The 72,089-nt window shown below is 42.3% G+C and overlaps 4 protein-coding genes across 4 annotated transcripts in view; all 4 read left to right on the forward strand.

Moving 5' to 3' along the window:
* Positions 1-922, forward strand: part of LOC132888383 (extracellular calcium-sensing receptor-like) — a 6,403-nt gene extending 5,481 nt beyond the window's left edge. Inside the window, exon 6 of the mRNA XM_060924436.1 lies at positions 21-922. Within this exon, the coding sequence (XP_060780419.1) occupies positions 21-922 (902 nt within the window). The remainder of the gene's footprint in view (positions 1-20) is intronic.
* Positions 923-20,324: 19,402 nt separating this feature from the next.
* Positions 20,325-23,678, forward strand: LOC132888384 (extracellular calcium-sensing receptor-like). Its single transcript, XM_060924438.1, has 6 exons — positions 20,325-20,539; positions 20,660-20,951; positions 21,144-21,935; positions 22,090-22,317; positions 22,434-22,557; positions 22,777-23,678. The coding sequence occupies exons 1-6, from the start codon at positions 20,325-20,327 to the stop codon at positions 23,676-23,678; spliced, it is 2,553 nt and encodes an 850-aa protein (XP_060780421.1).
* Positions 23,679-30,142: 6,464 nt separating this feature from the next.
* Positions 30,143-33,495, forward strand: LOC132887553 (extracellular calcium-sensing receptor-like). Its single transcript, XM_060923020.1, has 6 exons — positions 30,143-30,357; positions 30,469-30,760; positions 30,840-31,631; positions 31,844-32,071; positions 32,239-32,362; positions 32,585-33,495. The coding sequence occupies exons 1-6, from the start codon at positions 30,143-30,145 to the stop codon at positions 33,493-33,495; spliced, it is 2,562 nt and encodes an 853-aa protein (XP_060779003.1).
* A 26,775-nt stretch (positions 33,496-60,270) lies between these two features.
* LOC132887554 (extracellular calcium-sensing receptor-like) lies at positions 60,271-64,800 on the forward strand. The gene is made up of 7 exons (XM_060923022.1): positions 60,271-60,485; positions 60,597-60,888; positions 60,968-61,759; positions 61,899-62,126; positions 62,296-62,419; positions 62,617-63,060; positions 64,334-64,800. Exons 1-7 carry the CDS (start codon positions 60,271-60,273, stop codon positions 64,798-64,800), a joined length of 2,562 nt encoding a protein of 853 aa, XP_060779005.1.
* The last annotated feature ends 7,289 nt before the right edge of the window (positions 64,801-72,089 follow it).

Here is a 72,089-nt window from a genome sequence, read left to right on the forward strand (position 1 = left end):
TATTTCTGCTTTTGTGACAGATTCCATTGAATGTCACCAATGCTATCAAGACTACTGGTCAAATCCTCAGCGAAATGAATGTGTGAAGAAGGAAATTGAATATTTGTCCTACAAAGAAACTATGGGAATTTTGCTAACAGCTGTTTCTATTATTGGCGCATTTATGACAATGGTAATCGCTATCATATTCTTAAGACATAAAAATACCCCAATTGTCAAGGCCAACAACTCTGAGCTGAGCTTCCTACTGCTCTTCTCTCTGACTCTGTGTTTCCTTTGTTCACTTACTTTCATTGGTCAGCCCTCTGAGTGGTCCTGTATGCTGCGGCACACAGCGTTTGGGATCACCTTCGTCATCTGCATCTCCTGTGTACTGGGAAAAACATTAGTGGTGTTGATGGCTTTCAGGGCTACACTTCCAGGCAGTAATGTCATGAAATGGTTTGGGCCTCCACAACAGAGATTCAGTGTTCTTTTTTTCAGTCTCATACAGGTCCTTATTTGTGTGCTTTGGTTGACAATATCCCCTCCATTCCCCTTTAAAAACCTCAAGAGCTATAAGGAAAAAATCATTCTCGAATGTCATTTGGGTTCAAACCTAGGTTTCTGGGCTGTGCTGGGTTATATAGGTTTTTTGGCTCTTTTATGTTTTCTTTTGGCTTTTCTGGCTCGGAAGTTGCCTGATAATTTTAATGAAGCCAAATTTATCACATTTAGTATGCTGATCTTCTGTGCAGTTTGGCTCACTTTTATTCCGGCTTATGTCAGCTCTCCTGGAAAATTCTCTGTAGCTGTAGAGATATTTGCCATTTTAGCATCAAGCTATGGTTTATTATTCTGTATATTTCTTCCAAAGTGTTATGTAATAATACTAAAGCCAGAGAAAAATACTAAAAAGGAAATGATGGCCAAAGTTATTTGAAGCATTTGCTGTTTTGGTTTTAGTACACCCTTTTATCCTTTGTACAGCATGTGACCCATTCAAAATTAACTTAAGCTGTATAATATTTTAGACCAAGCTTAGCATATTTTTGTGATGCAAGTTCTGTAAACTGATTTTGAATTATGTGTAATGTTTAAATTTTTAGTATAAATACAAAATGTCGATACAAATATGCTAAAGCAACAATATGTTACCTGAGAGTCAGCTGAAGAATGTTTGCTTAATTTTACAAATCTAATGACAAGGAATCGTGTGATAGCATAGAATGTCCCATCTTTGCTAAGAGAGTACCCCCTGGGGAAAAAAAAATTATAACTGGCCACTAGATGTCCTGACTCAATAACCAAAATGAATCAGTCCATTTAATTCCGGAGAGCTGATCACAACTTGATAACACCCAATGTGTTAGTTACCTCGAAAAAAAATTTTCATGGCCGAAAATCGTTGGCTGTTCTATAATGCAGTTTCACATCACATCACACAGTGTACATGTTTAAATGTGAGGCAATTAAGCACTGAAAGTCAGTTAAAAGTTCACAACTCAATGAAATGTCATCATTTTAATGTGCTTTTCTTAAGCACAAAACATGGATATTGGCTTCACATAGACTAAGCTTGTTTTGTCAAGTTAATCAACTTTATTTCATGGTATGCAGTGGTAACACATGCTTATAATTATGTGCTATGCCAGTGCAAACAATTTGCACAATATACTGTATTTACTTTCTCATAGAAAGGACACACCTAAATGAAGCTCTGGGCTCCAGTAAATGACACCAGATATATGATTTTCTCACGAATATTTATTTTTGCAGTGTGGGAATGAAAAAGACCTGGAATGGTCATGTCTAAGGCCAACCCCAATGTTTTTGCAAATTACTCTATTTATTTATTCCAATTGTATTGAACTAGATATGATCAAAAGATGAGACTATACTGTTTAAAAATCATTTTCTAAAACATTTTTCATGAAATTCACTGGAGTTACATTATGCTATGCAATTATACAAATGAAATGATTCACATTGAGAATGGTTGCTCATGCTCACCTTCCTATCCACTCATATGTATTTAAATGAATCCCAATTATTATATGAAAATAATTGTTAAATTTATGCCAGACAAGCATAAGGCCTACAGATCTTCTTTTACATTTACATATCTTTGTTGCATGAATGGTGTACTGATGGGGCTTGGATTGTTTCTGTGCAATACACATGCTTAAAGGTAACTTCTTTTGTGTAAGTGTATTTTTGGCTACTTTTGATATTCATACTTCCATGACAGGAACAGAGAGTGAAAGCATGGCTTGAGGGTAGTATCAGATTGAGGACCACCCATCTGAAGGCCAATCAGTTGTTCTTGATTGTGCTGTACATTGACTCCTCCACCTCTGACAAAATGGCCCCCAGCCCTGTCTGTGACATGTCAGGCTGTAAGACTAAAGGGAAGCAAAGTCAAGTGAATGCAACAACAAGCCCCCACACAAAACCACTTTAATCTGGGCAAAAGTCCATTCACCTGGCTCCCTCCTCTGGACCAAATCTAGTGCCCCCTTTTCAGTGAGGTAAGTCAGAAGGGTGGTTACAACCAAAAAATTAGGTACAAACCTTCTGTAGTAGCCAGCCAGTCCCAGGAACTGCCTCACCCCCTTTTTGGTATTGGGTCTCAGGCAGGCTGCAATTGCTGCAATCTTAACAATTTGGGGAAGTACCTGCTCATGACCCAAGTGGAAACCCAAATACCATTTTTCACCCACCCAGTTGCAGACTTCCTTGGGTTTACCATGAGTCCTGCTCATCTCAGCGATCTCAGGACAGCCCTCAAATGTTGTAAATGTCACTGCCAATCATTATTGAAAATGATGATGCCATTTAAATAGGCAGTGGTATATGCACTGTGTGGGCAGAGGATTCTGTAAATGAGTCATAGAAATGTTGCTGGAACTACAAACAACTCAAATGAAAGGGTGACAAACTATTGTCACACAAGTGCTGTGGAAAAGGACATTTTCTGCCAGGACACTGGAGTTAATGGAATCTGCAAATATCCCTTGAGTAAGTTCAGTGTCAAATAAAAGCAAGCCTTGCCTAATATATTGAAGAGTTCTTCAATGTGAGGCACTGAACATGTGTCAATTTTTGACACTGTATTGACTTCTCTAATGTCCACACAGAACTGGACTCACCTGATGGTTTTGGGAACCAAAAACCACTGAGCTGCCCCAGTCACTGTGCAACTCCTTGATTATGCCAATGTCAAATGTAGCATTGAGTTTATCCTGAACCACATTGTTTTGTGTTTGGGGAGCCTATATGGGCAGCTGCATACCAACATCCCTGAAGGTGTCTCAATGTGGTGCTCTGTCAGGTTAGTGTGACCAGGCAGACGTGAAAACACATCAGATAATTTCTCCTGCAAAATGGCAACCTGTCCTCTCTGAGATGGTGAGAGGTGGTCTCCACAGGGGTCCAGGGTGATTTGGGCTGCACTTTAGAGACTTACATCCCATTTCCTCCCTCTCAGGAACCACCATGGCCAGAGCCACAGGAACTGCCTCTTGCCACAGTTTCAGGAAAATTCTCCTGGTTTAGGTGACTCAGTGTGTGGAGTATTGCTTTCAGGTCAAGAAAGTAATGAATTTCATTTTTACTAGTTGAAGGCCCTTCCTCCCAATTTTTCCTAATGATTACATTACAGGCATTTAGCAGATGCGCTCATGGAGAGCAATGCACAACAAGTGCAAGATACCTATGAAGACACAGGGAAAACATGCAAACTCCACATGGAAAGGCCCCTGTCAGCCATGATGTTCGAACCCAGAACCTTCTTGCTGTGAGGGGAACATTCTAACCACTGCACCAACAAAATGCCACAAGGCTTCTGGACAGACAATAATTCAAATGAGAAGAACCCTTTTGAGGCTTGCGGGACCACTTGTACTGCAAATAAGTGGGGTTCCAACCTCATCTCATCTCATTATCTCTAGCCACTTTATCCTGTTCTACAGGGTCGCAGACAAACTGGAGCCTATCCCAACTGACTATGGGCGAAAGGCAGGTACACCCTGGACAAGTCTCCAGGTCATCACAGGGCTGACACATAGACACAGACAACCATTCACATTCACACCTACGGTCAATTTAGAGTCACCAGTTAGCCTAACCTGCATGTCTTTGGACTGTGGGGGAAACCGGAGCACCCAGAGGAAACCCACGCAGACACGGGGAGAACATGCAAACTCCACATAGAAAGGCCCTCGCCGGCCACGGGGCTCGAACCCGGACCTTCTTGCTGTGAGGCGACAGCACTAACCACTACGCCGCCCGGGGTTCCAACCATTTAGCCCAATTTCTAGCCTCACTGTGAACATGAATTGGATTATTCATTGTTTTATCCTGGCCTAAATGCCCTGCCATGGGATTATGATGAGCTGCATGAAATAAAAATTCCCTATAACTGTGTTTCTTTGTCCTTGCTCCTGCATCATTTGATAGGTTATATCTTTATTAACTGAAAAAATATATATATATGAGTAGGAGAAAGCAACATTAGGCTGGAGGTTTTGACTATTGATTACTCTCACATGGTCAAATGTGTGCCTCAGTGTTTTGTCTCATGACTGCTTCAAAAGAAAATCCCAAAGGGAAATCCCTGTGGAAAGTGGAGGGATGGAACCCTGCTCACCCTCCATGTCCACCTGATGTGGAGCAAAAACAAATGGTCCTGGGATCACCTCCCCAGATAATGCTGAACTGGAATCCCCCCAAGTTTTGCTGCAGTAGCACCCATCAACAAATAAATGCTTTCTTAAAACTTTAAACCCTGGCCAATTTGTAGGCAAAGCAATTTTTACTGAATTCTGGAAATTTTTTTTCAGCTGTAAATATGCAGTGCAAAATGATTCAGGGGACATACCAACTTGCACGGGTAATGAGTTGTCTGAGGTGGAACACACATTTACTGATATGACCCTGGTGTAAATATTCAATAATGTGTATTGCTGGGTTTCACGTGATGTCACACATTCCTCATTAGTTATTCCAAACTTTAGCTGGTGGTCTACCAAAGCTCAGTTGACATTGTGTTTGTATGGAGAAGGTGCATTGCTCACATGAAAAAATGTCTTACGCTTGCGTTGCTTTTGGTTGTTTGAATTGATCAAACCATGAAACTGCTAAAAGTTTCTTCAGGGTTCCACATGAACTAATAAAAAGGGTGAACGAATGCAGGATTTCACAAAAGATATCGAGAAAGGTGGCTTTTGAACCTCTCACTGAAATCAAAGGGAACTGAGCACAATAAAAAATGGCTGTGAAATCTACAGTTATTTACTGTATTAAACACAGTAACATTACTGTGTATGATTTTTACAGTAGAATGCTGTAAATTTTACAATAAAACCTTGTCCACATGACAAAATCACAGTAGTCTAATGGCCCTTTTCCACTACCCTTTTTCAGCTCACTTCAGCTCTCTTCAGCTCACTTCAGCCCGACACGGCTCGCATTTCAACTACCAAAAACCAGCACGACTCAGCTCGCTTCAGCCCTGCTTAGCCCCTAAAACTCGCACCATTTTGGAGTGGGGCTGAAGCGAGCCAAACCGAGCCGAGTGAGGCTGGGGGCGTGAGCAGACACTCCCCTGTGCACTGATTGGTGAGGAGGAGTGTCCTCACATGCCCACACACGCCCCGCGAGCGCGCTGGGATCTGTAAACATCGTAAACCCAGAAGGAGAAGAATTACGAATTACGAGAATTTCTGAAGCCTTATGCGCCTCGCCTCATCTATACGCTCTTGCCAGTATCTGTTAGCGTTGTCGGTGACAACAAGCCACAGCACCAAGACCAGCAACACTAATGACTCCATGTCCTCCATGTTTATTGTTTACTATCCGGGTCGTGAGACTACCGCTTAAAAGATTACTGATGTCACTGTTTGCGCTGCCTAACGACATCACGTGACGTCCACCCACTTTCGCTAACTCCACCCAATGTGTCCACCCACTTCCAGCCAGCATGGTTCAGCGCGGTTGTAGTCGAAATGCAACTCCAACAGCCCCGCTCAGCTCGACTCAGCCCAACTCAGCACGGCACGGCTCAGCCCGACTCAGCCGCGTTTGTAGTGGAAAAGCGGCATAAGTATTACAGTGAAAATCATAGTAGTCAAAGCGTTACTGTAAAGAAAATCACAATAGCCGGTATAGTACTGTAAATAGAAAAGTAAACTACTGTATTTTATATATGTGTGTGTGTGTGTGTGTGTGTGTGTGTGTGTATTAGCTTTAAAAAAACGTATCTGGCCACATACTTTTTATATCATATTTATGACTTCTTATTGCATTATTAACTCAGAGGTGGAAAGAGTACTGAAAAATTGTAATTGAGTAAAAGTATCTTTACTTTGCTTAAATCCTACTCAAGTAAAAGTAAAAGTACCCATCTGAAAATGTATTCGAGTAAAAGTAAAAAATTACTTCATTTGAGATGTAATTTGAGTAAAAGTTACTTAGTTACTTTCAATTATTTGATGTAAAAAAGGATGTCATAAATCATATCCAGCACAAGTTGTTTTAATCAACCTTTAGCCGTACAAAGTGCATATCCAAACTCACAGCTCATAACTGAGCTCAGTAACATGGTGCTCTTACTTCTGTGTTCCACAACATACACAAGGGCAGTCACAATCTGTTGAGGTATACTGTAATGTGCACTCTTTGTTTGGTCATACGGTCCAACTCACAACGCTACAATAAAAGTAAAGAAAATAAAAACAAAATCAAAGTACCCGTATCGCAAAACACTGGAAATGTTGCATATATTGCAATCTGATAAGAAATAAAACAAAGTGCCATGCCCCACAGACTATTCGGCCCACTGGATACTACAGCATTAGACCTGCAAAGCTCTTGTTCAGTTTGAGCAGGAGTTGATTTTCAAAGTTTGTAGCACTAATCCGTGCTCTCTTCGCTGTGAACAACAAACCAGCAGTGCTGAAAAGACGCTCACAGGCGGCTGAAGCTGGAAGGCCTGTGTTGAGTTTCAGAGACAGTTGTTTTATATTTGGAAAAGAGTTCAGAAGATCCATATTTTCCGAGGCACAGGCAAGGTAGCCCTCTAACTCCCCTGAATCCTCTGACCTTCTGGCCTTCATGGTGGTGAAGAAATCCTCTTCATCAGATGAATGTTGTTTTTGTCTGTCATGCTCCTCTTCTGTCTCCATTTGGTCGAGGTGATGTCTGACATAGAGTAGACCTGTTTAATGAAAAACAGCATTGGGCAATTAAGCTATTTGTTATGTGCTCTAAAGGAGTACTACAAACAGCTACAACTTCAGATAACAGACATATTCTACAGGGTGTCCCAATAAAATGTATGTACACTTCAAATCATCGTAAAGTAGGTGTTTATCAAAATCCATGTAATTTTAAAAGTGTAATAGAATATACAGACCTTAATTTAGCATTTTGTCACCACCTGTTCTCAAACTGACATTCATTCTGGTCCAGGCACTGCTGACAATGTGAATCACACACAGTTCTCTTGGAATTTTTGTGCATTTACTTTCAATGGCTGCATTCACTTTCAGTGACTGTTGTAGGTCTCATAGCATAGACGTCAGACATCAGTTTGAGAATAGGTGTTGACTAAACAATAAAGTGATGTCTGTAAATTCTATTGCACTTTGAAAATTGCATGAAATTTAATCAACACCTACTTTACAATGATTTAAAGTGTGTATACATTTTATTGGGACACCCTGTATATTTAAATGTTATTACTATGCATTTGTTGATAGAATGAGCAAATGAACAAAACTAAAATATATTACTGACATTAAATAATGAAATCACACCTGCTTCAATGATTTCAGCATTGTCAGTCCAGCCAGTCTTAAATTTTGGAAGGAGGATTGCTGCAGAGATAAGTTCCCGGTCCTCCATCATCCCTCCAAAACGCTTCTGGACACCTTGCTGAAGTGCCTTGATGAGTGGCAGACACACCTTAGTGGACGCTTCCTGCCTTCTCAGTTTGGACTGCAATTCATAGATGACTGGGAGCAGCCACCCAAGGTGTGTGTTGCTCTCTGACTGGAGGATGTTCAAGGCCTTTACCACTGGCCTCATCACAGAGCAGAACTTGTCCAGAAAAGCAATTTCTGCCTGACTCAACCTATGCAAGATAAAATAAAACATATAAAACTTAACAAGTTTCTTACAAAGAAGGCTTTGGATTTTGCAGCCATATACAAAAAGAAAAATATATATTCTTGAATCAGCACTGTGTTTATTCATCATGAATTATGACAATTAAATATTTTCAAAGTCAAAAAACACTCACATTTTCAGTTTCAGTTCTTCGCACACACTCCTGATGGCACCCTCCCCTTGTTCTTTTATGATGCGTATGATTCTCTCCACAGCCATGTATGTTGAATTCCATCGTGTCTTATTAGGTCAGATGAGCTGAAGACTACATTTATCTTCCACAACTTCTGCTGCAGTCTGCTAGCAACCTGACTTATTCCACAGACGTTGGCATTTGCCAAAGGCAGCACGTGACAGCCTCTTGTAGGTGTCATTCTTGGTCTCGGCAATGTCAGCATCTGTTGTGGCAACCAAGTTAAGCAGGTGGCATGCACATCTTTGATGTTTTGGCAGCTGGTACTCCAGGCCATTGTCTTCCTCTAGGATGCTGAATGTGTCATGGAATAGAACATCATCATCCAATTCCGAACAGTCCTGGTCTGACTCTGCATCCTCATCCTCCATCTGGCTCTGCTCACCAAAAACACAGAAGGCCTTCACAAAATTTGAGCCACTATCTGTGGTGGTTCTAACCACTTTCCCCTGTATTCTATAATTGCAGTGGATGTCATCCAGCACACTGGCAAGCAGATCAAAGGTGTGTGACCCTCTTAGCCTCTTGCATGCCAACACAGCCGATCTCCTTTCGAAGGTCTCCTCATCAATCCAGTGTCATGTCACACCTATGTAGCTTTTCTGGTTGGCAGACCAACAATCTGTTGTAGTGGTGACATAATTCACATTGCTGAGGTGTGATATAATTTTGGTCTTCATTTCACAGGCAACTTCGACAATTTTGTTTTTAACTGTGGGTCTAGAGAGCACTTTGTATTGAGGATTCAGTGCTGCAGTGAAGTTTTTAAATGCTGGCTGTTCAACCAAAGAGAAGGGGTGGTGACCTTCTCAAATAAACCTGATAAGGAGCCTGTCAACTGTCCGTTGAGATACATGGACTGCACCACCCACCGCAAGTTTGGCCTGGTTGCCTGGTAGCTTGCTCTTACTTTTGCCTCCTTGCTCCTGTGGCGATTTCCATGCACATGCACTAAAATCAGCCAGATTTGATGGATGCTTTCTCTGTGAATACAAAGGTACACAATACAAGAAGGTAAAGAATAGTTAGGTGATAGTAGGCACACTCATATTTAAAAATAATATTTAAGATTTAAGAGCTACAATTGTATGTAGGCCTATTCTAGAACAATCATACCCTTATGAAAAAAAAAAACTATTATAAAAACTGCAGTTTTACTGTAGTAGTTCTGCAGTTTTCAGCAGTGGTCAGCATACTGGACACAAAAATATTGCTAACATACTGCATTATGCAGAATTTCAGACACGAAAATATTGCAATCCTGAAAAAAAAAACCTAGCCTACAGTAAAAATGCAGGGGTTTTTTTTCCATCATGTTGCTGCACATAAATGCAGTCTTACAGGAAATAGACATAAACTGCAGTAAACGGAATGTGACAGCACTACCATTTAATTCCTCTAGAAGGAGCTGAAGTTACGCGATAATGAATCTAGGAGCTGTTGAATGTTCGCAGTTGTGCAAAAACCCAACACAAGCCAATGTTATTCTGTGGTGATCGCTCGGCTGCCAGGATATCACAGAAAAAAAAAAAACTAGTAAAGTCTCTAAAAATTAACTGTCTTGATGGTGTAGTCTACTTATTTGACATCACTCTTCAAAACCATCCATTTCGTTTAACGTCACATTTAGCGAACATGCAAAGCTTGCATTCTCAACCAATCCATAGCCTACTTTTGATTATCAGACTACCACTATGCACTCGAAACTAGTGCAGTAAATAAAACTATCCTGTAGCCAAAATAAATAAAGATAATTTATTAAGAGACCAATCGCAAAGTCCTGCATTCTTATTATTTCTGACTGTCCTCTAAAGGTGAGGTGATTAATTTCCCTTACCCTTGCTACTTCAAGTTTGAAACGTTAGTGATCTGGATGGAAAATAATTTGTATCAAGCCAGATTGTGCTTAACAGCATAATGTGTTAACCAAACAACAATAAATATACTGTTTAGGTATAATAGGCAAAGCATATAGGCCTATAGCCTACTTACCACCACATGCTTTCGTAGATTCAATGTCGAGGTCTTGTATGCTGAAAGCTTGGTTTGGCAGGGCAGACACATTTTACATTGCATGATTATGTTGTTGCCTTTTTTGCATTTAAACGCGAATAGTTCATCAAGGTTTGGCCAAGGGTTTCTATGGCTTTTCTCTCCAGAATTTAATGCATCTTCTTCTGGTGCTTCATCCTCCATCATCTCCATATCTGGCTCCGCACCAGCCATCTTGTTCCAATGCCTTCATCCAAATTGTGTGAAACAATGGAATTAACACGCGCAAACCAGCGCATTGCAATTTCCTTTCAGTTCCAGCAGATCCCCCCACCCCCTGCATTATATTTTCCCCCATCAATATTTACTCAGTAACATGGGTGGCTTCCAATGTAGCAAAGTAAAAGTACTTGGCTTAAAATGTACTCTAGTAAAAGTAAAATTACCTATTTCAAAAACTACTTAGAAAATTACAAATTACTCATAAAAACTACTCAATTACAGTAACGTGAGTAAATGTAATTTGTTACTTTCCACCCCGTCTGGGCCAAGGCTCATTTAAAATGAACTGTGGCAAAGTGGAAAACTGTTCTGTGGTCAGACGAATCAAAATTTAAAGTTCTTTATGGAAATCAGGGATGCTGTGTCATTCGGACTAAAGAGGAGAAGGACGACCCAAGTTGTTATCAGTGCTCAGTTCAGAAGCCTGCATCTCTGATGGTATGGGGTTGAATTAGTGCATGTGGCATGGGCAGCTTACACATCTGGAAAGACACCATCAATGCTGAAAGGTATGTCCAGGTTCTAGAGCAACATATGCTCCCATCCAGATGATGTCTCTTTCAGGGAAGACCTTGCATTTTCCAACATGACAATGCCAAACCACATACTGCATCAATTACAGCATCATGGCTGCGTAGAAGAAGGGTCCGGGTACTGAACTGGACAGCCTGCAGTCCAGATCTTTCACCCACAGAAAACATTTGGTGCATCATAAAATGGAAGATACAACAAAAAAGACTTAAGACAATTGAGCAACTAGAATCTTACATTAGACAAGAATGGGTTAACATTCCTATCCCTAAACTTGAGCAACTTGTCTCCTCAGTCACCAGATGTTTACAGACTGTTGTAAAGAGAAAAGGGGAGGTCTCACAGTGGCAAACATGGCCTTGTCCCAACTTTTTTGAGATGTGTTGTTGTCATGAAATTTAAAATCACCTAATTTTTCTCTTTAAATGATACATTTTCTCAGTTTAAACATTTGATATGTCATCTATGTTCTATTCTGAATAAAATATGGAATTTTGAAACTTCCACATCATTGCATTCCATTTTTATTTACAATTTATACTTTGTCCCAACTTTTTTGGAATCGGGCTTGTACTTGTACTAGGACCACATGCAGCTAGAAGTAAGTTTTCTGATTACACAGTAACTCTGGATGGCCTTTCTGTTTCTTCACATGCAGCAGTAAAAGACCTTGGAGTGATTATTGACCCCAGTCTTTCATTCGAAACTCACATTGATAACATTACCCAGATAGCTTTATTTCATCTCAGAAATATTGCTAAGATAAGAAATTTAATGTCACTACATGATGCAGAAAAACTAGTTCATGCTTTCGTTACCTCCAGGTTGCATTATTGTAAAGCCTAACTGTCTGGATGTTCCAATAAGTGCATAAACAAGCTCCAGTTAGTTCAAAATGCAGCAGTAAGAGGCCTTACTAGAACTAGAAAATATGACCACATCACCCCTGTCTCATCCACACTGCATTGGCTCCCAATCAAATTTCGTATTGATTATAAAATACTACTATTGACCTTTAAAGCACTGAATGGTCTCGCATCACAGTACCTGAGTGAATTTCTGGTCATCTATGACCCGCTATGCCTACTTAGCTCAAAAGGTGCAGGCTATCTGCTGGTAGCTTATATAGTGAAGGCTACATCAGGGGGCAGAGCCTTTTCTTACAAAGCCCCACAGTTATGGAACAGCCTTCCAAGTACTGTTCAGGACTCAGACACAGTCTCAGCATTTAAGTCTAGGCTGAAAACATATCTGTTTATTCAAGCCTTTTGTTCATGGTGTTTCTGAGGTAAAGGTGTAGATCTGTATGGTCCTCAGACATAGACTGTTTTGGTAAACTGGGATGTATGGATGCTGTCAGTCCCCCACTCGCTTGCTCACTTGAGTTAGTTGATGGTGTAGTGGCTTGCTGCTTTATGTCCCAGGGCTCCCTCATGCCTGTGTTAACTTCTGGCTCTCACCTTTTAGTTATGCTGCCATAGTTAGTTGCCAGAGTCCCTGCTTGTACTCAGTGCAATACAGTATGTATACTGTTCCTACTTATTCAGGTGACATTGGGCATACCTAACCACCTGTGTTCTCTCTCTCTCTCTCTCTCTCTCTCTCTCTTCCCCCCCAAATCTGTCCCTCTGAGTTACATGTCAGTCCTGGGATCAAGATGCTGACCTCTTCTGCTCCTCAGACCTGCCTGATCCATCCTGGTGCCCTGTGTCTGGTTGGAGTCTCATTGCATCACTCCTGTGGAGGATGGCCCCATGTGGACAGTTGAAAGTCACACCTGGAGGATGCTCTGGACACTTACAGTAATGCTTTTGTGGCTGAGGACTACAGTTGTCTTGCTAACTTTAGGACTGCAGTTGTCATGAACAGTTTTGCACTCAAGTTTCCATCAATGAAGAGTTATAACATCAACGAAACTGACTTCATGTTAAAACTGTTAATGTTATAGTCATGTTGTCTGTTGTTGCCCAAATGAGGATTGGTTCCCTTTTGAGTCTGGTTCCTCTCAAGGTTTCTTCCTCATGTCGTCTGAGGGAGTTTTTCCTTGCCACCGTCGCCACAGGCTTCCTCATTGGGGATAGATTAGGGATAAAATTAGCTCATGTTTTAAGCCATTCGAATTCTGTAAAGCTGCTTTGCGACAATGTTTATTGTTAAAAGCGCTATACAAATAAACTTGATTTGACTTGACTTGATTTAGCAGATGCTCTCATGAAGAGTGATGTTCAACAAGTGCAAGTTACCTATGAAGACATGGGGAGAACATGCAAACTCCACACAGAAAGGCCCCCATCAGCCATAATGTTCAAACCCAGAACCTTCTTGCTGTGAGGCGAGTGTGCTAACCACTGCACTGCCAAAATGCCACAAGACTTCTGGCCAGACCATAATTCAAATGGGATGAACCCTGTGGAGGCTTCTGGGACCACTTATACTGCAAATGAGAGGGGTTCCAACCATCTACCCCAATTTCTAGCCTCATTGTGAACATGAATTAGATTATTCATTGTTTTGTTCCTGGCGAAATACCTTGCCATGGGATTATGATGAGCAGCATGAAATAAAAGTTCCCTACAGCTCCTCAAGACCAGTAACTTTGTTTCTTCCTACTTCCTCCCACCTCACTTAATATAACCTATCTGTAAAAACTGAAAAATATGGGTAGGAGAATGTAACATTAAGCTAGAGGTTTTGACCATTGATTGCTCTCACTTGGTAAAATGTGTGCCTCAGGATTTTGTATCGTGACTGCTCCGACAGGAAATCCCAAAGGGGAATTCCTGTGGAAAGTGGAGGGGCAGAGCCCTCATCATCATCCATGTCCACCTGATGTGGCCAAAATGCAAACCGTCCTTGGACCACCTCCCCAGATAATGCTGAACTGGAATCCCCCCAAGTTTTGCTGCAGTCTGACCCATCAACAAATAAATGCTTTCCTAAATCTTTAAACCCTTGCCAATTTGTCCCCAGACTCAGTGGATAGGTGAGGTGAGGACTAATTGTCACCACTGCATGATGTTTATTGGCCCTAAATTAGATCATGATAGGCAGCAGTGGATATTCATGAACATTCCTATGTACACACCTCAAATTCTCCAACTGTGCATTTCCCCACACTGAATCAGGCTTTGCTGAACTGAGAATCAGAAGAATCAGAATCATATCTGTGAAAGAAACTCAGTCGTCCAGGTACATAGTAATCTGTGGTTGATTGAAGAGAGCAACTGGACAGAACTGAGGATGCCTTTCGGAGGAGAAGGGAAACGTTTTCAAGAATCGTCAAGCAAGTCCAGTTGCTCTCTTCAACCAACCACAGATTAGTATGTACCTGGACGACTGAGTTTCTTTCACAGATATGTTTCTATGCACTTTGGGATGAGATCCCTTCGACTGGTGCGGGAGTATGAGAGGACTTCCAGAAAACTGGCAGACATCTTCGCCAGAGAGGATCGTTCATTTTTGTCAACCTGGAACGACCATCATTGAACAGAGGTGGATGTCTATGACATCTTATCAGCCGCCTACAATGCAGCCATCAGCATTCTGATTCGGATTCTATGATGATCCATGAGAGGATAAATACTGGATACTCCCTAGTAGTCAGACAGAACTGAGGATGCCTTTCAGAGGAGAGGCGAAACATTTTCAAGAATCGTCAAGCAAGTCCAGTTGCTCTCTTCAACCAACCACAGATCAGAATCAGAATCACTTTTTATTGCCAGGTATGTGGGGACATACGAGGAATTTGACTCCGGTTTCACTTAGCTCTCATAGTACAAAACAGATAAAAAGCATATACACAAAACAAACAAACAGAAAAAAATGGTGCAATAGGTGCATAGTGCAAAGTAATCCAAGTCAGTCAAGTATGGAATAGATAAACATAAAATATACAGTGTGCACAGAATTACGGTATGAGTGTGCAGATATTTTACAAGTGATATTACTGATATATGAATCTGGATTTTAGCTGTTCATCACAGAAAGGATTTTCCCTTTTGGTGCAATATGGTGCATAGTGCAAAGATCTCATCTCATCTCATTATCTCTAGCCGCTTTATCCTGTTCTACAGGGTCGCAGGCAAGCTGGAGCCTATCCCAGCTGACTATGGGCGAAAGGCAGGGTACACCCTGGACAAGTCGCCAGGTCATCACAGGGCTGACACATAGACACAGACAACCATTCACACTCACATTCACACCTACGGTCAATTTAGAGTCACCAGTTAACCTAACCTGCATGTCTTTGGACTGTGGGGGAAACTGGAGCACCCAGAGGAAACCCACGCGGACACAGGGAGAACATGCAAACTCCACACAGAAAGGCCCTCGCCGGCCACGGGGCTCAAACCCAGACCTTCTTGCTGTGAGGCAACAGCGCTAACCACTACACCACCGTGCCACCCCTAGTGCAAAGATGAAATAGTAAGTATAAATGTCAATATGAGTAACAGTGAGCACAGAATGACAGTATGCGTGTGCAGATATATTGCAAGTGATATTACTGAAATATGAATCTGGATTTTAGCTGCTCATCACAGAGACAGCCTGAGGGAAAAAAAACTATTCTTGTGTCTTGTTTTTGCATACAGTGATCTATATCACCTCCCTGAGGGGAGAAGATTAAACAGATGGTGACCAGGGTGTGATGGGTCTGCAGAGATGTTACCTGTCCATTTCCTGACTCTGGACAGGTATAGGTCTTGGATGGAGGGCAGGTTGACACCAGTAATTTTCTCTGCAGACCTTATTGTCCATTGCAGTCTGTTCTTCTCCTGTTTGGTGACCGATCCAAACCAAACAGTGATGGAAGAGCAAAGAACAGACTGAATGAATGGCAGAGTAGAATTGTGTCAGCAGCTCCTTAGGCAGGTTGAGCTTCCTGAGCTGGTGCAGAAAGTGCAACCTCTGCTGAGCCTTTTTGATGATAGTGACTGTGTTGGTCTCCCACTTCAAGTCCCGGGAGATTGTGGAACCCAGAAACCTGAAGCTTTCAACAGCAGTCACAGTGTTGTTGGTGATGGTGATGGGCAGCAGAGTGGTGGGGGGCCACCACCTAAAGTCCACTGTCATCTCCACAGTTTTGAGCATGTTCAGTTCCAGATTGTTCTGACCGCACCACCAGACCAGCCGTTCAACCTCCCGTCTGTATGCAGACTCGTCACCATCTCGGATGAGGCCGATAACTGTTGTATCGTCTGCAAATTTCAGGAGTTGAACAGACGGGTCTCTTGAGGTGCAGTCATTGGTATAAAGGGAGAAGAGCAGTGTGGAGAGCACACACTCTTGGGGGGCACCAGTGCTGATAGACTGAGTGCTGGATAAGATGCTCCCCATCCTCACCTGCTGCTTCCTGTCAGTCAGAAAGTTTGTAATCCACTGACAGGTGGAGGAGGGCACAGTGAGCTGGGTGAGCTTGGTGTGGAGGATGTCTGGAACAATGGTGGTCTGATTACAACTCCAACTGATTACAATTCCAACTGTGGTCTGATTACAACCTGAGTCCACCAAGGCCTAATTTGTCATCCCCTGAATACTCACTGACACTCTGTACATTCCTACTCGATCAGGGCAGACCCAAAGAATATCATGAATCCCCACTTTCTTAAGGGATGCTGACCCCAGAATTGCCCAGTTTTCCCACCATACCTGCAGACCTGACAGCATGGACAGTTCCACCTGTGAAGAGTGAGAGGGAATTAATGGCAACATTGGCATAGAAGCACAAGGGGTGAGGGAAAATGGAGACGGACACAGGTTTGGGGGGCAGGCTTTGGGGGAATTGGCCCCTGCTTCTGTGGTGCAGGTATAGTGGAAAAAAAAACACAGTGGGAGAGGGAGTGAGAAACAGAGAGACAGAGCAGGGGTGCCTGCTACCAGAAACACTGCCAGATGGTCTTCTGCTAGCCAGAATGCCTCCTCCAGTCATGCTGCGTGGTGTCACTGGATACAAAATGTTGATCATTCCAGCAGTCAAACCATGACCTGCTCCAGGACCACTTGGTTGATCATGATGTGGAAGCCATGGCCTAATGGTTAGAGAAGCAGCTTTGGGCCCAAAAGTCACTGGTTAGATTCCCTGGACCAGCAGGAATGGCTTAAGTGCCCTTGAGTGAGGCACATAACCCCCAACTACTCCCCAGGCTGCTCTGGGTATGTTGTATGATGTTGTTCTTGGGTGTGGCTAACCTGCTGCTGAACGGCCTGCTTCGGTTCCTGATACTCCAGCAGGTTGGTGGCTGGAAATGGTGTGCCAAAATCACAAGATGTTGGCTGGAGTGTCATTTGAGTGAACACCTTCAAACTTTTATTGGCATATAACTTTGAAATGGATATTTGAGACTTCCAGAGATATACACAAAATCATAAATACTCAGGTCATGTCCTGTTACTTACACTTTTGTAAGTTCTCTTCTCGTTCAGGAACCTATACACCAAGCTTGGTGCGTGTATGATTTATAGTATTTGTTGCCCATATATTTTTCCAAAAGAAAAATGGAAACATGAATAATAATCCTTACCAGTCCGATCAGGTTCCAGCAGCTTTGATACTTGGAGACCCCAAATAATCCTTACATAAGCAATAGGGGTCCAGCTATATCCCTGCTTGGATCAGCATCAACAACAACAATAATAATAATAATAATAATAATAATAATAATAATAATAATCAGCAGCAGCATTGAAAATATAAATCAGAACATACACAATAGGGTTCCAGCATTCCATGCTTGGACCCCTAATTAGGATAATTAGAGAAAAAAAATCTATAGGGTTTTCACAGCTTTCCTGCTTGGATGCCTAATGAAATTATTTCAAAAGCAACTTCCCTGATTGGACCTTGAATAATAATTATAATAACCACATGAAGCAGCAACATGACATAGTCCATCATAATATAAATTATAAAAAAGGCTGCCACTGCATCCAGTTCGTAAACACCAGCTAAACAAAAGATTAAGGCCTACATATTTCAGATTAACCCTTATATTGTGTTCGGGTCAAAATTGACCCGTTTTCAAGTTCAAGTTTGTAAAAAGTACCATTTGGATTTTTGTACTGGAATGAGGCTTCATCTAATCCTCAGACACATCTGATTAAATGCAGCAAAATTGATTTTCACCATTTTAGTAAATTCTAAAGGTTTCAAAATAAAAAAAGTTACATTTGTGGTGTTACGGGTCAAAAATGACCCGGCAGAGAAGACTGGCTGTTCTATGCATCACCTTAAAGCTATGGGTTGCTCTGGGGATCAATTATGGCCCAATATGCCCAGTTATGGCCCACATCACACACACACACACACACACACACACACACACACACACACACACACACACACACACACACACACAAAGACAGAAACACACACATGCATGCAGATGTGCACACGTACGCACGCACACGCGCACACACACACACACATAGACAGACAGACACACACACACACACACACACACACACACACACACACACACACACACACACACAGACAGACCCCCTTCACACACACATGCACAGACAGAGAGACACAGGAACACACATGCATGCAGGCGCACACACACACACCGGCCCCCTACATCACCACCCCCCACGTGAACTCAAACTTTCTCGCAGCATATTGATACCCTCTGTAGGATGGGATATTATCAGTTGAATTCTGTAGGAGCATCAGTCAACATGAGCAAGAGGTATACTGTTCATGAGGCGCTGGATCACATCTTTGGTCATGACAGTGATCCTGAAGACAGAGGGGAAAGTGAAGCTGAAGGGGATGTGTCTGAGGATGAGGATGAGGTTCAGCTTGACCCTGAACAAGACCAAACATCTGAGGAAGAGGACCCAGATGTCACAGATGCTGAAAGAGAGGTGTTCAAGTCAAGAAGAGGTGACATTTCATGGTCATCAAGCCCTCTTCAAACCCAATGCAGGGCACCAAGGGAGAACATCCTCAGAATGACTCCAGGTCCTACCAGATACGCTGTGTCACACACCCAAGACATCAAGTCAACGTTTGAACTGTTCTTTCCACGACCTCTTCAGATTATCCTACTCAAGATGACCAACATGGAAGGGAGAAGAGTGTTTGGTGATAGCTGGATGGAGTTGGACAAAACACAGCTAGATGCCTACATGGGACTGTTGCTTCTTGCAGGGGTGTACAGATCCTGTAATGAAGCTACTGCCAGCTTATGGGATAGTGAGTCAGGCCGCCCTATTTTTCATGCCACAATGTCACTTCAAGCCTTTCATGTATTATCAAGAGTGCTCCGCTTTGACAACAGGGAGACAAGAGTTGCTCGTCGTGTGAATGACAAGCTTGCTCCCATCAGGGATGTTTGGGCATGGTAATATTGGTTTGGACAAAAATGTTTCCAGTGTTTAGTTTATGGCTCATTCAGAACTACACACCTGCCCAGTTCAGTTTCATGCAGGCACACACACACACACACACACACACACACAGTGTTGTTAATCATTGTTCATTTTATAGTTTAATTGGTTGGTTAATTGGTATGGTTAAATAAAAGTTGGTTTTATGGAAAGAAATTGACATGTTGTCTTTATCCTACCATTTATCTATACAGGTCAGTTTTGACCCGTAACACCACAAATGTCACCATTGTTAATCATTTTAAATAAAAAAAAAAAAAACAGTTTTTTTTGGTAGGTGTACTCTAATATCAGTTTATAAGACATTTACAGTTTATAATTACTCATTCTATGAGTAAAAGAAATATAATAAGTGAATTTAAACAGTTTTTGTAATTAAAAAAACGAGTGGTATATTTTAAGATACAAGGTCTGTGGAGCCAACTAAAAAAAATTCCAAACAATGGTTCCATGGATATGAATACATACTAAGTTAGCAATGAGGTGAAAAACAATATTGGAAGAAAACTAGTGATTTTAAGCATTTTCAGGCTGATTTAAATCACGGGTCAAATTTGACCCGCTAACACTACAGATGTGAACAGCTTTCTAACACATTACAAGGGTTAATTTTGCTTACATTTGCAAGTCACACCTCCTTTTTTTCCACCAGTGTAATATTACCATAGAGAATTTGCCATTCTATCTGTATAAATACTATGAAATAATTTCTAATCATCCAGATGAGACACCAAGCCTGGCAGATATCAACCATTACCACGTTCTGTTACTGGATCGATAGATGGAGCCCATTTTTACTGTTTTACATATCGTAATTGCCATGATCAATTTTTCTAAAGGTAATGGGACTACTTGTATATTGCAAGGAGAGATTACATATCCACAGATATGGAAAGATGGTGATATCATTGTTGGAGGAATTTTTCCTTTCCATAGTAATTGGGAAATCATAGACTTGTCTTATTTGGTCAGGCCACAAATAATGAAATGTATTAGGTAAGATATTGAGCACCTCTGACATTTATTAAGGCTATTTAACAGTGTTGCATCATTCACCATTAGACAGTAATGATAAATTTTGTAATGTGACTATTCTTCTCTGATTGCTATAATTAGTCTTGATTTCAGAGCCTTTCAATATTCACAGTCCTTGATCTTTGCAATAGAAGAGATTAACAACAGTACCACTTTACTGCCTGGAATCTCACTGGGATACAAGATATTTGATACCTGCAGTTCATCAGCAATAGGAGCGCGAGTTGCAATGACACTTGTTAATGGAAATGAGAATTCAGTCTTGAATGAGTTCTGTACAAAGCCAGCCAATGTGCAGGCCATAATCGGTGAGACATACTCTTCTGTGTCCATGGCGATTGCACAGAGTATTGGACCAGTCAGCATTCCCTTAGTAAGAATTTACCCAATTTTTTTGCAGTTTTTAAAAGGTATCCAGTGTTGAAAAGGAAAATGTGGAGCTGGAATTTTATCTTGTAACTTTTATCTTCTTGTTCTTAATATAATTGGCAGTTATGAGCATGCACAAAAAAAAATCATGATTAATCACAATGCCTGAGATTTACATTTGTCAATCTGATTTTAGATCAGTCATTATTCCACCTGTGAGTGTCTCAGTGACAAGAGGAAATATCCATCATTTCTGCGCACTATTCCTAGTGATTACTACCAGAGCAGAGCACTTGCAGAGATGGTCAAACACTTTGGCTGGACCTGGGTGGGAGCAGTGAGAACAGATGATGACTATGGTAACAGTGGGATGGCTGCATTTACTGAAGCTGCAGAAGAGCTAGGCATTTGCTTAGAATATTCACTTCCATTTTTTAGAACCTATTCACAAGAAAGAGTGCAAAGAATTGTTGAGCAAATCAAAAGCTCTACTTCTCGAGTAATTATTGGATTCCTTGACAACTGGGATTTGGAAAGTTTACTGCCAGTATTTTTAGAACACAATATCACTGGATTTCAGTGGGTTGGAACTGAAGCTTGGATCTTTGCTTCAGAATTAGCCATAATGGATAAACACCATATACTGCAGGGAGCTATAGGGTTAGCTATCCCCAAATCAAAGGTGACGGGGCTGCAGGACTTCATTTTAAATATACATCCACTGAAATATGTAGGCAGAGCCATTTTTACTGAATTCTGGGAGGCTTTGTTTAGCTGTAAATATGCAGTGCAAAATGATTCAGGGGGCATACCAGCTTGTACTGGTAATGAGAATCTCTCTGAGGTGGAAAACACATTTACTGATATGACTCTGATGCCAATATTCAATAATGTGTATAAAGGAGTATATGCAATTGCTCATACCTTACATGAACTTCTTGGCTGCAAGCAAACATGTCCTACAAATAAACAGCCTGATCCTTTCACAGTGAGTTAATAGTACTGCTAAGACACTATTTTAACACTTAGGATAATCTAAATAAACAACTAAAATGTTTTAATAGAGAATATTGTATACCTTACTGTATACTTGCTTATCACATTTTAATGTGCCTAATTTCCATTTTGTTTTATTTCTTCAGTTTCTACAACAACTGAAGAGAGTGCATTTCAAAACCAAAGAGGGTGAAGATGTTTTTTTTGACAAAAATGGTGACCCTGCAGCAAAGTATGAGATAATAAACTGGCATTTGAATGAAGAGAATCAGCATGAGTTTGTCACTGTTGGGCATTATGACTCATCTCTAACTTATCGTGACCATTTATTTGTCAACATGACCGCAATTATGTGGGCACAAAATACAAATCAGGTGAGTATTAGAGAGAAGTTAGAAACAATCTCAATAAAATCATTCCTAATATTTAAAAGAAAAAGTTCACAGTTAAATAATTAGTTTCAGGTGATCAATATGTTTCATCATTATAGGTACCAATATCTATGTGCAGTGAGAGTTGTCCTCCAGGAACAAGGAAGGCTGTACAGAAAGGAAAGCCCATCTGCTGTTTTGACTGCATACCATGTGCTGAAGGAGAGATCAGTAATGTGACAGGTACTCAAACTTATTCCTTCTAAAACTTCATATTCTATAAGCTGTATGATTAATTCACTTTCCAGGGAGGTTTCTTTTTTCAGTAAGGTATATGTGGTTCTTGTAACACCAACAATTTTCTTCTTCAATCTCATTTGTACTATGTGTTGATTATTTTGCCTATGTGATGTATCTAACATCTCTTTTCTGCTGTTTATTTCTGCTTTTATTTTGTGACAGATTCCAATGAATGTTACCAATGCTTTCAAGACTACTGGTCAAATCCTCAGCGAAATGAATGTGTGAAGAAGGAAATTGAATATTTGTCCTACAAAGAAACTATGGGAATTTTGCTCACAGCTGTTTCTATTATTGGCGCATTTATGACAATGGTAATCGCAATCATATTCTTTAGACATAAAAATACCCCAATTGTCAAGGCCAACAACTCGGAGTTGAGCTTCCTATTGCTCTTCTCTCTGACTCTGTGTTTCCTTTGTTCACTTACTTTCATTGGTCAGCCCTCTGAGTGGTCCTGTATGCTGCGGCACACAGCGTTTGGGATCACCTTTGTCATCTGCATCTCCTGTGTACTGGGAAAAACATTAGTGGTGTTGATGGCTTTCAGGGCTACACTTCCAGGAAGTAATGTCATGAAATGGTTTGGGCCTCCTCAACAGAGGTTCAGTGTTCTTTTTTTCAGTCTCATACAGGTCCTTATTTGTGTGCTTTGGTTGTCAATATCCCCTCCATTCCCCTTTAAAAACCTCAAGAGCTATAAGGAAAAAATAATTCTTGAATGTCATTTGGGTTCAAACCTAGGTTTCTGGGCTGTGCTTGGCTATATTGGTTTTTTGGCTCTTTTATGTTTTCTTTTGGCTTTTCTGGCTCGGAAGTTGCCTGATAATTTTAATGAAGCCAAATTTATCACATTTAGTATGCTGATCTTCTGTGCAGTTTGGCTCACTTTTATTCCGGCTTATGTCAGTTCGCCAGGAAAATTCACTGTCGCTGTGGAGATATTTGCCATTTTAGCATCAAGCTTTGGTTTATTATTCTGTATATTTCTTCCAAAGTGTTACATCATAATACTAAAACCTGAGAAAAATACTAAAAAGCAAATGATGGGCAAAGTTATTTGAAGGAGTAGCCTTTTTTATATGCTCTTTTTTCATTTTTTAAAGCATGTGACCCATTCAAAATTATCTTCAACTGTATAACATTTGACACCAAGCTCAGCTTTTTTTTCTTTCTTTTTTTTGTGAGACAAGTTATATCAACTGATATTGATTTATGTGTAATTTTTCAGTTCTACATTTAAATACAAAATGTCGATACAAATATGCTAAGTCCATAATATTATAACTGAGAACCAGTGAATTGAGAAACATTTATAAATCTTTGCTCAGAGATGGACCCCCCCCCCAAAAAAAAAAAAAAAAAAAGAGAAATTGGCTTCACTCCCACTGGCTGTCCTGATTCAATCGCCAAAATCTATCAGTTAATTAATTCTATGGAGCTGATCACAATTTAACAATGCCTACTATGTTCATGACCTGGAACATTTTTATGGCAGAAAATCTTTGGCTATTCTCTAATGCTGTCTCACATCACCTCTCACTCTGTAGATGTTTAAATGAGGGAATTAAGCATTGAAAATCAGTTAAAAGTTAACAGCTCATTGAAATGTTTTGCTCAGCATCACTTTAATATGCTTTTTTTCAATCCAATACATGGAAATTGGATTCACTTAAATGAAGCTCTGACCTCCAATGAATGACATTATATATCTGTTTTTCTCATAGCAATGTCTTTTTACTGTGTGGGAATGAATAAGCCCTGCAATGATCATGTCTAAGGCAAACCCAAGCTTGTTTTTTTTTTTGCAAATTACTCTATTTATTACAATTTTATTGAACCAGAAATTATCAAAACACAAGACATTACTGTTTAAAATCACTTTTAAAAATATTTTTCATAAAATTCACTGGATTTCCTTCCACTGTGCTGTGCAACTATGCGATAGTTGATGTTATTTGATTTTGTTCTGCCATGTGAAACCAATGTTGGAATTGAAATAAAAAAGGAATATTGCCTGAAATGATTCACAGTGACAATGGTTGCTCATGATATATATATATTCTGTAGAATTAATCTGCAGATATTCTTTTGTCACTAAGTCTCTTCCAGTGTTTTTGATGGCTTGCCTTTACTTGCCTTTACTTGTCAACATTAAATAACAACTGTTTGGTGTGGTGGAAAAAAAATAATGAGGCCTGAGTCGAAGGAGAAATCAGAATAAATGGAGATTTTATTGTGATTGTTCTATATGCATACAAAAGACTCATGCACTCTGCTTGAAGGCATCCAGTGGAGTGCACTAAGGCATTTATGGAGAGAGACCTTCCTCTTCTCACTACTCCCTTATATGGTCATATGTGCGCATCTGTAACATGCAGAGACATCTGTCTCCCCTGGCATGCCGTTTTTTGTTTGTTTGTTTTTCTTGTCATATACATCCCATGTTTTAAAGTGTACTTGTGTTATTGTGCGCTTGTGGGGAGGTTTTTAAATGCTCCCACACTGTACTCCTGATAGGAGCATAGTGGGGGGGGTGTTCTTTTTTCCTCATCTTTCCTCATGTTACTACTGTGTTTCTTTTTCTTTTATCCCTGTCTTCCTGTCCTGCTCCCCCTCTGTAAGGACAGGTTGATGGTCAATTTCACTGGTAACAGTGATAATAAAGGGTTCATTCATTCATTCATTCATTCATTCATTCATCCATTTTCTGCCACTTATCTGGTTCCAGGTCATGGGGGTAGCAGCCTAAGCAGAGCAGCCCAGACTTCCCTCCCACATCCACCAGCTCTTCTGGGGAAATAGCCAGAAGAATTCCCAGGACAGGCGAGAGATGTAATCTCTCCAGTGTGTCCTGGGTCTGTCCTGGGGTCTGCTCCTGGTGGGGCATACCCAGAGAACATCCCCTGGAAGGCATCCAGGGGGCATCCTAACAAGGTGGCCAAACCACCTCAACCGACTCATTTCGATGTGGAGGAGCAGCAGTTCTTCTCTGAGTCTCTCCCGAATGACCAAGCTTCTCACTCTGTCTCTAAGGGAGAGCCCAGCCACCCTGTGGAGAAAACTCATTTGGACCACTTGGATCTGCAATCTCATTCTTTTGGTCAGTATCCACATCAAGCTCTCATGCACCATCCAGTACCCTTGCAAGGGTAAAGAGCTGGTTCAGTGTTCCATGACCAGGAGGAAAACTGCATTGTTCCTCCTGAATCTGAGGTTCAACTATTGACTGGACTCTCCTCTCCAGCACCCCAGCATAGGCTTTCCCAGGGAGGCTGAGAAGTGTGATTCCCCTATAGTTGGAACACACTCTCCTGTCCCCCCTTTTTAAAAAGGGGGACCACCACCCCAGTCTGTCAATCCAGAGACACTGTCCCCAACCTCCACTCAATGTTGAAGAGGTGTGTCAACCAAGACAGCTCAACAACATCCAGCACCTTCAGGAAATCAGGACAAATCTCTTCCACCCCCGGAGCCCAGCCACGGAGGAGCTTTTTAACCACTTTGGCAACCTCAGCCCCTGTGATGGGTGAGTCCTCCCAAGCACCCTCAGACCCTGCATCCTCTTCAGACAACATGAAAGTGGGATTGAAGATATCCTCTAAGTATTCCTTCCTCCGCCGGACAATGTCCCCAGTTGAGGTCAACAGCACTCCATCTCCACTGTAAAAAGTCAGGACAGAGCACTGCTTCCCCTTCCTGAGCTGCCAGACAGTTTGCCAGAATCTCTTCGAGGCTCTCCAAAAGTTGCTTTCCATGGCCTTACCGAACTCCTCCCACACCCAAGTTTTTGCTTCAGCGACCACCAGAGTCATGTTCCGCTTGGCCCGTCAATATCTGTCAGCTGCCTCTGGTAACCCACAGGCTAACCAAGCCTAATAGGACTCCTTCTTCAGCTTGACGGCTCCCCTCACTGCAGGTGTCCACCATGGGGTTCATGGATTACCACCACTACAGGCACCAACAACCTTGCAGCCACAACTCTGCACAGCCACCTCAGCAATGGAGGTATGGAACATGGTCCACTCAGATTCAATGTCCCCATCCTCCCCTGGTATGCAGTTGAAGTTCTGCCAGAGGTGGCAGTTGAAGATCAGATGGGAAAGGAGCTTCTGCCAACAAGAATGTTCTGGGTTTGAACCTCATGCCCAACTGGGGCATTTCTGTGCAGAGTTTGCATGTTTTCCCCGCGCCTATATGGGTTTCCTCTGGGTGCTCCAGTTTCCTCCCACAGTCCAAAGACATGCAGATGATGTCAACAAGCTACTCTAAATTACCCATAGGTCTGAATGTTAGCAGATTAGCCACCTGCCCCCATCTCTTGCCCAAAGTCAGCTGGGATTGGCTCCAGCTTCCCTCATAACTCTGACAGATAATGGATGGGTGATGAATGGATGATAGATGCATGGATGGAATCACAACACTATATCACATGAACTATTGCTCTTTCTCCAGCAGAGGGTAGCAGGTAGCTATTGGTATTCAGGAGACAGCACAAAAATACTTTGACTTCTGAAAGCAAACCAATACCTTACTTAAGTGCTGCAAGGAATTAAAAAAAAAAGTCACAAAGATTTTTGTTGCTGTACTTCAGGATTTTGTTGACCACAAGAATAATTTTGACCTGACATTCACTTCCTTTCAGTGTAAATGCATATCAAAGGTATAAAAGATTCACTTATTAACTTCTGAACTATCTAGTCCACCTCATGTAATTCACCATATGTCCAACATAAGAGGAGCTATTTGGCTTTCTGTGTATTTTGCCTTTATATTGCCCCCCCCCCCCCCCATTTAATAGTTGAAATTAGGAGAAACAATAAATAATGTGGTGGCACGGTGGTGTAGTGGTTAGCACTGTCGCCTCGCAGCAAGAAGGTCCGGATTCGAGCCCCGTGGCCGGCGAGGGCCTTTCTGTGCGGAGTTTGCATGTTCTCCCTGTGTCCGCGTGGGTTTCCTCTGGGTGCTCTGGTTTCCCCCACAGTCCAAAGACATGCAGGTTAGGTTAACTGGTGGCTCTAAATTGACCATAGGTGTGAATGTGAATGGTTGTCTGTGTCTATGTGTCAGCCCTGTGATGACCTGGCGACTTGTCCAGGGTGTACCCTGCCTTTTGCCCGTAGTCAGCTGGGATAGGCTCCAGCTTGCCTGCGACCCTGTAGAACAGGATAAAGCGGCTACAGATAATGAGATGAGAATAAATAATGCTGAATGTGGGGTTTTTTTTGTGTGTGTTGTGTATTTTATATATATATATATATATATATATATATATATATATATATATATATATATATACACACACACACAGTGGTGCTTGAAAGTTTGTGAACCCTTTAGAATTTTCTATATTTCTGCATAAATATGACCTAAAACATCATCAGATTTTCACACAAGTCCTAAAAGTACATAAAGAGAACCCAGTTAAACAAATGAGACAAAAATATTATACTCGGTTATTTATTTATTGAGGAAAATGATCCAATATTACATATCTGTGAGTGGCAAAAGTATGTGAACCTTTGCTTTCAGTATCTGGTGTGACCCCCTTGTGCAGCAATAATTGCAACTAAACATTTCCGGTAACTGTTGATCAGTCCTGCACACCGGCTTGGAGGAATTTTAGCCCATTCCCCTGTACAGAACAGCTTCAACTCTGGGATGTTGTTGGGTTTCCTCACATGAACTGCTCGCTTCAGGTCCTTCCACAACATTTCCATTGGATTAAGGTCAGGACTTTGACTTGGACATTCCAAAACATTAACTTTATTCTTCTTTAACCATTCTTTGGTAGAACAGCTTGTGTGCTTAGGGTCGTTGTCTTGCTGCATGACCCACCTTCTCTTGAGATTCAGTTCATGGACAGATGTCCTGACATTTTCCTTTAGAATTTGCTGGTATAATTCAGAATTCATTGCTCCATCAATGATGGCAAGCCGTCCTGGCCCAGATGCAGCAAAACAGGCCCAAACCATGATACTACCACCACCATGTTTCACAGATGGGATAAGGTTCTTATGCTGGAATGCAGTGTTTTCCTTTCTTCAGACATGACATTTCTCATTTAAACCAAAAAGTTCTATTTTGGTCTCATCTGTCCACAAAACATTTTTCCAATAGCCTTCTGGCTTGTCCATGTGATCTTTAGCAAACTGCAGACGAGCAGCAATGTTCTTTTTGGAGAGCAGTGGCTTTCTCCTTGCAACCCTGCCATGCACACCATTGTTGTTCAGTGTTCTCCTGATAGTGGACTCATGAACATTAACATTAGCCAATGTGAGAGAGGCCTTCGGTTGCTTAGAAGTTACCCTGGGGTCCTTTGTGACCTTGCCGACTATTACACACCTTGCTCTTGGAGTGATCTTTGTTGGTCAACCACTCCTGGGGAGGGTAACAGTGGTCTTGAATTTCCTCCATTTGTACACGATCTGTCTGACTGTGGATTGGTGGAGTCCAAACTGTTTAGAGATGGTTTTGTAACCTTTTCCAGCCTGATAAGCATCAACAACGCTTTTTCTGAGGTCCTCAGAAATCTCCTTTGTTCGTGCCATGATACACTTCCACAAACGTGTGTTGTGAAGATCAGACTTTGATAGATCCCTGTTTTTTACATAAAACAGGGTGCCCACTCACACCTGATTGTCATCCCATTGATTGAAAACACCTGACTCTAATTTCACCTTCAAATTAACTGCTAATCCTAGAGGTTCACATACTTTTGCCACTCACAGATATGTAATATTGGATCATTTTCCTCAATAAAGAAATGACCAAGTATAATATTTTTGTCTTGTTTGTTTAACTGGGTTCTCTTGATCTACTTTTAGCACTTGTGTGAAAATCTGATGATGTTTTAGGTCATATTTATGCAGAAATGTAGAAAATTCTAAAGGGTTCACAAACTTTCAAGCACCACTGTGTGTGTGTGTGTGTGTGTGTATATATATATATATATATATATATATATATATATATATATATATATATATATATATTTTTTTTTTTTTTTTAACTTAAAAAAACTGGAAGTTGAAATCAATTCAATAGTTAATCATTAATCTTACAAAATGATTATGTATTTTGACATCACCTGATGATTTTACAGCATTAAGTAATTGATGACCACTGGTCAGTGTAAAGCTCAGTAGAAAGAACCTAAATAAAAAAAAAAAACAGCAAAAATCCAGTTTTGAATGCTGTAGCCCAGTATCATTACTTGATCCTGCCTACAATTATTGTTAGAAAAAATATCCCTGAAGAGATGGCCTTTTGTCTAAGAAATGTTTCATTAAATATACATTACAGGGCAAATAAATAAAAGTGGTCACTTTCTGCTTGTGTAAACCAAAACCCTGAGGTAAAACAAGAGTTTCCACTGTCACACCTCCATTCACTGTCTCCCAAAAGTGTAACATTACATTAGAGGATTTGTATTTCCAACTGTATAAATACCAGAAATCTTTTCTCGTCAGCTGGCTGAATTTTTGTTCTGAGCACATGCAATCTCTAAATGAACACTTTTAGATGCATGGAGCCCATCTTTACATTCCTACATGTGGTACTAGCCATGATAAATTTTTCTACAGCTAATGAGGGTGCATGTAGCCTGCAAGGAGAGCCAGTATACCCACAATTATGGAAAAATGGTGATATTATTGTTGGAGGGATTTTCCCATTTCATAGCAGTTGGGAAATCAAAGACTTATCCTATGCGTCAATGCCACCTCCACTAAAATGCATGAGGTAAGCAGCATCAGTGCACTACATTTGTGTCATTATTGATACAAAGAGCAGCAATGTCTAAAGATTTGTATTACACTGTCTCTGTCTTTCTCTGTGTTTTCATTTGTTTAGTCTTGATTTCAGAGCTTTCCAGTATTCACAGGCTTTGATATTTGCAGCAGAAGAGATCAACAACAGTTCTTCATTGCTGCCTGGAGTTTCACTGGGTTACAAGATCTATGACACATGTAGTTCCATGGCGAGGGGGGTAAAAGTGGCAATGGGACTTATTAATGGAGATGAGAAATCAGAATCAAATGAGATCTGTACAAAGCCAGCCCAGGTACAAGCCATAATAGGAGACACAGCCTCCTCACCGAGCATGGCCATTGCAAAGAGTATTGGCCCATTTAACATCCCTATTGTAAGTATTTATGCAATTAGTAGTGTTCTGTTTTTGTGGGATGTATTTTTTCATGCTTTTCATTCTTCAATTTGTCTAGATCAGTCACTATGCTACTTGCGAGTGTCTCAGTGACAAAAAGAAATATCCCTCATTTCTGCGCACTATTCCAAGTGATTATCATCAGAGCAGAGCACTGGCAGAAATGGTCAAACACTTTGGTTGGACCTGGGTGGGAGCATTAAGAACTGATGATGATTATGGGAACAGTGGGATGGCCACTTTTTCTAAAATTGCAGAACAACTGGGTGTCTGCTTAGAATATTCTCTTCCATTTTTTAGAACCTACTCACAAGAAAAAGTGCATAGAATTGTGGAGCAAATCAAAAGATCCACTTCTCGAGTGATCGTGGCATTTCTTGCTCATTGGGACTTGGAGCTCTTGCTCCATGTGTTTTTTGAGCACAACATCACTGGATATCAGTGGGTGGGAACTGAGGGCTGGATCTCTGATTCTGCTGTAGCCACACTGGATAAGCACAATATTCTGCAAGGAGCCATTGGGCTAGCTATCCCCAAAACAGAGGTGATGGGTCTGAAGGACTTCATTCTAGATATAAATCCACTGAAATCTGCAGGAAGTGAAATTTTTATTAAATTCTGGGAGGCTATGTTTAAGTGTAAATACACTACTCAGAATAATTCAGTAGATACAAAAATTTGCACAGGCAGTGAGAAACTGTCTGACATAGAAAACACATTCACAGACATGTCACTGTTGCCTATTTTCAATAATGTCTATAAGGGGGTATATGCTGTTGCCCATACCCTGCATGGCCTTCTTGACTGCAAGGAAACATGTCTGACAAAGAAGCAACCTGATCCTCTTACAGTGAGTTAAAGCTACCTTTAAATCATTAGGCCAAAGCACTTTGTCACACACTTAGCACAAAAAAAAAAAAAAAAAAAAAAAATATATATATATATATATATATATATATATATATATATATATATATATATATATATATATACACACACACACAAAAATGCATAATGGCTTCATACTCTTTTTTAATACCCTTTTTTAATCCATTGTATCAGTTTCTAGAGCACCTCAAAAAAGTGCGTTTTAAAACTAGTGAGGGAGAAGAAGTTTATTTTGATATAAATGGTGACCCTGCTGCAAAATATGAAGTAATAAACTGGCAAACAAGTAAAGAACACCAACATGAATTTGTTACTATTGGCCTCTATGACTCATCTTTTCCTGTTCATCATCGGTTAAATGTAAACATGACCTCAATTACATGGGCACAAGATACAAATAAGGTGTGTATAAGCAATATAAGGTGTATGGGACTCAATAATGTAAATAGCATTTCTCTTTTTATTTACTTCTATAAAAGATGTATTTGAAAAATATTACCTGTAAAAACCATCAATTCAAGTATGAAACACTATTTTGGAAGTAATTACATGTTTGTCCTGGATTACAGGTACCAATATCTCTGTGCAGTGAGAGTTGTCCTCCTGGCACAAGGAAGGCTGTGCAGAAAGGGAAGCCTATCTGCTGTTTTGACTGCATACCATGTGCTGAAGGAGAGATCAGTAACATGACAGGTAAAAATGAGAACAAGGAGAAAGAATACACACACACACACACACACACACACACACACACACACACACAGTACATATTCAGAAGTTGAAAAGTTTCTATTTTTCTGCTTGAAGATCGTAGTCGAAGTTTTCTGTTTGCTTGCTTAGTTATTTTTCTTTTTTTATTGTTTGTAAATTATGCCCAATTTTTGTACAATGTAATGTACTCTAACTCTGTTACAGATTCTATTGAATGTGATCTCTGCCAACAAGATTACTGGTCAAATCCACAAAGGAATAAATGTGTTAAGAAGGAAATCGAATATCTGTCCTATGATGAAATTATGGGAATTTTACTCACAACTGTTTCTGTTATTGGCACATTTATGACTGTAATAATCGCAGTCATATTCTTTAGATATAAAAATACCCCAATAGTCAAGGCCAACAACTCTGAGCTGAGCTTTCTACTGCTCTTCTCTTTGGCTCTGTGTTTCCTTTGTTCACTTACTTTCATTGGTCAACCTTCTGATTGGTCCTGTATGTTGCGCCACACAGCGTTTGGGATTACATTTGTGCTCTGCATCTCCTGTGTTCTGGGGAAAACAATAGTGGTGTTAATGGCCTTCAGGGCAACACTTCCAGGCAGTAATGTCATGAAATGGTTTGGGCCTCCACAGCAGAGACTTAGTGTTCTTGCTTTCACTCTCATACAGGTCCTTATTTGTGTGCTTTGGTTGTCAATATCCCCTCCTTTCCCCTTCAAGAATCTAAAACACTATAAGGAAAAGATCATTCTCGAATGTGATTTGGGCTCAACCATAGGTTTCTGGGCCATTTTGGGTTATATAGGATTTTTGGCTCTTTTATGTTTTATTTTAGCTTTTTTAGCCCGAAAGTTGCCTGATAATTTTAATGAAGCAAAATTCATCACATTCAGTATGCTCATATTCTGTGCCGTATGGATCACTTTTATTCCAGCTTATGTCAGTTCTCCTGGAAAATTTACTGTAGCTGTGGAGATATTTGCTATTTTGGCTTCAAGCTTTGCTTTACTCTTTTGTATATTTCTTCCAAAATGTTATATAATTTTACTAAAACCAGAGAAGAATTCTAAAAGTCATATGATGGGGAAGAATGCTTCAAAATCTTAGTATAAACATTTTCCTTTTTTTGTGAAGACCCTCTTTTATACAAAAAAATGTATATTTTAATTAAGCATTTTTCATATTGTACCACTCTCAATTAATAGTTCAAACAAATGTTTGTCTTTACCTCCCTCACATTAGGTACATAACTAACATTTGTTTTCAAGAATGATAAGATTCTTACTGCTACTATTAGTTACTGTTCACACAAAATATTTTTACTTTGCCAAGTGCCTTTGAACCTGAGACTTCTCTGCAGTTTGAGCTTTACCAACATAAACCATTGCTGGACCATTATTATAAAACTGGAACTAGCATGATCACTATTGTCCCATTAAAACAAATAAACCATCAAACAAACAAAGTTATATTTTTAAAACATTTTGCAGGAAGTCTGAACAGTTGACAGAAAGCTGAATTGTATATGGTAATATGCCTATCCAATATCATTTAAGACCAAATATCACCAAATCTGTAACCAAATTAAACAGTATTTCTTGTGTTTAAATTGAATCACAGCTTTTTACTTCCCAAAACTATCAGGCATTACGGGCCTTTAGAGGTTCATGGTTTTGACAATATTTGCTGACAGTTTAGCTAGAATTTTTGTTTTATAGCCAATTCCCTTCATGTCCCTTAGATTAAAGAATTTTTTTTGAGCTCTCAGACAGTATATTCTCCACCTACAGTTCCAATCTTAAAACATCTTGTTCCCAGCTACCCTTCATTTTAGGAGTACATTCATCATCGGAAAGTATCAGGGCTGATCTGTCCCAACTTCAATTGTCTTCAGCAAAATATGAGTGCATCTCAAAGAATTAGAATTTTGTTAAAAATTTCATTTTTTTCATAATTGAATTCAAAAAGGTAACCTTTCATATATTCTATATTCATCACATGTAATGTGAAATATTTCATTGTTTTTTTCTTTTAATGTTGATGATAATGCCTTGTAGCTAAGGAAAATCAGAAATCCAGTATTTTGAAATATTAGTATATTTCATTTCAAGTTTGAGTAAAATAGTATAAATACTGTGTATCTCTCGGTCTAGTTCAGTACACGCAATCACATTCATGGTGAAGTCTGCTGACTGAACAGTTGTCCAGAAGGTATTCATCGACACCTTCCACAAAGAGGGTAAGCCACAGAAGGTCATTGCTGAAAAGGCTGGCTGGAAAAGATTGTAAAGAAAAGTCAATTCAAGAACTTGGGAGAGCTTCACAAGGAGAAGAGACCTTTATTTGCCACATGCATACTTCAAGCACAGTGAAATTCATCCTCAACCCATCTGAAACAGTGAACACATGCACACACACCCAGAGCAGTGGGCAGCCACACTAGAGCGCCCAGGGAGCAGTCAGGGGTTAGGTACCTCGCTCAAAGGCACTTCAGCCCAAGGCCACCCCACGTTAACCTAACTGCATGTCTTTGGACTGTGGGGGAAACCGGAGCACCCGGAGGAAACCCATGCGGACACAGGGAGAACATGCAAACTCCACACAGAAAGGCCCTCGCTGGCTGCTGGGTTAGAACCCAGAACCTTCTTGCTGTGAGGCAACCGTGCTAACCACTACACCACCGTGCCGCCCAGACGGCGCTGTCCATGTGGCGATTGAACCTACAAATCGCACTAAGCTGCGCTGTTGACTCTGCGGAGCTGTGCGAGCATCAAAAAAAAAAGTCCAAGGAGTGGACTGAGGCTGCTGTCAGTGCATCAAGAGCCACCATGCACAGATGTCTTCAGGAAAGTGGCTACAACTATCAAACTCATAATATCAAGACACTCTTGAACCAGAGACAACGTAAGAATATTCTTTCCTGGGCTAAGGAGAGAAAGAATTGGACTGTTGCTCAGTGGTCCAAAATTATCTTTTCAGATGAAAGTAAATTTTGCATTTCATTTGGAAATCAAGTCTGGAGGAAGAGTGGTTAGGCACAGAATTCAAGGTGTTTGAAGTCCAGTGTAAAGTTCCCATAGTCTGTGATGATTTGGGGTGACATGTCATCTACTGGTGTTGGTCCACTGTGTTTCATCAAGTCCACTGAGCAACCATCCAGTTCTTTCTCTCCTTTGCCCAGGTAAGACACTTTTGATGTTGTTTCTGGTTCAGGAGTGGATTGATATTAGGAATGCAACAGTTGTAGTTGTATTATCTCACTGATGATATAAGTGTGCATAAATCCAAGCTTGTCATTAACATAGTTGTCATCGTTTATTTAAAATCTGCTTTTTTCAAAATCAAGGCTTCAAATTACCTTCAGGAAGTGTCTTTCCCAATCTCTGGTGAACTTGTAAAGTTGGATATAAGAGGATATTCAATTCCATCTTATTATCTGATCAATTGGCAGAGACTCCCAAATGGAGACATTGACTTTATCAAAGTGGGACTTTATGATGGGGCAATGGATGGAGGAAAACAACTGGTTATCCAGGATCAAATGTAAAGTGGCCTGATAATCAGAGCAAGGCAAGGAGCTGACACAATGTACACTCTATGTTAAAATATAAATATAACCTCAATTTAGTTGAAACATCGGACCATTAAAAAAAAAAAAAGACTTCAGTGTCAATGTATCTCACATTTAAATCCCTATTATTTGTTCTTGAGACCATTAAAAAGGGGGGGGGGGATTGGGTTGTTACTCTAAATTGCTCCTAGGTGTGATTTTGTATGTGTATGGTCTGGTCCTACAATGGACTGGTGACATCTGGGGTACATTTCCTCAACACACCCAGTGTCCTTGGGACAGAATCCAGATTCAGTATGACCAGGACACATTTACATTTTCTGACAATTGTGTAATACATACACATAGTACTGACATTTTCAAACAATACCTGTCTGATTACTAACCTTGTCCCTGTCGCATGGTACACAGTCAAAGCAGCTGAATCCCAGAGTACAGCTCTGACTGCAAATGGATACTGGCACCTAATTTTACCCAATATAAAATACAGTGGTGCTTGAAAGTTTGTGAATCCTTTATAATTTTCTATATTTCTACATAAATATGACCTAAAACATCATCCGATTCTCACACAAGTCCTGAAAGTAGATAAAGAGAACCCAGTTAAACAACTGAAACAAAAATATTATATTCAGTCCTTTATTTCTTGAGGAAAATGATCCAACATTAGGGTGGCACAGTGGTGTAGTGGTTAGCGCTGTCGCCTCACAGCAAGAAGGTCCAGATTTGAGCCCAGTGGCTGATGAGGGCCTTTCTGTGCAGAGTTTGCATGTTCTCCCCATGTCCGTGTGGGTTTCCTCCGGGTGCTCCGGTTTCCCCCCACAGTCCAAATGCATGCAGGTTAGGTTAACTGGTGACTCTAAATTGACCGTAGGTGTGAATGTGAGTGTGAATGGTTGTCTGTGTCTATGTGTCAGCCCTGTGATGACCTGGCGACTTGTCTAGGGTGTACCCCACCTTTTGCCCATAGTCAGCTGGGATAGGCTCCAGCTTGCCTGCAACCCTGTAGAACAGGATAAAGTGGCTAGAGATAATGAGATGAGATGAGATCCAATATTACATATCTGTGAGTGGCAAAAGTATGTGAACCTTTGCTTTCAGTATCGGGTGTGACCCCCTTGTGCAGCAATAACTGCAACTAAACATTTCTGGTAACTGTTGATCAGTCCTGCACACTGGCTTGGAGGAATTTTAGCCCATTCCTCCATATAGAACAGCTTCAACTCTGGGATGCTGGTGGGTTTACTCACATGAACTGCTTGCTTCAGGTCCTTCCACAACATTTGGATTGGATTAAGGTCAGGACTTTGACTTGGACATTCCAAAACATGACCGTAACTTTATTCTTCTTTAACCATTCTTTGGTAGAACAACTTGTGTGCTTAAGGTCATTGTCTTGCTGCATGACCCATCTTCTCTTGAGATTCAGTTCATGGACAGATGTCCTGATATTTTCCTTTAGAATTCACTGGTATAATTCAGAATTCATTGTTCCAATCAATTATGGCAAGCCGTCCTGGCCAGATGCAGAAAAAAAGGCCCAAACCATGATACTACCACCAAGTCAAGTCAAATCAAGTCAAGTTTATTTGTATAGCACTTTTAACAATAAACATTGTCGCAAAGCAGCTTTACAGAATTTGAATGACTTAAAACATGAGCTAATTTTATCCTGAATCTATCCCCAATGAGCAAGGCTGAGGCAATGGTGGCAAGGAAAAACTCCCTCAGATGACATGAGGAAGAAACCTCAAGAGGAACCAGACTCAAAATGGAACACATCCTCATTTGGGCAACAACAGACAACACGACTATAACATTAACAGTTTTAACATGAAGTCAGTTTCATTGAAGCTATAAACTCTTCATTGATGGAAACTTGAGTGGAAAACTGTTCAAGACAACTGCAATCCTAAAGTTAGCAAGTCAACTGTAGTCCTCAGCCATAAAAGCATTTGTGGCAGCGGGGGCATGTTCAAGCATCGGTCTGTGACTGGAGGGTGGAGTCAGGGAAGGTAAGTGGAAGAATCACTGCACCTGGTGTCAATTAACCTGTGTTTGTGTGTCTTCCCCAGTGACCGCACCCTATATAAGGAGAGAGGGAGCAGAGGAAGGGAGCTCTCTCCCCAACCAGACAAATGTGTGTGTGTGCGTGTCTGTGGTACTGGGAGATTGTGAAGGCTGAAAAGCTGAAAATAAAGAGTTTTGAAAACTCAGTTCTGGCCTGCCATACTTCTGTGCTCCACCCACCCACTCAAAGTCTTACAGTGGTGCTGAAACCTGGGATTGGAGCACAGAGCAGAACAGCCCCATCGAGTCCTCCCCCTTTGCGGACCTGATCCACGGCCTCGCCACGGCCCAACAGACCCAGCACCAGGCGCTGGTCACCCTCCGAAAGGAGCAATCACAAAAGGTTAGAGGCCCTGATACTGGCGCAATAAGAAGATCGTCAGGTGTTCCGGCACCTCCTCGCATCGGCGGGGTCCACTACCTCCACTGCCGCGGGCCCTCCCCACCTCACCCTAATGAAGATGGGCCCGCACGACAACCCCGAGGCCTTCCTAGCATTCTTCCAGCAAGCAGCAGAGGCCTGGGGCTGGCTGGTGGAATGGCACAGCGCGCCTCCTCCTCCTGCTAACGGGTGAGGGGTAGTTGGCCGTGCAACAGCTCCCCGCTGACAGCCGGCTGGTCTACACGGACCTGTGCTGGACCATCCTCCAGCGTGTGGGGCGCACCCCAGAAGAACAACGCAAGCGCTTCTGCACTCTACGCCTAGAGGAGGTCGGCTGGCCGTTCGCGTTTGGCCAGCAACTCCGGGACGCCTGCTGGCGGTGGCTGAGGGCTGACAACCGCGACGCCGAGGGAATCATCAATCTGGTGGCACTGGAGCAGTTCATCGTCCAGCTTCCTGAAGGGACAGCGGAGTGGGTCCAGTACCATCGCCCGGCGTCGGTGGATCAGGCCATCGAGTTGGCGGAGGATCATTTGGTGGCTGTTCCTATGGCAGGATCACAGAGCTCCTCTTCCCCTCTCTCTTTCTCTCTCTCTCTCCCCCTCCCCTTCTGTGTCTCGTCCTCGCCCCATTCTCCCACCATGGAGGTGGGGGCCAGCTCCACCCCAGCCAGCCCACCGCACCCACGGTGCCCTCCCGTTTCCGTGTCTGTCTCTCTCCCCCCTCAGGTGAGTGAGCGACAGAGCGCCGGTGCAGGGAGAAAGCCCAGGCTGGTTTGCTGGCACTGCAGGGAGCTGGGGCACCTCCAGCATCAGTGCTTGGCAATGGAGGTGGGCGCGGTGGTCTGGATCCCCAATGCGCCAGGAACCGCCCTCGATCAGACCGGAGCGTATCGCATACCAGTGAGTGTCCAAGGCGATACGTATCAGGCTTTGGTGGACTCTGGCTGTAATCAGACCTCAATCCACCAAAGCCTGGTGCAAGACGAGGCATTGGGGGGCGCACAATTGGTGAAGGTGTTGTGTGCATGGGGATGTTCACAACTACCCTGTAGTGTCGGTCCATATTCTTTTTCGAGGGGAAAAATTTAGTGTAAAGGCGGCGGTTAATCCTTGCCTTAACCACTCGATAATTTTGGGGACTGATTGGCCGGGATTTCGGGAGTTAATGACTCATTTAGTGAAGAGTGGGTCCTGCCGTAGTTCTGCGGAGGAGGTCCCGGTGTGGCATTGGCAGGAGTAGCTGTCACAGAGCCGTCTACGTCATCACCGCATCAGAGTGAGGAGCAGCAGGCTCCTCCTCCCTCTCTTGGGGAATCCCTTGCGGATTTCCCATTAAAGGAGTCACGAGACGAGACTCTGCGGCATGCGTTTGATCAAGTGGGAGTAATCAATGGTCAAACGCTCCAGCCAAACGCCACCCCGTCCTTCCCCTATTTCTCCATTATGAGGGATAGATTATACCGAGTGACGCAGGACACTCAGACTAAGGAGCCAATCACACAACTTTTGATCCCAAAGAGCTGCCGGGAATTGGTATTCCAGGCAGCTCACTTTAATCCCATGGCTGGACACTTGGGGCAGGATAAGACACTAGCCTGAATAATGGCCCAGTTCTATTGGCCAGGGATTCGCAGCGATGTCTGTAGGTGGTGTACGGCATGCTGCAAATACCAGTTAGTAAATCCAGTGGCCATTCCAAAAGTGCCTTTGCGCCCTCTACCATTAATCAAGACCCCGTTCGAAAGAATTGGGATGGATCTCGTCGGGCCATTAGATCGGTCAACATGAGGGTATCACTTTATTTTAGTTCTGGTGGACTATGCAACGTGATACCTGGAAGCAGTGCCTCTTCGCAATATCTCAGCACATAGTATTGTGGAAGCACGCTTCCACGTCATCTCCTGAGTCGGAATCCCCAAAGAGATTCTGACTGATCAAGGCACTTCGTTTATGTCACGCACACTGCCAAACTGTATGGGTTATTGGGAATTAAGCTGATCCGCACCAGCGTTTATCACCCATAAATGGACGGTTTAGTCGAACAGTTCAATCGCACCCTAAAGAATATAATTAAAAAGTTTGTAAGCGAGGACGCATGCAATTGGGATAAATGGCTCAAACCCCTGTTATTTGCATTGCAAGAGGTCCCACAAGCCTCCACGGTGTTCTCCCCATTCTAATTATTATATGGGCGTAAGCCACAAGGCATCCTAGATGTACTGAAGGAAAATTGGGAGGAGGGACCTTCTCCAAGCAAAAATGAAATCCAATATGTTATTGACCTGCGCGCAAAAACTCCACACACACACACACACACACACACACACACACACACACACACACACACACCTAACCCAGGAGAATTTGCGGCAGGCCCAAGAACGCCAAATCCACCTGTACGACAGGGGTATGCACCTTAGGGAGTTCACACCATGAGATAAAGTACTTGTACTGTTGCCCACGTCGAGCTCCAAATTTATCGCCAAGTGGCAAGGACCCTTTGAGGTCACACGGTGAGTCTGGGACATTGACTATGAGGTGAGGTGAATGGACAGGGGTGGAGCACTACAGATTTACCACTTCAATCTGCTCAAACTCTGGAATGAGGAGGTCCCCATGGTGTTGGTGTTGTTGGTTCCGGAGAAGGTGGAGCTGGGGCCGGAAGTTCAAAAGGGAACATTGACATCGCTTACCTCTCCGGTCCCCTGTGGAGACCACCTTTTCCCGACCCAACTCATGGAGGTTGCCCAGTTGCAGACCGTATTTTCGGACGTGTTCTCACCCCTGCCCAGCCGCACCCGCATCATAGAACACCACATTGAGACGCCACCGGGGGTGGTAGTGCGCAGCCGCCCTTACAGGCTACCCAAACACAAGAAGAAGGTGGTTCGGGAAGAACTCGAGGCCATGCTCAAAATGGGCATCGTCGAGGAGTCCCACAGTGACTGGAGCAGCCCCGTGGTCTTGGTTCCCAGGGCTGACGGGTCGGTCCGGTTCTGTGTGGACTATAGAAACGTCAATGCAGTGTCTAAATTCAATGCATACCCAATGCCTCACATTGACGAGTTGCTGGATCAACTAGGCACAGCTGCTTTTATTCGACACTGGATTTGACAAAGGGTTATTGGCAGATCCCCTTGACTCCACTATCCTGAGAAAAAAACAGCCTTTTCCACACTGTTTGGCTTACACCAATTTGTCACACTTCCCTTTAGGCTGTTTGGGGCGCCCGCTACATTCCAGTGGCTTATGGACAGGGTCCTCCGCCCCCACGCCACCTATGTGGCCACATACTTAGATGATATCATAATCTATAGTAATGACTAGCCACAGCATCTGCAACACCTGAGGGCCATCCTTGGGTCACTGAGGCGAGCGGGTCTCACAGTCAACCTGAAGAAGTGTGCGATTGGGCGGGTGGAAGTATGGTATCTGGGCTTCTGCTTGGGCAATGGGCAGGTGTGTCCCCAAATTAATAAGACAGCAGTGATTGTGGCCTGCCCGAGGCCCAAGACCAAAAAGGGGGTGAGACAGTTCCTAGGGCTTGCTGGCTACTATCATAGGTTTATACCTAATTATTCGGACGTCACCAGCCCGCTGACTGATCTCACAAAAATGGGGGCATCAGATCCAGTCCAGTGGATGGAGCAATGCCAGCGGGCTTTCTCTGAGGTGAAGGCTGCACTGTGTGGGGGGCCACTGTTACACTCCCCTGACTTTTCTCTCCCCTTTATGTTGCAGATGGACGCGTCGGATAGGGGGCTGGGGGCTGTTCTGTCCCAGGAGGTGGATGGGGAGGATCATCCTGTGCTGTACATCAGCAGGAAGCTGTTGGTGTGTGAGGGGCGCTACAGCACAATAGACAAGGAGTGCCTAGTCATCAAGTGGGCGGTCCTTGCCCTCCGCTACTACCTGCTGGGATGCCCTTTCACCCTCTGTTCGGACCACGTGCCCCTCCAGTGGCTCCACCACATGAAGGATGCCAATGCATGGATCACCCATTGATATCTGGCACTCCAGCCCTTTAACTTCAAGGTGATCCACAGGCCGGGGGCACAGATGGTCGTGGCAGACTTCCTCTCCCATCAAGGGGGGGGGGAGTCGGCTGCAGGCCGGATGGCTGCCTGGTCTGAGTCGGGCGGTGGGGGTACGTGGCAGCGGGGGCGTGGTCAAGCGTCAGTCTGTGACCAGAGGGTGGAGTCAGGGAAGGTAAGTGGCAGAATCACTGCACCTGATGTCAATTAACCTGTGTTTGTGTGTCTTCCCCAGTGACTGCGCCCTATATAAGGAGAGAGAGAGAGCAGAGGAAGGGAGCTCTCTCCCCAACCAGACAAATTATGTGTATATGTCTGTGGTACTGGGAGATTGTCTCATCTCATCTCATTATCTCTAGCCACTTTATCCTGTTCTACAGGGTTGCAGGCAAGCTGGAGCCTATCCCAGCTGACTATGGGCGAAAGGCAGGGTACACCCTGGGCAAGTCGCCAGGTCATCACAGGGCTGACACATAGACACAGACAACCATTCACACTCACATTCACACCTACGGTCAATTTAGAGTCACCAGTTAACCTAACCTGCATGTCTTTGGACTGTTGGGGAAACTGGAGCACCCAGAGGAAACCCACATGGACACGGGGAGAACATGCAAACTCCACACAGAAAGGCCCTCGCTGGCCACGGGGCTCGAACCCGGACCTTCTTGCTGTGAGGCGACAGCGCTAACCACTACACCACTGTGTCACCCTACTGGGAGATTGTGAAGCCCGAAAAGCTGAAAATAAAGAGTTTTGAAATCTCAGTTCTGGCCTGCTGTACTTCTGTGCTCCACCCACCCACTCAAAGTCTTACAGTGGTGCTGAAACCCAGGATTAGAGCACAGAGGAGCATTACTGTAGGTGTCCAGAGCATCTTCTAAGTGTGACTTTCAACTGTCCATATGGGGCTGTCCTCCACAGGAGCAATGCGATGAGACTCCAACCAGACACAGGGCACCAGGATGGATCAAGCAGGTCCGAGAAGCAGAAGAGGTCAGCATCTCAATCCCAGGACCGACATGTAACTCAGAGGGACAGATGGGGGGGGGAGGAGAGAGAAAACACAGGTTGTTATGTATGGCCAATGTCACCTGAATAAGTAGGAACAGTATACATATTGCACTAAGTACAAGCAGGGACTCCGGCAAAACTAACTATGACAGTATAACTAAAAGGGGAGAGCCAGAAGGTAAAACAGGCATGAGGGAACCCCGGGACATAAAGCAGCCAGCCACTACACCATCAACAAACTCAAGTGAGCAAGCGAGTGGGGGACAGACAGTATCCATACATCCCAGTTTACCAAAACACACTATGTCTGAGGACCCTCCAGATCTACTCCTTTACCTCATAAAACACCATTAACAAAAGGCTTGACTAAAAAGATATGTTTTCAGCCTAGACTTAAACTGTGTCTGATTCCCAAACATTACTTGGAAGCCTGTTCCATAACTGTGGGGCTTTGTAAGAAAAGGCTCTGCCCCCTGATGTAGCCTTCACTATACAAGGTACCAGCAGATAGCCTGCACCTTTTGAGCTAAGTAGGTGTGGTGGGTCATAGAGGACCAGAAGTTCACTCAGGTACTGTGGTGCCAGACCATTCAGTGCTTTAAAGGTCAATAGTAGTATTTTATAATGAATATGAAATTTGATTGGGAGCCAATGCAGTGTGGATAAGACAGGAGTGATGTAGTCATATTTTCTAGTTCTAGTAAGGCCTCTTGCTGCTGCATTTTGAACTAACTGGAGCTTGTTTATGCACTTATTGGAACATCCAGACAGTTTGGCTTTACAATAATGCAACCTGGAGGTAACGAAAGCATGAACTAGTTTTTCCGTGTCATGTAGTGACATTAAATTTCTTATCTTAGCAATATTTCTGAGATGAAAGAAAGCTATCCGGGTAATGTTATCAATGTGAGTTTCAAATGAAAGACTGGGGTCAATAATCACTCCAAGGTCTTTTACTGCTGCATGTGAAGAAACAGAAAGGCCATCCAGAGTTACTGTGTAATCAGAAAACTTACTTCTAGCTGCATGTGGTCCTAGCACAAGTACTTCAGTCTTGTCAGAGTTAAGCAGAAGGAAGTTAATAAGCATGCAGTGTCTAATGTCCTTCACACATTCCTCAATTCTATTAAGCTGGTGTCTCTCATCAGATTTTGCAGAAACATACAACTGTGTGTCTTCAGCATAACAGTGGAAACTAATACAATGTTTATGAATAATATCACCCAGAGGTAACATATATAAAGAAAAAAGCAGTGGGTCCAAGACAGAACCTTGTGGAACATCAAACTTCACCTCAGTTTGTCTAGAAAAATCAACATTTACATCAACATACTGATAGTGATCAGTTAATTAAGATCTGAGCCAGGAGAGGGCCATTCCCTTAACTCCCACAACATTTTCTAGTTTATCCAGAAGAACAGAATGATCAATGGTATCAAATGCTACACTGTCAAGCAACACAAGCAGCAAGACACAGCCCTGATCAGATGCCAGCAGTAGGTCATTTACTACTTTAACCAGAGCTGTCTCTGTGCTATGATGAGGTCTAAATCCTGAATGATACAGTTCATGGATGTTATTCCTATGTAAATATAAGCATAACTGCCATGCCACACCTTTTTAAGGATCTTGGAGATAAAGGGGCGGTTTGATATTGGCCGATAATTGGACAGCTGACAGGGATCAAGGTCAGGTTTTTTAATCAGGGGTTTGATAACTGCTAGTTTAAAAGATTTGGGTACATTAGCCAGTCCTAAGAGAATAATTTATTATTTTTAAAAGTGGTTCAATTACTCCAGGTATTATCTGTTTGAATAGATGTGTAGGTAAGGGATCTAGTACACAAGTTGAGGCTTTTGATGCGGAGATTAATGAAAGTAATTCAATTTCTCTAAGGGGAGTAATACGTTGTAATTGCTGATCTGATACAGTTATATTGTTAACTACAGGGTCACTTACATTGTCTGACCTTAAACTGGTAGTTTGAATTTTTTGTCGGATATTCTCAATTTTGTTCTTCAAAAAATTCATGAAGTTATTGCTACTACATACTACAGGTGTACATGTGTCTATAGTGGACTTATTCCTGGTTAATTTTGCTACAGTATTAAATATGAATCTAGGATTATTTTTATCTTCTATTAAGAAGGAGAGATATGTTGATCTAGCAGCACTAAGAGCTTTTCTATACTTCAGGAATCTGTCCTTCCACGCTAATTTGAACACTACCAATTTTGTTTGACACCATTTACATTCCAATTTTTGAGTGGTCTGTTTTAAAGTGTGAGTGTCATCATTATACCAGGGTGCTAATTTTTCATCTCTGACCATTTTACTTTTAAAAGGAGCTACATTCTCTAAAGTATGGCGGAATGTTGACTTGAAGCATTCAGTTGCCTGATCAAATTCTGCAGGGGCTGACAGTGACCCAATCAAAGTTGATAACTCTGGGAGATCATTTATAAAGCTCTGTGCAGCAGTTGACATGAATGTATGCTTAATCCAGTAGCATGGTGAGGTGCATATATTATTACTCAGACATATTTTGAATGAGATGAGATAATGATCTGAGATAACTTCAGACTGTTGAAGTATGACTATATTTTCTATGTTTAACCCGAATGTTAGTATTAGATCGAGGGTGTGACCACCATTATGGATCAGTCCTATGACATTCTGATTAATCCCTACTGAATCTAAAATGAACACAGATGCTGTTTTCAAAGGGTCTTCTGGGTTATCGAAGTGAATATTAAAATCTCCAACAACTAAAGCTTTGTCTAAGGAAATAACCAGATCTGAGATAAATCTGCAAATTCAGAAAGAAACTCAGAATATGGCCCCGGGTGCCTGTAAATAATAAATAATGCAATTAACTGGGTAGGCCTATTTTTTGAGGCTACGTACATACATTATATGAGTATGAAGAACTTCAAATGTATTAAATTTATAACCAGGTTTTTGTGTTACACCTAGATAATCATTATAAATAACTGATGCCTCGTCCTCTGCCAGTTAGACGAGGCTGATGTACATAACTTTATCCAGGAGGACTAGCTTCATTTAATGCTGTATATTCATTTGGCTTCATCCATATTTCAGTTAAACAAAGTACATTAAACTCCTGATCAGTAATTAGTTCATTAACCATTAGTGCTTTAGATGTAAGAGATCTAATATTTAATAGCCCCACCTTTAGATCAAAGGTGCTGGCAGCAGCTGTACAGTCAGTATGATCTAATTTTATATTGATTAGTTTACTGGAACAAACTCTCTGAGTATTTCTACTTTTTTGTTGAGCTTGAGGAACAGACACAGTCTCGATGTAGTTGACCCTGAGTGACGACTCTGTGCAGCTAGCAGACAGTTGGTTTAGCCTGTTTGTCTGCTCCCTGGCCTTGGCTCTGGATTGTCAGAAATTAACTAGGCCTGTTCTGAGACTATGACCTATGCTGCAGGAAGTGAGAGCAGCACCTTCCTGAGTGGGATGGATACCATCCCACCCTAAGAGGCCAACAGTGCCCTCAAAATTAGCCTATTTATCTATAAAGCCCACACTGTTTTCAGAGCACCACCTGGATAACCAGGAGTTCAGCGACCATAACCTGCTGTAAGCTACATCGCCATGCCGCATTGGGATGGGGCCAGAGCATACTACAGCATCGGACATCGCCTTCACTAATTTAAACACCTCTACAAAGTTACTCTTAGTAACCTCAGACTGATGAAGGCGTAGATCATTAGCTCCTGGATGGATAGCTATCTTTGAGAACCTGTGCTTGCCTAGGACCCTAATGGCCCTTTTCCACTACCCTTTTTCATCTCACTTCAGCTCGCTTCAGCTCACTTCAGCCCGACACGGCTCGTGTTTCGACTACCAAAAACCGGCACGACTCAGCTCGCTTCAGCCCTTCTTAGCCCCTAAAACTCGCACTGTTTTGGAGTGGGGCTGAAGCGAGCCAAAGCGAGCCGAGTGAGGCTGGGGGCGTGAGCAGACACTCCCCTGTGCACTGATTGGTGAGGAGGAGTGTCCTTACATGCCCACACACGCCCCGCGAGCGTGCTGGGATCTGTAAACACCGCAAACCCGGAAGGAGAAGAATTACGAATTACGAGAATTTCTGAAGCCTTATGCGCCTCGCCTCATCTATACGCTCTTGCCAGTATCTGTCCGCGTTGTCGGTGACGACAAGCCACAGCACCAAGACCAGCAACACTAACGACTCCATGTCCTCCATGTTTATTGTTTACTATTCAGGTCGTGAGACTACCGCTTAAAAGCCCACTGATGTCAATGTTTGTGCTGCTTAATTAACAACATCACCTGACATCCACCCACTTTCGCTAACTCCACCCAATGTGTCCACCCACTTCCAGCCAGCACGGTTCACCGTGGTTGTAGTCGAAATGCAACTCCAACAGCCCCGCTCAGCTCGACTCAGCCCGGCACGGCTCAGCCCGACTCAGCCGCGTTTGTAGTGGAAAAGCGGCATAAGATTACCTGCTATGCCCTGCACCCTGGTTCCCGGTATACACATGACTAAAGCTGCTGGTGCCCCTAAAGGCTGAGCTAATTTCACGTGCCATATAATAGAGTCCCCTATAACCAGAGCTCTTTCAGGTTTCTCAGTGGGTGCATCACTAAGGAGATCAAACCTGTTCGACATGTGACGTGGAGAGGAGTGGTGCTCTTGTGGGTGAGCCTCAGCAGTAGCTTTGGCTCTACGCTTATGCCGCCGAGCCCTCACCCATTCGCCCCGCTGTAAAGGCTCTAATGCTGGAGTTGGGGGATTACTAACTCCACCTAGGGCATCCAGACTTTTCCCTACAGAAACAACACTGTTCTCATTCTCAGTGACCTTTTCTAAAGCCTGGATATGCACTTCTAACACTGTAATTCTCCGTCAGAGAGCTAACTAATCTGCACTTATCACAAATAAAGCTATTGCTAGCGACGGAGGAAGAATGACTAAACATCCTACACTCAGCACACTGAACAGGCTGAAGGTGTGCCATGATGAAAAGATTCACATACTCTTAATCGAAGATCTGTTGATATTAAAGCAGATCTGATGTGGATGGACTCCACTTGTGGTCTTTACACAGGAGGAGAAAAAAAAGAAAGCTTCCGGTCTTGGCGTTCTTCCGAAAAAAAAAAAAGAGCGAAAAAAACAGAAAAAGGAAAGTGAAAAGTACAAAAAAGAAAGTGAAAAGTACAATAAAAAATGAAGGGGATACTGGAAAATTGTTTGTAGAAAAAAGATTTGTGATTAACGTCAACACTTGCAGAAAAAAAGACTTCTTGCAAACAACTCGGGAACCAGGAAGTGCATAGCACAGAATGCACATGTGCCTGTAGCTTGCTCCACCATGCTTCCCAGATGGGATAAGGTTCTTATGCTGGAATGTTTCTCCAAACATAACACTTCTCATTTAAACCAAAAAGTTCTCTTTTGGTCTCATGCATCCTAAAATATTTTTCCAATAGCCTTCTGGCTTGTCCATGTGATCTTTAGCAAACTGCAGACGAGCAGCAATGTTCTTTTTGGAGAGCAACTGGCTTTCTCCTTGCAACCCTGCCATGCACACCGTTGTTGTTCAGTGTTCTCCTGATGGTGGACTCATGAACATTAACATTAGCTAATGTAAGAGCAGCCTTCAATTGCTTAGAAGTTACCCTGGGGTCCTTTGTGACCTTGCTGACTATTACACGCCTTGCTCTTGGAGTGATCTTTGTTGTTTGACCACTCCTGGGAAGGGTAACAATGGTCTTGAATTTCCTCCATTTGTACACAATCTGTCTGACTGTGAATTGGTGGAGTCCAAACTCTTTAGAGATGGTTTTGTAACCTTTTCCAGCCTGAAGAGTATCAACACTTTTTCTGAGGTCCTCAGAAATCTCTTTTTGTTCGTGCCATGATACACTTCCACAAATGTGTTGTGAAGATCAGACTTTGATAGATCCCTGTTCTTTAAATAAAACAGGGTGCCCACTCATACCTCATTTTCATCCCATTGATTAAAAACACCTGACTCTAATTTCACCTTAAATTAACTGCTAATCCTCGAGGTTCACATACTTTTGCCACTCACAGATATGTAATATTGGATCATTTTCCTCAACAAGTAAATGACCAAGTGTAATATTTTTGTCTCATTTTTTTTATTGGTTTCCCTTTATCTACTTTTAGGACTTGTGTGAAAATCTGATGATGCTTTAGGTCATATTTATGCAGAAATATAGAAAATTCTAAAGGGTTCCCAAACTTTCAAGCACCACTGTAGTTAAAAAAAAAAAAAAATTATATTGGGTAAAATTAGGTGCCAGTATTCATTTGCAGTCACAGCTGTGCTCTGGAATTCAGGAAAGCTGTTCATCTTAACAAGCAGTTGTGCTACTTTGACTTGTACCATGCAACAAGGACAAGGTTAGTAATAAGACAGGTATTGTTTGAAAATGTCCATACTATGTGTATGTATTACACAATTGTCAGAAAATGTGAATGTGTCCTGGTCATACTGAATCTGGATTCTATCCCAAGGACACTGGGTGTGTTGAGGAAATGTACCCCAGATGTCACCAGTCCATTGTAGAACACCATACATATCCATATTCACACACTCATTCACACCTAGGAGCAATTTAGAGTAACAACCCAATCCCCCCCTCCATTTTTAATAAATGGATGAAAACAGGGAGCCTGGAGGAAACTTACATAGACATGGGTAGCACATGTGAAACTACACATAGACAGTAGCTCAAGTTCAGGATTCAACTGGGGACACTGGAGCTGTGATGTGGAAATGAATGCTGTTGTAGTTAAATGCTATATAAAGCCCCTTGCTGCTTTCGATTGCTGTCATTATTCTGACCACAATTAAATGCATACAGGAGTAAACCCTGATGAGACACAGGAGAAGCCAGGTCATGAGTCAATCAACAGTTCCCAGAATCTGTTGGTGACATAAGGGGACTGCCTTTCTAGAGAATCCATCTATATTCATGAAGCAACTGCTTGGCTAGAAGTACAGCTGAACTGCTTTAAACAGATCAGTTACCACCTCCTTTAGTGATGCAAACAGGGAGGAACATCTAAGCCCATGTTTACATTAGACCATATCAGCGGATCATCAGATTAACGTTTTTAAAACGATTAGTGTGCACACAGCAACGCCAATACACGATTTGCGTGCACACAGCAACACCAATACAAGGATACGCTCGGCTCCGCAGGCATCCTGCGCTCCAAATCGCTTCGCCCTGAACAGCGAGTGCCCTCTGGAGGGTGCGCACTCCGGCCCTGTGCAGCTCACAGAGCGTGCGAGTGTAGTGCACAAGCTGTGATTCGGGACTGAGCCGCTGTGTGTGTGATCCCAGCGCATATCACTTACCACTTGCAAGTGGAAGGATGGCAAGCTTAAAGACAACCATAACTACACAATGGGAAGTATTTGCATCAGTATTTGCAGTATTTTCATACTTTTATACTCTTTAATGAAAGGTGATACAAGGCGGAAGTCCGCGCCGTTTTTCAGCAGTCGTGTCACATGACCAACGCCAGCAAATCAGGAAGGTGGATGTCACAGTGACGTTGTCCAATGACGACGCCAGCTAGAGCTCAGCACAGCGTATCCACGTATTCTCAATGTTTACACAGCACCGGAGCTGACACGATCTGGATTGAATACGTGGACCCTGGCAGATTCCCATTTCCCGGCGTTTCCAGGCGGTTTAATGTAAATGGACAGTGCATCCGCGAAGAAAACGAGACAGATACGGTCTAATGTAAACTTGGCCTAAGGCCCTGTCCACACGGCAACGGATTCAGGTGACTCCTATACAATTGCTTATCGTTTAGGCCTGGCGTCCACACAGCACCGGCGTTTTGGGTGCCCAAAACGCAATCTTTTTGAGAACGGGTTCCAGAGTGGAAAGATCTGGCAACAATGCCGTTGTGAAGTTGTCTGGATGAGTAGAACGGATTTGTTTATGATGACGTCACAACTACATGACTGTGAGTGCTTCACGCCGGGTAGAAGTGTAACAAACTCGATGCGAGTTGTCAACAAATCCTATAACTTGGTTCATGAAACGCACTTACAAAATATTTTCACTGTGAATATTTATTGTGTAATGGTGCAAAGTGAGAGAGAGAGAGAGAGAGAGAGAGAGAGAGAGACTCTGCCCTTAGGGCAGAGTCAATCCCGCCAGCAAAAATAGGGAAAAAAAGGAGCGATCTCACCTCTTCAGATGTTGGTTTAAGTCCTACAATACATTCCTCAAAAAGGGCATAGAAGAGCATATTAATCCATCAACGTGTAGCATTCAATTTATTCCGGACCATTAAAGACGCCGCCTTCCGCGTAGAATCATATGTCATCCTCGCCGCCATATTGGATAGGTCAAAGCGGAGAATAAAGATTCATGTGCTGCGTTTAACTGTACCAACAGGTTTACCGTCCAAACGAGATCACATGGGATTACCTTTCACAGGTGAGAAACAACAAATTAATCCATCAACGTGTAGCATTCAATTTATTCCGGACCATTAAAGACGCTGCCTTCCGCATAGAATCATACGTCATCCTCGCCGCCATATTGGATAGGTCAAAGCGGAGAATAAAGATTAGTTGCGTTTAACTGTACCAACAGGTTTGCCGTCCAAACAAGATCACATGGGATTACCTTTCACAGGTGAGACTGGAAAAGTACTTTTCATTGTATTTGGTCATTATAATGTAATTTTACGAACAGATTTTCCTGACTTTGTGGCTAATATGAAGTCTCACGCATAATAGTTTATGCGCATGCGTCCTTACTTCTTCTATTGTTCTGGTGTCTCCGAAGGGACCGTCTTACAGCACCCCTAGAGGTGTGGCATGTGTATTGCATCGTTTTCAGCAAGTGTTGCATTGCCATATGGACCTGATATTTTACTGATCATTGCCCATTTGGACGCAATATATTTTTAAATAACATCTCGTTGCCGTTGTCGTGTGGATGTAGCCTAAGTTCATGCAATACTCCAGTAAACCCACTTGCTCCAAGCATAGTTGGACATGAGGGGTCTGATGATGTTGAAAGACTCACAACACCTGGGTAATCAAGTTAATATTACTTATGAAGTGCGGCGGTGTAACAGAAGATGTGAATTTGAAAGTTGGATAATGTTTGATATGACAAACATTGTTTGATGACAGTTATATTACTTTCATGTCACATTCTCATGGTTCATAGGAAATGAGGAACCAGGAAATAGACTTGTGACAACACATGGTGCATTTTATTCTCAGCTTACTATCACTTTTCACCAACATAATTTTACTTCACGCACTCTTGGTGCACACACAGTGCTGGGCTGGGCTGCTCAGCTCTCTCTCTCTCTCTCTCTCATTCCCTCACTCTGGTTACTGGCTTCTCTGTAAGCACTTTAATAATAATAATAATAATAATAAAAAATTCAATAAACTGCCGGTAATCCGACACAGGTGAGACTCATCATGTTTCCTACTGGTTCTACCTGCCTCCTCTCTGTCCACAGCTGACACTTGACCATGCCTCCACTGCCACAATCATATGTCAGTAGGATTTATAAATAATTTTGGTGGTTAAAAATAAAAACAAGTCAAAATGTAAACAGGTTATAGGAGGTAGAGTTCACTTTTTCAAGCTATCAATGGAATTAATCCAATATTTCAGTTTCTTTGTATAGGGCACAGGACACCATGCATGCCAAATGATAAAAATAGGTCTTATTCAAACAATTATCAGCTGTGATTTAAAAAAAAATGTTTTTAATGTCAATTTGACATAAGACTTAAGTTATGTTGACACTTTCTGGGGAAATTTTGGTTCGAACATTGTGACAATCCTCTTTCTAAGTCAGTATATTGGATTTAGTCCAAGTGTCTCCTTCGAGTGAAGAGTCACTGCAAATCAATATCAACTTATTGTGGCTTATCACCTTTATCCTATGATGAAACATTTCTATCCTGCTGGTACTGGTATGCTCTGGAATATCAACATTACATTACATTTAGCACAATCTCCTATCCAGAGCGACATATGACAAGTGCAACAGAAGTGCTGAACTTCTAGACAAGAAAGTTCTAGCATCAACTGAACAAGTGACAGAATAAATTTTAGTGTAATATTCTGCTGAAGTAACACTGAGCAAACAGCCAGGGAAAAACAATTCAACCATAGAAATGAACTGACAAAGTACAACTAAATAGAGAAAAATAAAACTCAAATGGCTAACCCCAAGCTGGACAGTACACAGCCTGGGTTGGTCAAGACCTATACGCAGTTACACAGTGGGCAGGGAAGCAGAGGAGAGGTGCAGCCTGAAGAGGTCAGTCTTCATTCTGCACTTGAAGGTGGTCAGGGAGTTGGTAGTTCTGACCTCAGTGGGGAGCCAGGACAGACAGCAGTCTTGAGCAGGCTGGGCAAGAGTGGAGAGGAGGAGGGGCCAGGCAACCAGTAGTAGTGGAGCAGAGGGATCTGGCTGGCATGTAGGGGTAGATCAGGCTCTGGAGGTATGCTGGTGCTAACTCCTTGACAGCCTAATAAGCAAGCACCAAAGTCTTAAATTTGATAGGAGCTGCAATAGGTAGCCAGTGCAGGGTGGCAAGCAAAGGGGTAACATGGGAAGAAAAAAGGGAAGTTATAGACCAGACAGGCCACAACATTCTGGATGAGCTACAGGGGTCTGATGGCAGATGCTGGAAGGCCAGTAAGGAGAGAGTTGCAGTAGTCCAAGCGGAAGAGGATGAATGGAATCACTACACTATATCACTTGGACTATTGGTCTTCATCCAGCAGAGGGTAGCAAGTAGCTATTGGTATTCAGGAAATACAATGCAGAAATACATTAACTTCTGAATTATACCAATACCTTACATGACCTCTGCAAGGAATAAGAAAAAAAAACAACACAGATTTTTGTTGCTGTTGTTCAGGTTTTTGTTTATTAGAAGAATAATTTTGACCTTGCCATCACTTCCTTTGTAAATGCATATTAAGGTTAAAAAAAACATTCAGTTGTTAAATTTTTAACTATCTAGTCTACCCCATGTAATCCACCATCTATCCACCATAAGAGATGCCATTTGGATTTCTGTATATTTTGCCTTCGTACTGTTTTTCCATATTTTTTCTATATTTGGGTATAGCATGTTTGATGAAGGTTGTGTGTGTACATGGGGATGTTCACAAATACCCACTAGTGCTGGTTCACATCCACTTTCGGGGGATAAACCATCGTGTAGAGGCAGTGGTTAACCCACACCTCGCCCACCCACTAATTCTGGGAACCAATTGGCCTGGGTTTAAGAGTTTAATAGAGTACATAGTGGTGGGTGGGTCCTGCAGCAGCACGTCATGGGGGAATCCTGTTGTAGCAGGGGAAGTCATCTCAGAGCCATCCACATCAGCCCCATGTCATAACGACATGAAGAGGGGGATGCACCCATGCCCTCCCCTCTCTTTGGGAAATTCTCTCAAGGGTTTCTTTTGGAGCAATCATGAGAAGAGACTTTGTATAGTGCTTTTGACCAGGTGAGAGTAGTCAATGGCCATCCCCTCCAGCCAAATGTTACACTCCCCTACCGGTACTTTGCAATAATTAAAGATAGGTTGTATCGAGTGAGGCAGGACTGATGAAAAAATGACTCAATTGTTAATCCCAATGAGCTGTATGGAACTGTTATTCCATGTGGCTCAGTATAACCGATTGGCCTGCGCATGTTAGTGCACGTGTGCCAGCTTGCCTGCAACAAATGCTCCTGATCCTTTTTCTCTATTTCTCTTCAACTTATCTTTTTTTTATTTTACCATTACCATAACACTGTAATCAAGCCACTATGAGGGTTGCAAGAGTTTGCAAAACTTTTTTTCAGCGCAGCCACGCAACAACTCCATGCCACCCGCATTGTTTACACCAGGGATCAGCTGATTGAACTAAAGCTGGCCGCTCTAGTGACAAGACCGGAAGAGATCCCTGCAGAAATTTGGCAGAAAACACACAGAGGATGCAGAAGAAATAAGAAGCTACGGAGGAAGAGGGTAGCTTTGAGACAACGGAAGCTTATTGAAAAATCTTAGAAGCCATGTCTCCCCTCCATCATCATGGGGAACATGAGGTCCCTTGGGAATAAAGTGGATGAGTTGACAGCACTGGCCCAGAGTCAGACGGAGTATCGGGAGTCCAGTTGAATGTGTTTCTTGGAGACATGGCTGCACCGGGATGTTCCTGACAACAATGCTACAATCAAGGGCTTCCACATGGTGCGTGCGGACAGAGACTGCACCAGGAGCGGTAAGTGCAAAGGGGGAGGGCTTACCGTTCTTGTGAACAACCGGTGGTGTAACCCAGCTCACATCATCCTGAAGAAGCGCATCTGCAGCCTGGATGTTGCCAGAGTTGTCTCTATTTTCTGAGATGGCTAAGGCCCTTCAACATCTGCCGAACGATGCTGCGGATGTTCTATGAGTCTGTGGTGGCCAGTGCCATCCTGTACGCTGTCGTCTGCTGGGGCAGCGGCTTGAGGGTGAAGGACACTAACAGACTCAATAAGATCATCAAGAAGGCCAGCCATGTTATAGGTGTGGAACTGGATTCTCTGACAGTGGTGTTGGAGAAGAGGACACTGTCCAAAATAAAAAAATAAAAAAAACAATCTTAGACTGTCCTTCCCACCCTCTACATGAGGAGCTGATCAGCCACAGGAGCACATTCAGTCAACGGCTGATTCTTCCATGCTGCACAACTGAGAGACACAGGAAATCATTCCTACCTGTTGCTGTCAAGCTGTACAATGCCACTGTATAACTGTGGTACACTTCTTACCATGTATCCTTAACTCATGTGCAATATATGTACATAGGAATCATTGTATATAAAATCACTTCATTTTGCTTTTGCCTAAGTTATTGAACTTATTTAAATTTATTTTATTTTTATTTACTCTTTTTTAAAGACTATTTTATCTTCTATTTTTAGACATGTTTACTTCTTCCTTGATTCAGGAGCTTGGTTGCAAATTTGAATTTCCCTCCGGGGATTAATAAAAGTAATTATAATTCTGATTTTGATAACCCCATGGATGGACATCTTGGGCAGGAAAAACACTAGCCCTTCTCATGGCCTGCTTCTATTGGCCAGGGATTTGTGAGGATGTCCATAGGTGATGTCCATAAGTGGTGTGCAGCATGCCATGAATGCCAGCTGGTGAATCCAGCTGCCACACCAAAGGCACCTTTGTGCCCTCTTCCCCTTATTGAGACCCCCTTTGAAAGAATTGGGATGAATCTCATCAGGCCATTAGACCAGTCTGCATGAGGGCATTGCTTTATTTTAGTCCCGGTGGACAATGCAATGCAACACCCAGAAGCAGTGCCATGGCAGAACATTTCTGCATGCAGTCTCACAGAGGCACTGTTTAAAATTATCTCCCAGGTCAGGATTCCCAAAGAAATCCTGACTCATAAAATTCTCCCCTGAATTGGGATTCCCCCCCCCAAAAAAAAAAAACAAATCCTGACTGATCAGGGGACTATGTTTATGTCACACACCTTTTGTGAACAAGTTATTTGGGGTAAAATCAAGCCACACAAGCGTTTATCACCCACAGACAGATGGCTTGGCCAAACAGTCTAACCAAACTCTTAAAAACTGAATTCATAAGTTTGTGAGCGAAGATATACATAACTGGGATAAATGGCTTGAACCCCTGTTTTTAGCAATACAAGAGGTTCCACAAAACCTCCATGATATTTTCCCCATTCAAAGTATTATATCAGTGTAAGCCTCACAGTGTCCTAGATGTAATGCATGAAAACTGGGAGGAAGGACCTTTTAACAGTAAAAGTGAAATTCAATACATTCTTGACCTGCATGCAAAACTCCACAGACTCCATCACCTAACCCAGGAAAATTTGTGCCAGGCAGAAGAACGGCAGGCCTGGCTGTACAACAGGGGTGTGCACCTCTGAGAGTTCACTCTGGGAGATAAAGTGCTTGTATTATTACCCATGTCAAGCTCTAAATTACTCGCCAAGTGGCAAGGGCCCTTTAAGGTCACACAGTGAGTTGGAGACATCAACTATGAGGTGAAGCAAATGGATAGGGGTGGTGCGCAGCAGGTATACCAACTCAACCTGCTTAAATTATAGAATGAGGGGGTCCCCATGGCATTGGCATCAGTAGTTCTTGAGAGGGTGGCACTTGAGCCAGAGGTAAAAACAAAAGTAATCACTCAACCTACCCTGATCCCCTGTGGAGACCATCTCTTGCCATCCCAACTCGCGGAGGTTGCCAAGTTGCAAATTAAAGTTTTCTGATGTGTTCTTGCCCCTTCCTGGCCACACTCACCTCATACAACACCATATCGAAATGCCCCCAGGGTGATGGTACGGAGCCACCCCTACTGCTTACTCAAGCACAAGAAAAGTGTGGTTTGGGATGAACCCAAGGCTATGCTCGAAATGGGAATAATTGAGGAGTTGCACAGCGACTGCAGCAGCCCAGTGGTCTTGGTACCCAAATGGTAGGTCCGGTTCTGTGTGGACTATCAAAAGGTCAACACGGTGTCTAAATTCAATGTGTACCCACTACCTTGCATTGATGAGTTGCTTGATTGTTTAAGTGCTGCTTGTTTTTACTTGACACTGGATTTTGCAAAGGGATATTGGCAGATCCCCTTGACTCCTCTACCCTGAGAGAAAAGGGATTTTTCCACCCCATTTGGCTTACAGCAGTTTGTCACCCTTCCATTCAGGTTATGTGGGGCTCCTGCAACATTCCAGTGACTCATGGACAAAATCCTCCATCCATATATTGCCTATGCCACAGCTGGTCTAGACCTAAAACACCTCAGAGTTGTCCTGGAGTCGCTGTGATATGCAGGGCACATGGCTAACTCAACAAAGTGTGTGATTGGGCAGGTGGAAGTACAGTATCTGGGCTTCCACTTGGGTTATGGGCAGGTGCATCCCAAAATTGACAAGACCACAGCCACTGCAACTTGCGTGAGGCCCAAAACAAAAAGGGGATGAGACAGTTCCTGGGGCCGGCTGGCTACTATTGTAGGTTTGTGCCTAATTATTTGGATGTCACCAACCTGTTGACTGATCTCAGTAAAAAGGGGGCACCAAATCTGGTCCACCAGACAGAGCAATGCCAACAAGTGTTCACTAAGGTAAAGGCTGCACTGTGTGTGTGTGTGTGTGTGGGGGGGGGGGGGGGGGGGTGTTACACACCCCTGACTTCTCTCTCTCTAATTTTGCAGATGGACATGTCAGACAGAGGGCTGGGGCTTTTCTGTCCCAGATGGTGGAGAGGAAAGAGTGCCTGATGCTCTACATAAAAGTCACAAGCTTTCTGTGTGGGAGACGAAGTACAGCATCATTGAGGAGGAGTGTCTGGCCATCAATTGAGTGGTCCTCACCCTCTGATATTACCCTGATATTGCCTGCTGAGGCATCCTTTCACCCTCTGCTCAGATCATGCCCCACTCCAATGGCTCTACTGCATGAAGAATGCTAATGTGTGGATCAGCTATTGGTATCTGGCCCTCCAGCCTTTGCAGTTTGAGGTGGTCCACAGGCTGGGGGCGCAGATTGTGGTGGCTTAGATAGAGGGAGGAAGCAGAGAGGAAGCAAAAACTTCCCTGCATGCCCTGTTTGTGTGTGCACGTGTGCAAAAGCAAGTGTTGAATGCTGAAAGACTGAAATAAAAATTGCCCTGCAATTAACCTACCTGTTCCAGTGCTTCAGTGTTCCCTCCTACCCCAGAGACAGTTAAGAATGCCAAATGTGATTTTTTTTCAAAGATTGGAAATTGAAATCAATTAAATAATCTATATAAGCAGCAAAGTTTGTTTGTTTGTTTGTCTTGAGCTAACGTTGCCATTTCTTGCCAGATTTTCACCAAATCTGGCAAGTGGGTCTGGAGATAGCCTGGAATTTTGCAGATATAAACAGAAATCATGGACGGGCCCCAGGGAGGTCCCTGGGGGACACAACATCCACACACACCCTCCCACAATGCCTTTCACGGTACATTTATCAACACAAACTCTCAACAGATCTTTACTAAACTTGGCATGTAGGTACAGGAAATAGCCACAATTTGGCAGAATTCAGAAATTCCACATTTGGGCCCCAGGGGGTCCCCAGTTGTCCCCTGGGTGGTGGAAGTTTGGATTTTTGTTTGTCTTGGGTTAAGATCACCATTTCTTGAAAGATCTTCACCAAATTTGGGTTTGAAGTCAGGGAGCAAACTTGAATTTTGCAAAACCCAGGCAACGCCGGGTAACCTGCTAGTTAATAATAAATCTTACAAATTGCATATGTATTTTGACATCACTTGATGATTTTACAACAGTAACTAATTTATGAGCACTGGTCATTTTAAAGCTCAATACAAACAGTCTGATTAAAAAGTTCAAAAAGCCCACTTTAAATGCTGTGGCCCAATACCAGTACTTGACGATGCAAACCAGTGAAATAAAAGTGAGAAAAAAAATCATCCCCTAAAAGATGGCCTTTTTCAGATAAATCTTTCTTTAAATATAAATTATAGGGCTAATAAATAAAAGTGGTCACTTTCTGCTTGTGTAAACCAAAACCCAAAGATAAAACAATAATTTCCATTGGCACACCTCCAATAACTGAGTCCCACTAGTGTAACATTACATGAGAGGGTTTGTATTTCCAACTGTAAAAATACCAGAAATCTTTCCTCTTCATCTAGTTGAGTCTTTGTTCCGAGCACATGCAATCTCTAAATGAACACTTTTAGATGCATGGAGCCTGTCTTTACATTCCTACATGTGGTACTAGCCATGATAAATTTTTCCACAGCTAATGAGAGTACATGTAGCCTGCAAGGAGAGCCAGTATACCCACAGTTATGGAAAAATGGTGATATTATTGTTGGAGGGATTTTCCCCTTTCACAGCAGTTGGGAAATCAGAGACTTATCCTATGCGTCGATGCCACCTCCACTAAAATGCATGAGGTAAGCAGCATCAGTGCATCACATCAGTGGCATTATTGGCACAAAAAGAAGCAATGTCTAATGTTTTGTACTACACTGTCTCTGGCTGTCTCTGTGTTTTCATTTGTTTAGTCTTGAATTGAGAGCCTTCCAGTATTCACAGGCTTTGATATTTGCAGTAGAAGAGATCAACAACAGTTCGTCATTGCTGCCTGGAGTTTCACTGGGTTACAAAATCTATGATACATGTAGTTCTATGACAAGGGGGGTAAAAGTGGCAATGGAACTTATTAATGGAGATGAGAAATCAGAATCAAATGAGATCTGTACAAAGCCAGCCCAGGTACAAGCCATAATAGGAGACACAGCCTCCTCACCGAGCATGGCCATTGCAAAGAGTATTGGCCCATTTAGCATCCCTATTGTAAGTATTTATGCAATTAGTAGTGTTCTGTTTTTGTGGGATGTATTTTTTCATGCTTTTCATTCTTCAATTTGTCTAGATCAGTCACTATGCTACTTGCGAGTGTCTCAGTGACAAAAAGAAATATCCCTCATTTCTGCGCACTATTCCAAGTGATTATCATCAGAGCAGAGCACTGGCAGAAATGGTCAAACACTTTGGTTGGACCTGGGTGGGAGCATTAAGAACTGATGATGATTATGGGAACAGTGGGATGGCCACTTTCTCTAAAATTGCAAAACAACTGGGTATCTGCTTGGAATATTCTCTTCCAGTTTTTAGAACCTACTCACAAGAAAAAGTGCATAGAATTGTGGAGCAAATCAAAAGATCCACTTCTCGAGTGATCGTGGCATTTCTTGCTCATTGGGACTTGGAGCTCTTGCTCCATGTGTTTTTTGAGCACAACATCACTGGATATCAGTGGGTGGGAACTGAGGGCTGGATCTCTGATTCTGCTGCAGTCACATTGGACAAGCACAATATTCTGCAAGGAGCCATAGGGCTAGCTATCCCCCAAACAGAGGTGATGGGTCTGAAGGAATTTGTTCTGGATATAAATCCACTAAAATCTGCAGGAAGTGAAATTTTTATTAAATTCTGGGAGGCTATGTTTAAGTGTAAATACACTACTCAGAATAATTCAGTAGATACAAAAATTTGCACAGGCAGTGAGAAACTGTCTGACATAGAAAACACATTCACAGACATGTCACTGTTGCCTATTTTCAATAATGTCTATAAGGGGGTATATGCTGTTGCCCACACCCTGCATGGCCTTCTTGGTTGTGAGGAAACATGTCCGACAAAGGAGCAACCTGATCCCCTTACAGTGAGTTAAGGCCATCTTTTAATCATTAGACCAAAGCACTTTGTCACACACCTAACACTTCAAAAAAGTATACAAATGCATAAAGGCTTCATACTGTCTCCCCTTTTGAATCTATTTTTCTTTTAATCCATTTCAATAGTTTCTAGAGCACCTCAAAAGAGTGCATTTTGAAACTAGAGAGGGAGAAGAAGTGTATTTTGATATAAATGGTGACCCTGCTGCAAAATATGAAGTAATAAACTGGCAAACAAGTAAGGAAAACCAACATGAATTTGTCACTGTTGGTCTCTATGACTCATCCCTTCCTGTTCATGATCGATTAAATGTAAACATGACCTCAGTTACATGGGCACAAGATGCAAAAATGGTGTGTACAGGCAATAAAAAGTGTATGGGACTCAATAATCAAAATAGCTTTTCTCTTTTTAGTTACTTGTATAAAGGATGTATTTGAAAAAAATCTCATCTGTAAAAACCATCAATTCAAGTATGAAACATTATTTTGGAAGTAATTTCATGTTTCTCCTGGATTACAGGTACCAATATCTGTGTGCAGTGAGAGTTGTCCTCCTGGCACAAGGAAGGCTGCGCAGAAAGGGAAGCCTGTCTGCTGTTTTGACTGCATACCATGTGCTGAAAGAGAGATCAGTAACATGACAGGTAAAAGGGAATGCATCATCAGGTAATGATGGGAAGGTGCATATATATATATATATATATATATATATATATATATATATATATAACATTTTTTTTCATGTATATTTTCTATCTTGGAGACAGTAGTTTTTTTTTTTTTTAATTTCTAAATTATGCCACAGTTTTATACAATGTAATGTGCTCTAACTCTGTTACAGATTCTATTGCTTGTGATCACTGCCAACAAGATTACTGGTCAAATCCACAAAGGAATGAATGTGTAAAGAAGGAAATCGAATATCTGTCCTATGATGAAATTATGGGAATTTTACTAACAGCTGTTTCTGTTATTGGCACATTTATGACTGTAATAATCACAATCATATTCTTTAAATATAAAAATACCCCAATAGTCAAGGCCAACAACTCTGAGCTGAGCTTTCTATTGCTCTTCTCATTGGCTCTGTGTTTCCTTTGTTCACTTACTTTCATTGGTCAACCTTCTGATTGGTCCTGTATGTTGCGCCACACAGCGTTTGGGATTACATTTGTGCTCTGCATCTCCTGTGTTCTGGGGAAAACAATAGTAGTGTTAATGGCCTTCAGGGCAACACTTCCAGGCAGTAATGTCATGAAATGGTTTGGGCCTCCACAGCAGAGACTTATGGCCCTTTTCCACTACCCTTTTTCAGCTCACTTCAGCTCGCTTCAGCTCACTTCAGCCCGACACGGCTCGCGTTTCGACTACCAAAAACCAGCACGACTCAGCTCGTTTCAGCCCTGCTTAGCCCCTAAAACTCGCACCGTTTTGGAGTGGGGCTGAAGCGAGCCAAACCGTGCCGACTGAGGCTGGAGGCGTGAGCAGACACTCCCCTGTGCACTGATTGGTGAGGAGGCGTGTCCTCACATGCCCACACACGCCCCGCGAGCGCGCTGGGATCTGTAAACACTGCAAACCCGGAAGAAGAATAATTACGAATTACGAGAATTTCTGAAGCCTTATGCGCCTCGCCTCATCTATACGCTCTTGCCAGTATCTGTCCGCGTTGTCGGTGACAACAAGCCACAGCACCAAGACCAGCAACACTAACGACTCCATGTCCTCCATGTTTATTGTTTACTATTCGGGTCGTGAGACTACCGCTTAAAAGCTCACTGAATCAGTGACATACAGAGCATCGTGGACGAGTTCACGGAGCGCAAGGCTCGCCGTATGCCCTTCAAATAATGCGCGCAGTAGGCTATTGATGTTTTATTATGAGCCATGTGCAGTATGTCGCCTAATGTTTTTTTGTTTCTGAGTTACATGTTCGTTTGAAGGACTTAATGTACAAACTAACATAGTTGCACCCCGGAGTGTTGAAATTGGTAAACACAGTGCATTCAGTGAGGTTTGCACCGCCCTCCTTTTATTTCTGACTCTTCCTGTCACCACTCTGAGCGCTCATTCGTATGCCCTTCAAATAATGTGCGCAGTATAGGCTATTGATGTTTTATTATGAGCCATGTACAGTATCCTAATGTTTTTTGTTTCTGAGTTACATGTTCGTTTGAAGGACTTGATGTACTAAATAACATAGTTGCACCCGGTAGTGTTGAAATTGGTAAACACCGCAGTTGCGGACATTTTGTAGCCTAAAATGATGTTATGATAAGCTTTAATAAAGGGCCCGGTCATTTGCCCCGCCCCCGGCCCGGCTCTGACTTGTTCCGCCACTGTCACTGATGTCACTGTTTGCGCTGCTTAACGACATCACATGACGTCCACCCACTTTCGCTAACTCCACCCAATGTGTCCACCCACTTCCAGCCAGCACGGTTCAGCGCGGTTCAGCGCGGTTGTAGTCGAAATGCAACTTCAATAGCCCCGCTCAGCCCGACTCAGCTCGACTCGGCACGGCACGGCTCAGCCGCGTTTGTAGTGGAAAAGCGGCATTAGTGTTCTTGCTTTCACTCTCATACAGGTCCTTATTTGTGTGCTTTGGTTGTCAATATCCCCTCCTTTCCCCTTCAAGAATCTAAAACACTATAAGGAAAAGATCATTCTCGAATGTGATTTGGGCTCAACCATAGGTTTCTGGGCCATTTTGGGTTATATAGGATTTTTGGCTCTTTTATGTTTTATTTTAGCTTTTTTAGCCCGAAAGTTGCCTGATAATTTTAATGAAGCAAAATTCATCACATTCAGTATGCTCATATTCTGTGCCGTATGGATCACTTTTATTCCAGCTTATGTCAGTTCTCCTGGAAAATTTACTGTAGCTGTGGAGATATTTGCTATTTTGGCTTCAAGCTTTGCTTTACTGTTTTGCATATTTCTTCCAAAATGTTATATAATTTTACTAAAACCAGAAAAGAATTCTAAAAGTCATATGATGGGGAAGAATGCCTCAAAATCTTAGGAGAAATATTTTCCTTTTTCTTTTTTGGTGTGTGTGTGTGTGTGTGTGTGTGTGTGTGTGTGAAGGCCCTCCTTCTGTCCATTTATATCTATTTTAATTAAGCATTGTTCATATTTTACCACTTTCAATTCATAGCTCAGACAAATGTTTGGTTCCCTCATATTAGGTACACATTAAGTACATAACTAAAATGTGTTTTCTAGAATGATAAGATTCTTACTGCTACTATTATTTACTTTACACATAAAATATTTTTACTTTGCCAAATGTACATTCTGGAGCCTTAGAACTTTATGCTGATCTGCAGTTTGGTCTTGCCAACATAAACCATTTCAGGACCATTATTATAAAACTGGAACTAGCATGATCACTATTGTCCCATTTAAACAAGCAAACAAACAAGCAAACAAACAAACAAACAAACAAACAAAAAAGCTGTATTTCTGAAACATTTTAAGCATGGACTGAGCAGCTGACAGAATGTTGTACTGTATATGGTTATATGCCTATACAATATAATTTAAGACCAAATATCTCCAAATCTATCACCAAATTACACAGCATTTCTTGGATTTAATTCACAGCTTTTGAATACTAGCTTTTGAATTCCAAAAACTCTAGGGCATTCAGTGCCTTCAGAGGTTCAAGTTACTGCCAATATTTGCTGCCAGTTTAGCAAGAATTTTTGTTTTCTAGCCAATGCCCCTCATATCCCTTGGGTTTAAGAATTGTTTTTTGGAGCCCTCAGACAGTCTGCACATTCTCCACCCAGAGTTCCTATGTTAAAACACCTTGTTCCCAGCTACCGTACCCTTCATTTTAGGAAAGTATCAGGGCTGATCTGTCCCACCATCAAGTGTCTTCAGCAAAATATACTACAGTGCCTTCTTTACAAGAAAGCTGACTTCCAGTGAACTGAACCATGACATTGAAAACAGGGAGCATTTGGCTGTCAACTGATATTGGGGGGAATGGTGTCATTGGTAAGAGGGGCAGCACACACATTTCTTGTATACACAAGACAAACACTTTGAGAAACTACTAACATCATTTCCAGAAAAGTTGGGATATTTTCCAAAATGCAATAAAAACAAAAATTTGTGATTTGTTAATTCATGTGAACCTTTATTTAACTGACAAAAGTAAAAAGAAAAGATTTTCAATAGGTTTACTGACCCACTTAATTGTATTTTGTAAATATAAACAATGTTAGAATTTGATGCCTGAAACACACTCAAAAAAAGTTGAGAGGGTGAAATCCTTAAGCTGGGAAAGGAAAGACAGCTACTCTTAAAAAAAGAAAGAAAAACTATGGAGGAAAGCCCAAATTCAGGAGAAAGAGGGTTTAAAAGCTCTCTGGGATCAGCTGAAATCCAGACTAGCACACCTGAGGAGAGCTGAGTGGATTCAGAAACACAGGAGCAGGAAGGAAAAAGCATGTGCTAGCATGTTCTTCTAGGATCCCTTTAATAAGAGTTGCCTGGGAAACTCAATCTATCCCATCAGCATGGAGTACAGCTCTAACCACTTTCATCCCAAAGGAGAAATATTCCTGGAACATCAACCAGTTTCGAGGCAGTGCCCTACTTAACATGGAAGGGAAGATATTCTTCACAGTCATAGCGAGATGCATGACCAACTATCTACTGACCAACAGCTACATTGACACCAGCTGTCAGAAGTCAGGGGTCCCAGGGTTTCCTGGCTGTGTTGAACACTCCACCATGATTTGGGAACAAATCCAAACAGCTAAACACAATAAACCAGATCTCCATGTAGTTTAGTTGGACCTGGTAATGGATCTGTTCCACACCAGCTCATCACCTTCACTCTCAGTTTTTTCCACATACCAACCTGTATCAAAAACTTGGTCTCTGCCCACTTCAGCAACTTCTATGCCTTCTACACAACTCAAGAAATCACAACTGGCTGGCAGCAGCTCTAGAAAGGCATAGCAATGGGTTGTTTGATCTCACCCATCCTGTTCACAACAGCCTTTGAAATCACTTTGATTGGTGTAAGACAGATGTCCCAAGGTGTGAAATCCCAATCAGGGCAGCACCTACCTGCCTTAAGAAGCTACCTGGATGATGTCACTACACTTCTACAAACAGCTGCTTGCACTACATGACTTTTCAAAAGACTGGAGGAGCTCCTCAGCTGGGCAAGGATGAAAATCAAACCTGCCAAGTCTTGGAGCCTATCAATCTGTAAAGGAGCCAGGACTGGTAACATGTCCTTCTATATTGACAGATAAAACTTCCCACTGTTGGCAGAGCAGCCAGTGTGAAGTCTTTGGAGGCTCTACACTGCTGACATCACAGATAAGTATATGGCTCACTTGGTCTTGACAGAACTCTCAGAAGGCTTGGGGAAGATAGACTAAAGCCATCTCCTTAGAAAATTCAAGGTCTGGTGCTACCAATTCACCTTCTATCATCATCTGATGTGGCCACTGAAGGTATGCAAGATCTCTTCATCAACACCACAGAGGATGGACTCGAACGCCAATAACTATATCTGCAAATGGCTAGGTCTACCTTGCTGCCTCTCAGATGCGGCCCTGTTTGGAAAAAAAAAAAAAAAAACACACACACTCCAGCTACCACTGAGATCACTAAACTTTGGCTATAAACTGGAGAAAGTGAGGCTCGTGTTCAAGCTGAGAGACTCACCTGATCCAGTTGTACAAAAAGCCAAGGCTTCAGTTTGAACAGGGCACAGATGGATGGCTGAACAAGCTGTCAACCAGGCAATCAGTCATTTACATCATCAAGAGATAGTTGGGTGGTTGCACCAAGGCAGGGCAAGGTTGGGTTGGGCACCAGCTCCCAAAACATGGTCTAAAGCCTCAAAAAAAGGAAGGAAAAGATCTGTTGGTCTCAGAAGTGGTCAGAATGGAGAATGAGGCATATAAAATCAAGGCAGTGAGCCAGCAAAAACAAGGAAAATTGACAAACTTGGAGGCAATCACCAATAGGGCTATAACTTGGGCTGACATGTGGAAGATTCCACAGGCAAGACTGAGTTTTCTCATCAGGTCCTCATATGATACCCTCCCAAGTCTGTAGAATGTACATCTGTGGTATGGCTCAGAAACAAACTACAAAACATGTGACATCCATAATCCCAGTTTACAGCACATTCTAACTGGCTGCAAATCAGGCTTGACACAGAGCTGACACAGGTGGTGTCATGATTAAGTGTTGCAAAAACTGGCAGAGGTCTTGGAGAAATGTGGGGTTGATGCCAACAAGACAAGCCCATCATCCTCCAAACCACAGATCCACTTCATCAGGCAAGGAGAAAAAAGCTGAAAACACCAAAGAGAAAGAATGGTCTGTACTGACACCTGGAGAGAGTGGCACATGAGGGTTGACCTGGCCCAACAACTGAAGTTTCTACCTGAAATAACCACAACCTCCTTACGGCCAGACATAGACCACAGGACAATCTCCACCAAAACAGTAATCATGGCAAAACTCACTGTGCCATGGGAAGAGGCTATGGAGACAGCATCTGAGAGAAAAAAAGGATAAGTTCAGTGAGCTTGCTGCATCATGCATAGAAGCACATTGGAAAGCATGCACCTACCCTGTGGAAGTTGGATGCAGAGGCTTCGTTGGAAAATCTATGCAGCAGCTACTGTTAGTTCTTGGAGTCACTGGGTCCAGGCAAAAGAGGGCACTCAAGGAACTGGCTGAGGAGATGGAGAAAAGTAGCTTCTGGCTATGGCTTAGAAAGAAAGACCCAAAGTGGGGGAACCAAGGATCTTAGGGCCAGCCGCAGGTGGTGGTAGGGAGATGTCCCTCCCACAGCCCCACCACCCAGAGATGTTCTGGGATCAAAGGGGTGAAACCTTTGTGAGAGGTGGTGCCCAGCTGATGACCCTGCAGCTGGCCCACTGGCATTGGTAGAGGTGCGACAGGCCTTGCAGGTGCCAAACACCTTTGCTTTCAACTAATACCTATAAAGCACCAAAAGTACCTGTTGGGTTCACCCAGAAAGAGACCCCGATTCCTTCGTGGGCCACCCTCGGCCGAGGATGAGAATGATCAGGTCGAGAGAAACAGACAATCAGAATCAGAGATTCACATGTCAGTTTATTCGCACAGTCACTTCGTCAAAATGAAAACATATTTGAAAAGTCTTATAGTGTTTCTGTGTTTATGTTTTGTCTTCATGTGTGTGTGTGTAATGGGTGTGTGTCTATGTGGAAGTGTGTAATGATCTTGAATCAATCATAATATATAAACATTTCTGATGACAGTAAGGTACAGATAGATATCAGCATGGAATGTCTAAACACAGAATGTCTAGTCTACGGAGTCTATTCAGAGAAGGTCAAAGACATTAGTTTGCACAGAAAGGATCTAATAATTTAACATAACTCCTTAACACATAAATGTGTGTTAAGTCAGTAAATTACATCTTGATTTCATCAACATAAGCAAAATAACAAATAACAATATGTCTAAAACAAAGAATGTTATAAGAAAATAAACATAAAAAATAAGAACAACTTAAACACAAGAACAATGAGAATATGTCTGAAAGAGAGAGAACAATTAAACAACTAACAGGATTAAACTCATAACTAAATTAGGTTAATGCTTTTAAACTAAAAACCCTTAGAATCATAAGATCTTAACTATAATTATAATGTCATTATGAAACTAATCTAAAACTATAAAACTAACATTAATCATGGAATGCATTCATTAATTATGGGATCCAACTGACTACCATAGTATATTTCAATATATTTCAGTATATTTCATAGCTTTTATGAAGCTATGACCTAAGTTTCAACTGAATGGATTAACATAAACATGAACTTTAATTCTACCATTTCAGAGTGTGTGTGGGTCGATCTGACACTAAAACAGACCTTCAGACACTTCTCTGTTCAAAATACACATTTCATAAACAAAATGTTCCCAAACAATGTCCAGCTGGACCTAAGGTCGTTTCAACTAATATAATTTTGACACAGAATAATTTTGCTGAATTATTGGCCAAGAATTAATACTTATATAAACCTAACAATCCCCCCCTTTGATAATAGTATCACTATTATCAAATCCTAGCATCCTATTTGATCATTATCACCTCATGATCATATATGTGATTATATCGAGCATTAATTCTGAGTTAATCTTTGCCCTTCTTGACGTATATTGGTGCTCAGAGGGCGGGCATGCCCAATCAGCCCTCGTCCCACCTCACCGGAGCTTAGAGAAACTCAAAACCTCTTAATTCCCAGATACACGCTACTTCCTTCAGAGTAATTTGTTCTAAAACAGTGAGGGAAAAATGAAATTAGAAGGCATATCGACCTATAGTGAGATCAGAGTCCTGTAAGAATACAGAGTTTCAGAGCATAGAGATGTGTAATAATAGTAGAAAACGGCATCAGATGAAAGACATAACACATTCGTGTGGTGTGCGCTTGTGCAGTCCAGTTAGCGAAGTTAGTCCAGAAGATGTTGTCTCGAAGTCCAGCTCGAGCGGGTAACCCTGCTCCGAGCAATGAAGTCCAGCTCGAGCGGGTAACCCTGCTCCGAGCAATGAAGCAGTCACGAAGGCTCGGGCGGGTAGCCCTGCCCCGAGCAACAATGAAGCCACGAAACCCGTGATGAGGACTGTCATGGTTGTAGTGAGGATGATTGGTTCCAAATGGGGCGCAAGATCTCTTCCCCTCTTTGTTCGCAACGTCTTGAGGATTCTCAGTCGAATCTGCGTAGAGCTTAGAAATAGAGAGAGAGAGAGAAAACTGGCCAGAAAGAGACTAGATAGGGACACAAAAAGCGTTAATAGCAGCAAACTTGTTATTGTAACACAACTTTGTTATGGAGCCTTCTTCAATCGAGTGGCATGGATCCACTGTGGAAAAAGATCAGTTAAAACAGCAGCAAAAGTAATGGCAACTATGTCTGCAGGCCCATTATATTGTTTTCCCAATTGTCCAAATCATTACTTTAAAAAAGTCACACCAGCACCTGTCTCCCACGTGAAAGGGGTGTGTGGTGGAGATATTGTATTATTGACCTTGGTACAAATTTTATGCAACTTATCTATAAGGGCTGCAGAATACTCCTCCATATGCATTTTCAAATCAGAGGTACCTGGAGCCGGAGTTCTTCCAGGGGAGAATAATTTCTTGGTGTCACACGAATTTCAGCCAGAATGAATTATGGATTACAGAACCAAACCTGTGTCCTGCATGACCTTAATTAATTTGTCTTTCAATGTTCGATTAGTACGTTCTACGATACCAGAGGATTTAGGAATGTGACTTACAGTTTAGTTTAGAGATACTTACAAAGGTTTTGTGTGACTTTTGAGGTAAAACGGGTACCCTTGTCTGAGTCTATGGCATTTGAAACCCCATAACTATAACAATAATTATTATTATTGATTTCTTATTATTTTATTGTAGTTGTTTTGTTGTTCTGCTTTTATTGTTTGTCTTTCTTTTTTACTGTCCAGTGTTCTTAGGTACCTTGAAAGGCACTTATAAATAAAATTAAAACGAGTAACTACCTTCGTGTTCTCTCGAAAACAGGGAAAAACTTCTACCCATTTAGAGAATTTGTCCACAATCAAGATGACAAAAATCAAATGAGAAAGAAAGCGCGTATGTCTCATGCAGAATATCAGGCTGATATTGATTGAACACAGAATAACCACAGAGGTGTGATAATATTATAAATTATAAAACAAGAACTGTCTGAGGGTTTAGAACAAGAACCATCAAAACAAAGATCCCTAGAGGGCTGGAGGGAAGAGATCAGACCTGATACTAGTAGTATGTACGATTTTTAGACAGACAATTTCAGTCATCCCAAGTATCATCCCGAGAATTAAGGAGGCGTGAGAGAGCGTGACCTACATTATCAAAAGAGGATGTGACACGAACTTCGAGATTGTTAGTAGAACAGAGAATAAATAGTCATATGTTAATTTAATTATCCATTAAATTACTGATTAATTAATTTAATGGGTCTGTAAATTTTACCATCAAACCATCAAAGCACATGTGGAGACAGCCCCCAGATGCACAGGTAAGCCTTGAGCAACAATGTCTAATGTTTTGGATAAAAACGCACAATGATGCATTCCCCCCCCCACGTTCCCCAGAGGCCGTACCCCGGTGTCCACAGGCATAGAGGTGGAAGGGCTTGAAGTGAGCAGGTAACCCAGGGGCGGAACAAAGGGTGCTTCTGAGGGAGTGATAAGCGACCACCATAGCGTCAGTCCAGGTCAAAGGATGTTGCAGTGGAGGA

This window comes from Neoarius graeffei, chromosome 6 (genome assembly GCF_027579695.1).
Source record: "Neoarius graeffei isolate fNeoGra1 chromosome 6, fNeoGra1.pri, whole genome shotgun sequence".
NCBI lineage: Eukaryota > Metazoa > Chordata > Actinopteri > Siluriformes > Ariidae > Neoarius > Neoarius graeffei.

Coding starts and splice junctions, on each gene's coding strand:
- LOC132887554 (XM_060923022.1), top strand. CDS start 60,271: ATGGAGCCTGTCTTTACATTCCTACATGTGGTACTAGCCATGATAAAT. Junction 60,486..60,596: donor CCTCCACTAAAATGCATGAG/GTAAGCAGCATC, acceptor TCATTTGTTTAG/TCTTGAATTGAGAGCCTTCC. Junction 61,760..61,898: donor AGCAACCTGATCCCCTTACA/GTGAGTTAAGGC, acceptor CCATTTCAATAG/TTTCTAGAGCACCTCAAAAG.
- LOC132887553 (XM_060923020.1), top strand. CDS start 30,143: ATGGAGCCCATCTTTACATTCCTACATGTGGTACTAGCCATGATAAAT. Junction 30,358..30,468: donor CCTCCACTAAAATGCATGAG/GTAAGCAGCATC, acceptor TCATTTGTTTAG/TCTTGATTTCAGAGCTTTCC. Junction 31,632..31,843: donor AGCAACCTGATCCTCTTACA/GTGAGTTAAAGC, acceptor CCATTGTATCAG/TTTCTAGAGCACCTCAAAAA.
- LOC132888384 (XM_060924438.1), top strand. CDS start 20,325: ATGGAGCCCATTTTTACTGTTTTACATATCGTAATTGCCATGATCAAT. Junction 22,318..22,433: donor GGGCACAAAATACAAATCAG/GTGAGTATTAGA, acceptor TCATCATTATAG/GTACCAATATCTATGTGCAG. Junction 22,558..22,776: donor AGAGATCAGTAATGTGACAG/GTACTCAAACTT, acceptor ATTTTGTGACAG/ATTCCAATGAATGTTACCAA.